We start from the raw sequence: 72,089 nt of genomic DNA on the forward strand, positions 1-72,089 counted from the left end.
ACGAAAGATACCGGGCTGCCGGTATCGACTAGCGCATCTAAGTCGCATTCTTGATTACAGATGCTCGTGATTTTAGTCGTCGGCTGGGACAGCTCTAATCTGTCGTCTGCTGGCTCTGCAACGATTGCCACGACGTCATCGCTCGATGCCGCAGACGAAACAGCTGCTGCTGTATAGCTCGTCGTGTGACGTGCTTGCAGCGTCGGCTTCCCGTCGCCCTTACTCTTAAGCACGGGGCAATCGAATTGACGGTGACCCTTCGTTTTGCAATAAAAGCAGGTAGGGTCACTTCGACATTCCTTATGAGAATGCCCTTTCTTCCCACAATTCCGGCACAGATTACTGATAGAGTTTCTCGACGCGTTTGTCGTTGAACCGGGTTTTCTTTCGATATCGAGTCCACCTTCCGCGATACGGCGCATTTTAACTAAAAAGTCTTCGATCGAGTCGCCGGCGATCGAGAGAGCTATGGCTCTCAGCGAACTCTGTGTAATTCCCCCGATAAGTAAGTGAATTACGTCCTTAGTCGGCAAATTTAAATTATTTAGTAACGCGAGTTTGGCTATCGCGTATTGGTCGAACGTTTCTCTATGCGCGCTCCACTTCCGCGCTTCGACCTTCTGCATAGCTTTGTAGTACGGCACTTTTTTATCGAACATCTTATTTAAATCATTTTTTAGGGCTAGCCACGACCCTATCACCTCTCCCGTTTGGATTTCATACCATTGCCGCGCGAACTTCGTCAATTTACTGGACGCGGCCAGCAATGTAATCCCGTCCGACGCGCCGTGAATGACGGCTACTTGGTCGACCCGTCTTGACCACACGGCAACGTTTTCGTCCTCACCGCCACTAAATTCAGGTATTTGAGAGGCCAACCAACTGACTGCGTTTCCCGCCGGTAACGTATGCGCACTAATATTCATTTGTCCGTTAATTGCTGAATTATGATTGTTCGACACATTACCTTCATTGCGGCTTAACGATTCAGGGCTACCTGGGTCTGCCTCTCCGACTGACTGGACCACCTGGACGTTTCCCGCCCTCGGCGCCAGCTGCTGCAGTATTTGCATCATAAACTGCTGGTTCTGTTGCTGAAGCTCCTGCTGTTGCTTCAGGATCGACGTGGAGATGTCCGACATCGCCTGACGGAACATCTCTGACGTCAGCGGCTCCGCCACGATCGTACGCCTTGCTGACGCTGCTGCTGGGACGTGGACTTCTCCAACCGCCTGTTGCTCGTCCAACGCCCTTTCCGACGGCCCAACCCTCTCAAGGTGTGTGAGAATATGCTCAATGAGGAGGTCTCGGTCTTGGATTACCGGTATTTGATACCGCCGAGCCTCCCTTTGAATTGCTTCTAAAGAAGCTTGCTCTAGATCTTCTCGATCGAGCATAGATCTTGTTTTCGGCATTACGATAGTTCGTTACGACTCGACAATGTCTTTAAAATCGTCTTTATTCTTTTTCAGACTCGTTGAGCCTTTCCGACTTCGACACGACACGGCAGTGATTTTTCGACTTCGACACTTCGCGGCTTGAAAAGCCCTTTTTATTCTCGGCACGACACGGCAATGTTCGACTCTAATTTATATATATTCGACGCGGGTTAAATGAGCCCGTAATCCCACTTCTGAGTTGTAAGATCTTTAATTTCTTAATAAAATGTTCAATAGTGATATTACAAAGTTCCTATGATTTTCAAACGGCCTCAAACGGTTACGTCCTATACGCGACCTCGGTTATTTATTTAAATTACCGACGACGATACTTCGATGGGAACTGGTAACTGATAGGATGACACTTTTAAGAAATGATTCGACACCGACTTGGATTCACTATTATAATGAAACTTTAATATTATAAGTACAACTTGAAATATTACTAAGTTCAATGCGCGAATATCGACACGACTGTCTCTCTATATGATTTCGATTCTCTCGACTGTTCTGGCTGGTTCGGCGATAGAGAGTGAGAATTGATCTCACGTTGCCTCGCAAGTCGACTTCGTAGAAATTACCCGAACAATTAGATCGGTTACAATTTGATATAATAAAAATATAAGGAGCGGGAATGCGTGCGCGCAGGATCTATTTTATCGAGGCGCTGCTCTCGATCAACCGGCTGCCGTCCGCTGGCGCCGTCTATCGGATGCTATTGCTTGCATCTTACAGAATATAATATAAGAGTAAGTCCCAAAGATGCGGAAAGAGTTCAAAATGGTAAGAATTTTTTTTCTTTAATTAAAATTAAATGTACAATAATAGTACAAAAAAATACATTACAATTACATTTATATTATACTACAATTACATTTTTTACATATAAATATTTTAAATTATATTTTATTATTTTATATTCCATAAATATTTTTAAAATTTAAGGTATTTTGGACCATTATTTATGTTTATGTTTCTGTTTCAGATTTACAATTTACAACAACCTTACTGGAAGAAGCAAAACTGTACTAACAACAATAACAAAAAAAGGAAAACTAACCCCACATAGCAAAGATCTCCCCAGGACATCCTAATTTGATCGAAATGGTCCCAGTTTGATCCAGAGTAAAACGTTATCCGTAGGATTACCTGAGGATATCCCGTGTAGCATGTCCTGTGGATATTTTATGTACGATCTCCGCAGAACATCCCATTTTGATCAAAATAATCCGAACGATACAGATCGATAATAAATAGTTATTCGTAGGATTTCCTGAAGATATTTCTAGCACAAAAAATATACGTACATTAAAATTGTTGTTTCTTCAAATTTAGCAAAAGATTTCTTACATAAATATTTTTTAATAAGACATTTTTTTTGCTTAATTTGAACAGAGAACAAATTTAATTTTGTGTGCATGCGTAGACACACATATAACATACAAATATAATTTTTATCCGTCCATTTGTTAAGATTAAAGTAAAAGTATATATAGAGAAAATATTTATTTCTATTATATGATGATACTAGAACTTGGTCATCGAGTTCCTGGTTCTAGAAGCCAGTATATACAGTGATGAGAGAAAGTTCCGTAACGGTCAAATATCTTGGAAAATAATGATTATGGAAGAAAATGTTCAATACAAAAGTTTTAGTATATCAAGTGGTCTATTATATGGTTATATTAAAATGACCTTCAGTGACCTTGAAGGACACCGCAAAGGTCAACTTTGAAATCTTAAATGGAAACTCCTATTTTTTATTACATATTCTTAAAGCTGGTGTCAAGACGTTTCCGAAACACTATAATAAAGTTATTTTTCATTAAGTACTTTTCAAGTTATGAGGCTTGAAAATTACAGCATTTTGACATAAAATACAAAATATCTTGTAATTCAATTTTCAGGAATCTTACCTTAATACTTTTATGCATAAAATAGTGACACAAATCAATTGATATAAAAAAAACACATAGTTGCTTTTAAAAAAAAATATGCAGCTGTTGCATATGTTACAAATTACATATTTTTTCTTGTTAGATACAAAGTTACGTAATGATAAAAACTAGAAGTTTGAAAAAATAATTTTTTATATTTTCCATGAAGAAAAATTGTCTCTAAATTTGTCAAAATAATCTGTCTTTCATCATTAGAGTGATTATTACCAGACACTGTGGTACAGGGTAATACATGTACAATTAGCAATATTATTCGTAATTTATATTAAATGTTATAAATTTCTTCACTATTTTTAGATACTTAAAATACAGGCAATAATCAAAATGAATAATTAGTATTACATTGTCAAATTTAAAGATGGTCTTCAAATTGTACCTAACAATTGGTTTACTTGTAAAAAACAATCCGCAGTATATTGGCCAAATTTAACAAATCAGAAAGAATATAAAGCAGTTGAAAAAATGAAAGATTTTAATAACAATAATTCAACAATAATATCTGTTAAAAGAATATTTACAAGTACAGGTAAGTTAAACTTTTGTTGTGGAAATCTTTATTTACAACTTTAAAAATAATATTTTTAATTGTTATCTTTTTCAGATACTTTTATTAAAGCAAAAGAGAAATTAAAATTAGCCGAAAAATTATCAGATTTAAATTCTTTTCATCATCAAGTAGCGAAGAAGAAATTCGAAATCCTATGAAAAAAAGAGATGCTTATCCACAAGTACCACAAATTTCAAAGAATTCTAAATTACGTCATGAAAATAAAGATAAAGAAAACTTTTCATCAGAACAGGAAAATGAAATGCAGCACATGAGTCCTCAATATTCTAATTTTTCTTCAGGTATTTATCACATAAATTAATAAAAATATGTACTATATTCTGACTTTAATATTCTGATTTAGATAAATAGTACAATACTTTTCATAATTATATATATTTTTATTATTACATTTTTTTTAATTTTAGATAATTATCCAAAAGCATCCCAAATGTCAAAAAATTCTAAAATACGTCATAAAGTACTAGAAAATAAAGAAAACTTTCCATCAGAACAGGAAAATAAAATACAGCACATGAGTTCTCAATATTCTAATTTTTCTTCAGGTATTTATCACATAAATTAATAAAGATATGTACTATATTCTGACTTTAATATTCTAATTTAGATAAATAGTACAATACTTTTTATAATTATATATATTTTTATTATTACATTTTTTGTTATTTTAGATAATTATCCAAAAGCATCCCAAATGTCAAAAAATTCTAAAATACGACATCAAGTACTAGAAAATAAAGAAAACTTTTTATCAGCAGAAGATCAAATGCTCATGAGTTCACAAAATTCTAATTTTTCTTCAGGTATTTATCACATAAATTAATAAAGATATTTATTATATTCTGACTTTAATATTTTGATTTAGATAAATAACACGATACTTTATATTCACGATTTTTCTTCAGATACTTATATAAAAAGTTAAAATGTATGTATGTGTGTATGTGTGTGTGTATAACATCTTAACATATTTTAAAAAAAATGTCTAATAAAGATTATTTTAAAATAAAACAAATTAAAACAAATTACTGTTTTAAAAGAAACGAGATGAAAGAATTAAAAAATAGTATTAAACAATTAAATTTTAAGCCACTACCAGGTGTAAATATCTTTATTTCTACAAATAAAATGTTATAGCATTACTTATTGAACTACAATCACAAACTTTTATATTATAGATTCACAAAATATTCTTCGGCAACTCTCCAATAAAAATATATCTATTATTTAATCTGGTACTTATTATATTTGAATGTTTTGTTTTTAGAGTTTAATGAATTCAAACGCAATGTATATAGAAACTTTTCTGTGCTTAAGCAGAAGTTAGATTTTATTATACAAAACCAATTAGATTTTTATGAACAATGGGAACGTAATGAAAATGACAGTACAACACACTTTTCTACAGAAAGCAATGAAATAAATGTGATGTCACAATTTCCAATAGAAAGTGAGGACGCTTTCAATCAATTAGAAGAAGCTCTTATCGATAATAAGAGGCGGAGTCAGGTATACGGATAGACGCAACAATAAAAGTATGAATTTGTGGTGTTTGCTCGTTGGTCGGTATGAGAGGAGGCGACTGCGCGAGCCGAACGATTTCCTTTGGCTGAAAACAGGTCATCGATCGTAAGGATTGATATTACGCTGTTAGAAGCCTCAACTAATCGTTTGTGGTTCCCTTTTCTGATCAAGAGAATTAACTCCTTTTACCAAGGGCGGAACCTCGTGCAAATTTTCAAAAGGAGAGGTCTTTGAAAGAGAGAGAGAGAGAAAGAGAGAGAGAGAGAGAGAGAGAGAGAGAGAGAGAGAGAGAGAGAGAGAGAGAGAGAGAGAGAGAGAGAGAGAGAGAGAGAGAGAGAGAGAGAGAGAGAGAGAGAGAGAGAGAGAGAGAGAGAGAGAGAGAGAGAGAGAGAGAGAGAGAGAGAGAGAGAGAGAGAGAGAGAGAGAGAGAGAGAGAGAGAGAGAGAGAGAGAGAGAGAGAGAGAGAGAGAGAGAGAGAGAGAGAGAGAGAGAGAGAGAGAGAGAGAGAGAGAGAGAGAGATGATTGTGAAAATTAGACTTACTACTTGGATGTCTTCGAAATGTATTTAGATCTCCAATCCTAAAGTCCAGGTGTAGTCGGCCTTGAGGTGTACTTGATCCTTCTGGGATCAGTTAGTGGTATCCGCACTGGGTCGATCGGAGACTGATTGCAGCTGAGGGGGATGAGAGTGAAGGGCCACGGCCGATGAGCGTTATATCCTTCGCGCCGGGAAAACTGATCGGAGGCGTTGCACAGATCCTCGTATTCGTAGTCAAAATAGTTTCTTTGAACACCGATGTATTCTGAATTGTCTTCCGTAACCGGTCTCGTGTACTGGAGAAGTAATTGGCGCGCACGGTATTTTACTCCCCCACGTCGCGTCTTAGATTTGGGCATGAAGGATAATGTCGTCAATCTGAAAATTCCAGGCTAAAAGCGTGCGGTGGTCCGCACCACGATTAGCGGGGATACAGAAACCAAGTACAACGTGCGGTGGTCCGCACCAAAGCAAATAGTTCTGAGTGCTGATTCAGAGAGATAACTGGGTGGTTGGGTGTTAGGTAGGGTGTAGGTTGTACACGAGAAAAGAGATCGAATAGTTTTAACAGACACTTTACTGAATCTATTTTGTTACAAACTCTTACAGTCACTTAAAAATGTTGCGAATTATTTCTAAGTCCCAATATTCAAACTGTTCGGGTAATACTAAAGGCCTCTCTTTACTAACTGGCTGACTCTCTAACTAAAAACTGCGCTGACTCTCGCTGGGTCCCTTCCTTTTATACTCAGATTTTTTGGTTTTGGAAGGGAGGTATTCCTTAAGATTTTGGATCCTTGAGAAAATCTTAGGGTGAAGGAAAGTAATAAAGATAGATTTCTAATAGGAAATCGAACTTAAGGATAGGCGGGAATAAGGCGAGATACCTGGTGGTGGTATTTAGTGTAGACGCTATAAAATTTTATTGGTGCGAACGTGATCATCGCCGGAAACTCAAAGAACAATTTATTTTATCGGAAATTTCGATATGTGTCTGAAATAATCTTAGTGAGTTTTATGGTTTTATTTTTATTTGTGAAAGCCAAATTTCCATTAGGGATCTCTTTGAGTTTTACCGACTGATCGTGAGAAAGTTGCGCAAAGAAGAACCGTGTAGGATGTAGGACGTAACAGTATACACTAGGAGAAATTATGTTAATTATTTTCGAACTACCCGTAAAATTTCACATAGTTTTAGATGAATTTTCAATATCACAATCCGGCATAATAGGAAATGATTTTTTCAAGCAGACTTCGTCAAAAATTGATTACGCGTACGGAGTAGTGCTGTTTTACCGACAAAAAATTAATTTCGTAGTTTAAGAAATTTTTTTTATTGCATGTATAGAATTACAAATCCTTTTAGGTGATTAAAGTATACATGCTAAAAAATCGGCTGGTATAACATTTAAAACAAAAAACAGAAAAAAATTTCAAAATTTTACCGACAAGCTGTCGGTGCATACAAATATTTGTTTAATATAAAAATTATACAGCTTGCAGGTGCAAAATTAACATTCCGGCTGAAAGAGAATATATCAAAGATTGATAGGGAACTGTTAGAATTGAGTTCAGAGATGTAGTCTAAAAATGTTTTCTGAATTAGAATTTATGCAAAGCATGCGTGCAATACCCTAACAGCACATGTAGATACTGAGAACAATCTGAGAATATCGCAAAAGTATAATTGTAATATTCTCAGAACATTCTTAAATGTACTGCGATGCACGTAGTACGTTCTAGGAATCATCGTATGTCCGCGGTACCATCTTCCATAGAATTTCGCAGGAAGGTCTATAGTTTAAAGACAGTATCAAGATAGGATAAAAATGGGAATGGTGCAGTAGATCACATATACATACACACATTTACACAGCCAAGCGCTGAAACGCGCGCGCGTTCATATATTGTATAGGATAATTTAGATTAGGTTAATTAATCAGTCAATTTCTTATTAATTCATATTTTTATTTCAAAATTACGATCGTAAGCGTAAAAATATTTCCATAAAACTTACAATATAAAATAAAGTTCTAGAAGCCTAAGCTAGAGAACTTCAAAGGAACGATACTGCAAACTGAAAACAGTTTTATGTTAAATCATCTTTCTAAGACATTGTTTAAAAAATAATTAAGAAAATGTATTGTATATTTAACCAAGAACCAAAGAGGTGAGAGGCAATTATAATGCAAGTTTACGAACATAACCTTAAAATATTTTAAGCAAAATAATTTAACAAATACATAAAAAATAATAAAAATATTACAAAAATTATATACAAACACTATCTAGCTCTTACACTTTATTCACTATTTTGTGAAATAAAACTTAAAGGAAAAAAAGGATTATCTTCGATATGTAAAACCTCGGATACGTGGTGTTGCGTGGTGTCACTTGATGCCGGGCAAGCGGGAAAAGGAATTACGTATGTAAATGGCGCAGGTTAGTGCTGGTTTCGTCAAACCTGAGATTATACGCGCGCGATAGAAGTGCGTACGTATCACTTCCGTACGTTTGAGTCAAACCTGAGATTATACGTGTGCGAAAGAAGTGCGTACGTATCACTTCCGTACGTTTGAGTCAAATCTGAGATTATACGTGTGCGAAAGAAAACCGAATAATACTGCAAAAGATATTATAGGATTGATCTCAGTATTTAACGGATAATTACAGTAGAATGAGTATGAAAATGGGATGATACGCAGGATATCGTGTGCTGTTAGGGTATAGACGATAATGGGGTAAAAAAGGGCAATAGATTAATTCCTGGATTTTGGGATAGAGGCGCTATACAGTTCTCAGTGCTATCTGCCATATAGTTGCTTTCAAGAAAAAATATGTAGTTTGCAACATGCAACTGCATACTTTTTTTTAAAACCAATGTGTTTTCTTTATACCAATTGATTCGTCTCATTATTTTATGCATAAAAGTATTAAGGTAAAATTCCCAAAAATTGAATGTTTTACAAGATATTTTGTATTTTATGTCAAAATACTGTAATTTACAAGCCTCATAACTCGAAAAGTACTTAATGAAAAATAACTTCATTATAGTGTTTTGAAAAGCTCTTGACACCAGCTATTAGATTTTGAAATCAAAAATAGGGGTTTCCATTTTAAAAAATTACTCTGACCTTCAAATGACCTTGAAAATCAACTGCGAGGTCAAAGTCAAGATCACCCTCAGATAGATCCCTCAAAATCATGCAAATTTTGTTTGAGCCATTTTTTTGTACAAGCACATCCCTACGTTTTAAAAGGGTGGGACGGGTGGTCTGAAACACCCGGTATATATATGGGGCATTCTTTCTCAACTTTACACCCATGCTGCCCATTTTCTATTTCATCTAAAAATTTTTGAAAAAATCTTAAAATTTACAAAAAAATGTAAGCTTTTCAATGGCGCGTGGCAAAATTATCAAATTCAATTGGATCATACTTAAAATTTCAGAAAACCGACAAAAAATAATAAAAACGGTAATTATTCAAGTGTAGCGATTATTCATTCGACGTTTTTCTCTTCCAATTAACACTTTCGAGTACTCTATTTATCTGTGCACTGTCACATCAGTCTAAACTAAAATGGCGGATCCAATATGGCCGCCAAAAATTTAAAAAATTTAAGAAATTAACGGATTTTCGTAAAATTTAATACCAAATAGTTTTTCTGTATGCTGAATACAAATCTCAAATCGGATTTTAAAAATTCAAAATAGCGGATCTAATACGACCACCAAAAATATTGAAAAATTTAAGAAGTTAACGGATTTTTCTAAAACTTGGTATCAGGAGTATATTTGGGACGCAGATTTTAAAATTTTATCATTAAATTCGTATTTATCGACCTATTTGGTCTAAAGAGTATCGAAAAACTATTAAAATTTATAACAAAATTCAAGTCCTTTATTGGCGTGTGGCAAAATTATCAAATTCAATTCGATCATTATTTTTTTTCTGAGCCTAGTCAAAAAAGTTTCATAAAATAAGATCGTGAAATCCATTTTGTACACATTCGAGAGAGTTTCTCTACCGCGATATTATCGCCATTCATTACAACATTTTAACGTTAAAAAACGTTCCATTGTGATTCCGTAAATTTCTAAACGCTTTAATATTTGGATTTGTATATCCGACTCCCATGGTTCTGGGCTTTATTGTGCTTTGGGCTTTTCTCTGAGGTTTTCTTTGAACAGTTCTTTTCAGAGCTACTTTTAACCGTTCTTTTAGGACTGCTCTCAGAACAATACTACAGAAAATTCTATTATCTGTACTATTTTTGATCGTAAATCTTAGAATTTGATTTTGAATATGTCCAGTATACACGGTGATAGATGTTGCAATCCCTACAATGTGAAAGGTCACAGAGGGAAAGATCTTCGACGCATTTCGAGTGTTATCAAACGATTATTCCCAAAATTTCCAGATAATGCTAAAATTTGTGCAGCATGTAGGAAAATGAAATATCCTCGCATGAATGAAGATACGCACGTCTCATCGAGTCTTGATAAAACGTTTGATAATTGTACTCATGATACTGAACAGAATATTTCTGTATCTTCCGGTGCATCTTCATTATCTTTCAGTGGAATTGAATGCAACATAAAATCACAAAGAGAGATTGAGTTGGAAGATATGTTGAGTGGATTGAAAGAAAAATTTTCCACTCTTGAAATTAATGATCCTTTGAGATTGACGATTTTAACTGTAGTACCAGATGCATGGAGTCTAAGTCAAATTTCTCGGGAATTCAACTGTTCTAGGTATTTTGCAAAAAAAGCTAGAGAATTGAAAGCATCTAAGGGCGTTTTAGCAGAAACAACTGCTAAGAATGGTAAATCATTGCCGGAAAGTACTGTTACACGAATTAAAGATTTTTACAATAGTGACGAAAATAGCAGAATCATGCCAGGTATGAAAGATATGGTTTCAGTAAAAAATGACGAGGGCAGAGATTTGATTCAGAAACGTCTTCTCCTTTCAGACTTAAGAGGTCTTTATGATATTTATAGTAAATGCCATCCTGACTGTTATGTTAATTTTAGTAAATTTGCCCAACTCCGATCAAAACATTGTATACTTGCTGGTGCAAATAGTACGCATTCGGTCTGTGTCTGTATGATACATCAAAATTGCAAATTGATGAATGACTCTGTCAATTTAAATAATCTTACTAAAGATTCCAATGTGATTTTACATGATTATAAAGATTGCTTACGCCAAATCGTGTGCAAAAATCCTGATGAAAATTGTTATATTGGTGAATGCAGTAAATGTCCTGGTATTATTGAACTAAAAAAAACATTTGAAAGAACTTTTAGATGAGAAAAGTATTCACCACATACAGTTCAGTGTCTGTACAACAACTGACAGATCAACTCTTCAGACGCAAATTCTTCCGTCGTCGGAATTTGTCGATGAATTTTGTGACAAATTTATCATTCTAAAACCTCATTCTTTCATTGCAAAAGAACAATCTCGATTCTATCAGGAAAGAAAAGAGAATTTAAAAAAGGTGAAGTTCTTGCAGTATTAGATTTTTCTGAGAATTACATGTTGTGCAAGATGCTTCGCAGGCGTTCCATTTTAATAGTTCACAATGTACTGTCTTTCCTGTCGTGTGTTACTATAAAAAAGAGTTAGAACTTGACCAGAAAAGTTTTATTTTTTTGTCGGATAGTACACTTCATGACACAGCTGCTGTATATACTGTACAAAAGATGCTGATTCCTGAATTAAAAATAATAATTCCTGAGCTAAGAAGAGTAATCTACTTTAGCGATGGGGCAAAACAGCATTTTAAAAATAAATATTAGATGATGAATCTAATGCATCACGAAGAGGATTTTGGTGTTGCAGCGGAATGGAAATATCATGCCACTGCACATGGTAAAGGTGCTTCAGACGGTGTAGGTGCTGTGTTCAAAAGGGAAGCTATGCAAGCTAGCCTCCTTAGTAAACCGAACGATGCCATTCTTTCATTCGAGAAACTTGTTGACTGGGCTCAAAAAAATTCTAAAAGTATTAGTATACTGTCATATAATGACAAAGAGCACCAAAAGACAAAAAGATTTTTGAAAAAACGATTTGATGTAGCTCCACCAGTTCCAGAGATTCTGAGAAATCACTGTTTTGTCCCAATCAACAAAGAAATGGTGATTAAGAGATATTCCAATGCTGGTAATAGTTCGACTTTTTCATATCAAGATTTCAAAAAGTAGGGGGTAAGAGCTCAGGCGACATCAGAATCAGAGGTATCTCTAGGGTGCGTTCCACATAACGCTCGCAACGCTCAGATTGCTTTTTGTGCCGTTCCACTTAACGCTCGCAACGTTCAACAGACGTTGTTGCGAGCAACTTCAGGTGATTGAAATAAACGCTCACAACGTCCGCGCTAAAGAGATGGGTCGACGTGAGCGTTAAACCCATAAGGCATTGTTTCGCGTATTGTAGGTTATGTGTCTTCAACCAATTTATATCACTATAGTGCAATTAAGATTAATGACAGAAGAATTCTTTCTTAATAAAATGGAAAAAGTTACATTGTACGACAAAGATAATGATAAGGTGTATGATATAATGTTATCTCCAGAAGATGCACGCCGTGTTGCTGTAGGTAAGATAAAAAAATATTAATTTTAATAATTGTTACGATTCAATAACCTTGCAAACTATATTACAAAGTCTTCTTTAAAGTAAATTGTGTTACTTTAAAAAAAGTTTATTTATAATTAATAATTATATAGTTTTGTTTTAATAATTATATAATTTATTAGTTCATCAATAGTTTCATTAATTTAATTTTTGATAAATCATATTCTTTCTAATATTATGTAGATATCACCTTTGCAACAAGTATTTTAAATGCATCAATTATGGGAAAAAATATAACTGAGAAAAATGAAATTACATCAGAAGACTTAAATGAAAATACGCAGTCTGACGCAATGTCAGAAGCCTCCGATGTACATATTCAATCAACAGACATCTCTGAAGAAAGTAAGTTAATATTGTCTTTAATATTCGTATTTTTTATTTTAATATTGTATGATTTCTACTTTTATCAATTGTTTTTGAGAATGTGTTTAGTTATATGTTATATTTTATAGGTTCTTTATATCGTTGGCCAGAAGCATCTGTTCTTCTTTTATTGCGAACATATGAGGAGATGGAAGAAAAATTGAATACTGAAAAATTATCGCATAAGAAATGTTGGGAACTAATTGCTCAAATATTGAAAAAAAATGGATGTAATGTAACAGGGCCACAATGTGCCTCAAAGTTTAGAAGTTTAAAGAAAATATATAAATCGATTAAAGACATAATTCCAAATCTGGGAATAATCGACGAACATGGCAGCATTTTGAAGTATAATTTTTTATTAACATCTAATTTTTTATTGACATTGCTCTTCTATATAACCTATTTTAAATAGAAAAATTTAAATTTTATCCAAGTATATGAAATTATAAATAGTGGATGAAGTAAGTTTTTTGACAAATATGCATAACTTGTATACTTATTGTTTTATAGGTCATGGATAATATGTTTTCAAAAAAAGCCTGGTGCAAACCTGTAGCACTTGCTTCGTCAACTGGTCAATCAATTAAAAATATAAACACAGAAGAATATTTTCCAACTTGCTCTAAGTTTTCCAATGATTCTTGTTCTGAGAAGGAAAATGATTTGTCTGAGAAGAGTATATTAAATTTTAATTATTGAAAACATTTTATATGAAAGCATAGGGCGCGTTTTTATTTGCTAGATTGGTTGTACGCTAGTAAAATAATAGAAATGCATACAACATTTTTAGTAATTTACTGGCTTATACAATCAATCTAGCAAGTAAAAATGCACCCTGTGCCGCTAATTTTATTTTATAATAATATTAATTTTATATATATATTATATATTTAATAAATTTTATATTATTATAATATATATATATATATATATAATTAATTTTATATATATAATAAAACTTCATTTATTTTTAGGTCTGAAAATCACGAAGACATCAACAGTAACAAAACTTCTTCAAGAAAGATTGGTACAAAAAGGAGAACATGAACGTAAAAAACAGAAACGTCACGACGAGAGAATGCTTATAGAAATGAAACTGGTTGACGCTCTTACACAATTTTTAAATAAGTAATTAATATTTACTTTTTTAATGTTTATTTATTTCAAAATATTTTCATTGCTATATTATTTTTATTTTATAAATTAAAAGTGATAAACATTAATATTATTTTTATATTTTAAAAGACTGAATATTTCTGGTCATTTGCGTAAAGGATTCTTTTAATACTGTTTAATTTTAGTGTACATCTTGGGGTCGATTCATGCAATGTAATAAAAATTACAGAAGTGAGCAAAAGTGAGTAAAGTAGTTACTAAAGTATTTATGATTTTATGGGTTAATAAGCAATAAATTTGCTCACTTTTGTAATTTTCATTGCATGACAGAAGCACTCCTAAACTTTGTAGCTCTGTTTATTTCTATTATAAAATTTTAAAAGTAAAAAAGGCACAGTGATATTTTTGTTAACTATGCTGTGAAAGATTTTCATCTCAGTTACTTACCATAAATTTCTTATGTTCATGTTAATTAGTAATAAGATACGAGTAAGCACAATGATATAGACAATATGTAGTTGTACTATATTCTTTATTACATTACATTCAAAAGATACAAGTTACAAATATATATATTGTTACATATAAATATATTATCATTTCATTTTGTATTTATTTTTAAAGTTTAATTACATTCTCTTTGTAACATATTCATAATCATGTTTCATTTATAAATTTCATTATTACCATTATTTGCTTGTCTTTGATTAATATGGTGATCTTGCATTGGATTATCTGTAGCTGATATTGGTATTATTATGAGTTCATCTCTATTTAGTATACAAACATTATGAATGACACAGCATGCTACTATATATTCAGCCATGAGATCAACTCTGGTCATAGGCAAGCAATGCATCAAACTTTTTAATCGTCCTTTTAATAAAGCAAAACACCTTTCAACTACTACTCGTGCAGAGGATTGACAAAAGTTATAATACTTTTGTGCAGTACTCAAATGTCCGTTATTTTTAAACAGTACTAGCAAATGCTCATGTAATACATAAGCAGAATCTCCTACTAAGTGACTATCAAATGGAAACTTTTGTCATCATTGAGATATGTTGCCACTTCTGATTGCTTAAATATTCTTTGGTCGTGAACAGAACCAGGGTGACCCACATAACAGTGAGTGATGAATGCTCTATGGTCGCATACAACCTACAATAAAAAAAGAAATTGAAAATGAATAGCTGCATTTAACAAACCGTTAATTTTAAACATGTTTACACATGTTTACAACAGAGTTTACACGAACGTTTTCCGTGCTGAGATTAGATTATTTTTCTAGATCTAAAAAAATAATCTATAATCTTAGTTCAGAAAACTTCCAACAACAATTACAAAATAAATATTCTGCTAATGCCCAGTTTCACCAACGTAGATTAACTTTAATCTTAGTTCAACTTACTCTTCATAAATGTTGTTAATAATAATATAACACAAAAATAACTAAAATTGCTATAAATAGTTTAATGATTTTAAATACCTGAAGCTGGATAGAGTGATATCTCTTTCGATTCACATAATCTGCTGCGTTTTCTTTCGGTGCATCTATTTTAATGTGCGTACCGTCTATAGCACCAATTGTATTTGGGAATCTACTGCTTTCTTTAAATTTATTTATAATTGTTTGCGCTTGTTCACCTGATGGCCAAGTTATAAATTGATGAGCTACTTTAAATAATGCTTGCGTTACTCTTCTAACGGCTCTCAAACCTGTAGCTCTTCCTACATCAAATCGATCACAGATAGATCTGCAAATACATATATAAATATTTATATATTGTAATAAAAATAATTATAAATAAATTTAAGTAATTACATACTAGACATTTAAAAACATAATAAAAAAACATAAGTAATAAAAGCAATAATTGTACCGATAAGAATCCATTGTAGCGATTTTCCATAAAGCAATCAAGAATTGTTTACGAGGTGGAATTGTTCCGTAGCCTTTTGTCTTCCGAATAAGATCATCAGAAATTATATCTAAGATGTATTCAAATGTTGCTCGTTTCAATCTAAAAATAAATTAAATATTATTTAATAGTATCATTAGATAAATAATAATATGAAATTAAATAATATAAAATCATCAAATATTCACAATTGAAATTATTTATTAATAAGAATATAACAGATAAACTCTGTCAAGATCAGCATATAATTACTAAGAAAATAAAAGATATCTAACCTGAAATGACTTTTAAAATCGTCATCCGTATAGAGTTCAATGACAAACTCTACATTTTTCATGCGAGCACGTAAAACTTGCGTTTCTATTTTTTTTTTTAACAATTCCCATTCTTCATCAAAACTTGAATCACTTTCTGTTTTAATTTCTTGTAACATTAATACCGCACTACTAATTGCTATATTTTCCGCCATGTTTTATCATTAACAACGCTTTTAAGATCCACAGGCCCGTTCCACTTGTCTGCTATGATCACGCTAGTGGAACGGGTGATTGCGGCGTTGAGAACGTGAGCGTTGCGAGCGTTATGTGGAACGCACCCCTAGTATCAAGTTTTATAAAAATCTGTCAATTTCCTAAATTTTCAATATTTTTGGTCTTCATATTAGATCCGACATTTTCAGTTTTCAAAATCCGACTTGAGATTTGTATTTAACTGGCCGTAAAACTCTCTGTTCAAATTTTATAAAGCTTCCTTACTTTTAAAAATTTTTCAAATTCTTAGTTGCCATATTAAATCCGCCATTTTGAATTTTCGAAATGCGACTTCAGATTCGTTATTAGCAACCCGAAAAAGTCCCTGATACCAAGTAATATAAAAATTCGTTAATTTCTAAAAATTTTCAAAATGTTTTGGTGGCCATATTGGATCCGCTATTTTGTATTTTCGAAAAATAACTTTAGACTCGTGTACAGTAACCCGAAAAACCCCTTGATACCAAGTTTTATAAAAATCAGTTAATTTCTTAAATTTTTTAAATTTTTGGCGGCCATATTGGATCCACCATTTTAGTTTAGACTCATGTGACAGTGCACAGATAAACAGAGTACTCGAAAGTGTTAATTGGAAGAGAAAAACGTCGAATGAATAATCGCTACACTTGAATAATTACCGTTTTTATTATTTTTTTTTGGTTTTCTGAAATTTTAAGTATGATCCAATTGAATTTGATAATTTTGCCACGCGCCATTGGAAAGCTTACATTTTTCTGTAAATTTTAAGATTTTTTCAAAAATTTTTAGATTAAATAGAAAATGGGCAGCATGGGTGTAAAGTTGAGAAAGAATGCCCCATATATATTTTGTATAATAATTCAAGTAGTGTTAATTGTTTATATAATAGTGTATTGGAGTAAAATTCGTTTAATAAAAATTTGTTGATCTTATAAGTTAAAAGCTTATGCGGAATTTTCCTCCCCCTTTTTTTTATTGTTTCTTTTGCAATTTCTAGATAAGTGTTAAATTTAATGAATAGTAATAATAAAGGTAAATGAGTCGTGAGATTGTCAGTTCCAGAGTTCCCGTAAAGATCTTGAAAACAATCCAGCTCTTTTGAGCTGCTTGGCTTTATGGCTCCCTTTCTTTTTATTTATGGGCTTCTACCAATACCGTTATGGTCAGCTTTTGATCAGGGAACCTTCCAACGTAATATCTGCATCTCATGCAAGTTTTTCTTTTAGAAGTTTCGTCGCTCGCACATCTGATATTTTTATAAAGGAAGGATGGTCTCTCAGACCAGATGGGCAAATGCTACAAGCGCGAATTGATTTCGCCAGTGCGTTGTGACACAACTGGTTGGATAATGACAATTAATCTTACTTGGTTTTCCTATCGTCGTCGGAGTTTCCTGTGCAATGGTAGGCCTCGTGACAATTTTATTGTATGGACCGCATACTCCTCCTTTTTCTTTGCTTTTTCGGAGCTTGCTGGACTATTATAATTTTCTTCTTTTGGAACTGACAACCATTGAACTATATACCATACTGGAACGAGCACGCCTTTGTTCTCGACCGGTCAGATGGAGATAGCTGTTTGGACCCGGATCTCTCTATCTAACCAACAGTCTCGGTCACGTGTTCACAGCTACTATTAGTTCTACAAACATTCGCCTTCATAAAAATAAAATTTTATGCTTTAAAATGAAATTGTTGGATAATTATAAAATTTATATGTTGAAATTTATTTTTATATTATAAAATTATTTAATAAAAACAATGTATATTGTTTAATAAAAATTGTTAATATATAACATGTATGTATACATATACAGGGTGTCCCGCGTAAGGTGTACCACCGGGAACTGGGAGGTAGATGGGATTGAAATAAATATAAAAGTCCTTTACCGTTTTACGATATTCGCAATAATAAACGAGATATTAATTTTTACAATTGGACTAATGAGAGCGCGTCGAGAGAAGCGCTCGAGCCGCTCGAGGTCTAGCCCGGCCTAGTCTATCATACATTGGCTGCGGGCGGCGCGTTGGAAAGGCAAGAGGGGAAACGCGCCGTGGCTCGGCGCTCAGCTCACGTCTCGCCGCACCGCGCCTAACGTCACGCGTCTATGCCGCTACGCACAATCGCGATTACAATATGTATGTTGTATAATAATGACAAATAACTTATTTAGGGAAGAAAATAATAAAAGATCGCGAATTTGCGATAAAGTACGATACGATAAAGAAAAAAATTACAATTGTGGATACTGTAATTAAGTTATTTTGTATTTATGCGTTAATTTTTTACATTAACACGATTCTGTTACTTTTACTTTATTATGATATTTATTTGTTGTGTACATTTGGTATGAATTTTTTCACAGTGCAAGGAAACGCTATCGTTTCCACACCACCTTGAGGTAGATAGCTTGGCGCGTTTTTTTTTTAAAGTGGTTTCCCCAGTAGGCCTAATCCACTCTTCTCACACTTCTAATTAAGTGTATGTTCAAAGTGCCTTCCTTGCATTTGCAAACATACTTCTACTCTCCGAGAAATTTGCCGTGTTGCACGGTGCGCCATATCTGGAGTGATGGTTTGAAAGGCCGCTATGATTTCATCACGTACCTCATTTTCAGTACCATCACGTTTATGCTCGACTAAAGCTTTGATATAGCCCCAAACGAAATAATCGAGCACGTTTAAATCTGGCGATCGTGCCGGCCAAACGATCGGACCACCCCGACCGATCCATCTATCCGAAAAACGATCATTTAAAATTTCTCGTACTCTACGAGAATAATGTGCGGGAGCTCCATCGTGCTGAAAAATCAGCGTTTCCCGCTCTCGAAGAGGAATGTCCTCCAAAAGAATGGGCAATTCATTTTCCAGAAATTCTGCATATCTTTGTCCATTGAGATGTGCCGGTAAAAAATACGGCCCGATCTGAAAATTTGCCACAGAAACGTTATGGAAACAATGCAATAGAAAAAAATGTCTTTATTTGCAAGAATATTTACCACTCTGTTTGCAAATATTCCTGCCCACACATTTATGGACCACCGATATTGGAAGGTGCACTGACGAACAGCTTGCGGATTCTCCTCTTCCCAAAACAAGAAATTGTGAGAATTGAATACACCATTCGGCGAAAAAGTTGCTTCGTCCGTCCATAAAATGTGATCGGGAAATGAAACATTTCGCCGACATTGTGCAAGGAATCCTGCGCAAGTTTTATTCATGATTATTATACAGTTAAAAGCGCTATAAATATCAAATAAAAATTAGAATAAAATCATAAAAATACCTTCACAGAAATAGATGCGCTGTATTTCATCTCGTGGAAAAAGTTGCTGCACACGTTGAAAATGGAAAGGATGCAATCCATTTTCTTGCAAAACACGATGCACTGTGGTTCGTGGTATACCAAGTGCGCGACTTACACGGCGTATAGTATTTTGGGGATTTTCCTCGAACGCACGCAGAATTTGTTCGTCGTTGTTGACGTGACGACGCAATACCCTGTCACGGTTTTCATGCATCATAACAACTCCTGTTTCTATTGCGCGTAGGAAACACCTCGTTATTGTGTGTCTGCTTGCATGCCGACGATTCGGAAATCGCTCCGCGTACAGACGCTCCGCGACACGAGCATTTCCTCTGGCCATACCGTAAAAATAAATCATGTAAGTATACTCTTCCGTTGTAAAATTCATTATAAGCGCACTCTAATAATACATTACTAAGAACAGATACGTGCAACAAATGTAAATACGAGAAAAAAACAATTGAAAATATATTTTCAATTATTTTTTTCTTGTGGTCATATATTGTTTTTTTCTCGTATTCACATTTGTTGCACGTATCTGTTCTTAGTAATGTATTATTAGAGTGCGCTTATAATGAATTTTACAACGGAAGAGTATACTTACATGATTTATTTTTACGGTATGGCCAGAGGAAATGCTCGTGTCGCGGAGCGTCTGTACGCGGAGCGATTTCCGAATCGTCGGCATGCAAGCAGACACACAATAACGAGGTGTTTCCTACGCGCAATAGAAACAGGAGTTGTTATGATGCATGAAAACCGTGACAGGGTATTGCGTCGTCACGTCAACAACGACGAACAAATTCTGCGTGCGTTCGAGGAAAATCCCCAAAATACTATACGCCGTGTAAGTCGCGCACTTGGTATACCACGAACCACAGTGCATCGTGTTTTGCAAGAAAATGGATTGCATCCTTTCCATTTTCAACGTGTGCAGCAACTTTTTCCACGAGATGAAATACAGCGCATCTATTTCTGTGAAGGTATTTTTATGATTTTATTCTAATTTTTATTTGATATTTATAGCGCTTTTAACTGTATAATAATCATGAATAAAACTTGCGCAGGATTCCTTGCACAATGTCGGCGAAATGTTTCATTTCCCGATCACATTTTATGGACGGACGAAGCAACTTTTTCGCCGAATGGTGTATTCAATTCTCACAATTTCTTGTTTTGGGAAGAGGAGAATCCGCAAGCTGTTCGTCAGTGCACCTTCCAATATCGGTGGTCCATAAATGTGTGGGCAGGAATATTTGCAAACAGAGTGGTAAATATTCTTGCAAATAAAGACATTTTTTTCTATTGCATTGTTTCCATAACGTTTCTGTGGCAAATTTTCAGATCGGGCCGTATTTTTTACCGGCACATCTCAATGGACAAAGATATGCAGAATTTCTGGAAAATGAATTGCCCATTCTTTTGGAGGACATTCCTCTTCGAGAGCGGGAAACGCTGATTTTTCAGCACGATGGAGCTCCCGCACATTATTCTCGTAGAGTACGAGAAATTTTAAATGATCGTTTTTCGGATAGATGGATCGGTCGGGGTGGTCCGATCGTTTGGCCGGCACGATCGCCAGATTTAAACGTGCTCGATTATTTCGTTTGGGACTATATCAAAGCTTTAGTCGAGCATAAACGTGATGGTACTGAAAATGAGGTACGTGATGAAATCATAGCGGCCTTTCAAACCATCACTCCAGATATGGCGCACCGTGCAACACGGCAAATTTCTCGGAGAGTAGAAGTATGTTTGCAAATGCAAGGAAGGCACTTTGAACATACACTTAATTAGAAGTGTGAGAAGAGTGGATTAGGCCTACTGGGGAAACCACTTTAAAAAAAAACGCGCCAAGCTATCTACCTCAAGGTGGTGTGGAAACGATAGCGTTTCCTTGCACTGTGAAAAAATTCATACCAAATGTACACAACAAATAAATATCATAATAAAGTAAAAGTAACAGAATCGTGTTAATGTAAAAAATTAACGCATAAATACAAAATAACTTAATTACAGTATCCACAATTGTAATTTTTTTCTTTATCGTATCGTACTTTATCGCAAATTCGCGATCTTTTATTATTTTCTTCCCTAAATAAGTTATTTGTCATTATTATACAACATACATATTGTAATCGCGATTGTGCGTAGCGGCATAGACGCGTGACGTTAGGCGCGGTGCGGCGAGACGTGAGCTGAGCGCCGAGCCACGGCGCGTTTCCCCTCTTGCCTTTCCAACGCGCCGCCCGCAGCCAATGTATGATAGACTAGGCCGGGCTAGACCTCGAGCGGCTCGAGCGCTTCTCTCGACGCGCTCTCATTAGTCCAATTGTAAAAATTAATATCTCGTTTATTATTGCGAATATCGTAAAACGGTAAAGGACTTTTATATTTATTTCAATCCCATCTACCTCCCAGTTCCCGGTGGTACATCTTACGCGGGACACCCTGTATATATACTCTTATTTTATACTAAATAGTAAGTGTGAAACCGTGTGAGCTTCGGCGGAATCGGAGTAGCTCGCCGGAATCCAGGATCGGTCGGTTGGGGGTATGTCAATGAAATAAAATGCTCGTTTATAACCAAAGTAAAGACACAGTGTTTATTGAGAAAGATGTTGATATGATTTGTTTCGAAGGATCTGCTTTAATGCTCGTGTGTACATGCAAAGCGTGTGCGGAATGAATTCGAAAGAGTATACAAGGTAGCAAAATATCGGTGCGATCGGTATATTAACAATGGTGAAAGAATTAATAAGTGACAGCGAAATAATTCTTTAAAGCGGCGTGAAATAAATACAAAGCAGCGTGAAAATAAAGGCAAAGTATCGGCAATAGCGAAATAATTATTTGAGCACGGTAAAATAATTATTTATGCGGAATTATAAAATATGACGTGAGGCGTCCTGGTGCGGTCGGCGAGAGCGCAAGCGCGGGCGATCGTGTCGCAACGGTTGGTACAAGACGGAGCGCTTGTCGGTGAGTGCGTTCGTAACGGTATCGCGAGTCTGTTCGATCGTAGATCAATGCGGACTATTCGGCGGCGCGGATTGGTCGACGCGGTTTTTGTCTGCCGGATGGATTACAATTTTGAAATCCCGGCGAATAAACGCGGTATAAGGACTTAGGCTGCCGATTACGCTCGGCGGGAGTACGAGGATGCTCGTACGAAGGCGGAATTTCAGAACGGCGACTTAGCTAGGTACGCGGAAATGTCCGCAATACGAAGTTCGGTGGCTTAGAGGAGCCAAGTACGCTCGGCGGGTATACGAATATGTTCGTATGCGGGAGTCAAGAATACCGAGGACGCTCGGCGGTACACGAGGATACTCGTGTGCTGGAACAGGTATAAAAACCGAGTATGCTCGGTTTGGGACTACGAGGACACTCGTAGAGGGATGTTCGCTGTCTATCAGCGAACGGAGTCTGGTGAGAAGACGTACAGCCGGGCCTCTTTTATACCCGGCTGGCAGCCGAATGGTTTCGAATCGGCAAGCATCGGCGGTTTCGGCGGCGAGTCCCCCACAAAACGGAATTTCGGAACGGTCGGGTGTGGGGGATTTTCAGCGGTTGACCGCCGTTGTTTCGATAAGAAATTTATCGGCGCTCGATGCGCCCTTGGTGGGCTACGGACGATGGACGGTCCGTAGCCGTAACAATGCAGCTTGCGGGCTGCACCGTTACAAGTGAGGTTGATTAATTTTGATTAATTTTGAATTGATTAATTTTGTAGCTTTTGTGGCTTCTTCTGAATACTAATAACTAAATTAATTATAACTTATAGTTAATGCTTATCCTAATTGCTTACAACTAACATTTATTTTACTAAGTGAATCTTAAATCACTTGTTTACATGTTTACTGTGAGATATACTACCACAGCGGGGGTCGAGGCCCTTTGTACGACCCCTAGGTGCATAAGGTCTTGTAACACATCTTGAGCAATGACGCCTCGCTGCTGCACTATAGTGAGACGGACCAGTGCACCTTCTTCTCTTATGGGTTTGAGTATTTGGAAGCTTCCTTCCCGGTTTTCGGTTAGGATCTTCAACAGCGTTCTGACTCTGTGGGGCCATAGTAATCCTTGGGTAGCGGGCTTGGTGTAAGCAAGGCCACACGGTATGGCGTGCCAGTTTTTGGTGAAGAAATGGTCCGGCAATCGATATAGGCCGTATTTTGGGTGGCGTATGAACGCTCCCCAGTCTTGCAGCATCAACTGCACGGTGTCGTCTTTGTTAAATTTTATGAGGACGGCTCTTTGCCATCCTTTGTTTGTGCGGGTCGCTACTACGTCACCTTCTTTTAGATAATACGGCATGATTAGGAATTTATCTTTTTTTCGGTCCATATATTCGTTCAGGTCTTCCATAAATTCATCAAACTGCTTATCGCAGTGAGTGAGGTGGACCCAGAATAATGTAGGTGATATTGCTTTCACTACCCTAACTCCCATGGTGGAGCGGGATAGGTTTTTGGTGTTGATGAATTGAATACTCATTTTTTAAAAAAAAAAAGGTTTTAAATTGAGGGCTTCTGGCGTGTGACTTTTATTGAAATTACCGAAGGCGGTCGTTTGGAGGACGAGAATGATGCAGAAAGAGAGGAAAATTGGTGTAGAACAAAGGCTTGTCTTCCTTTAATTTTATAAGAAGAGAGATGTAAAATAATCGATTATTCTTTTAAAGAAAATTTATATGCGGTCGTTTCCTTTAGTGGGAGCGAGGGGTAAGTCCCCTGAAGATCAGTGTTTTCTTTTATTTCTCCTTCTTCAGTTAATGGTGCGGTTGCGTTGTTATTTTTATCTTCTCGTTTTCTGAGCCCCACGTGTAGTAAAAGTTGAGTCATGGAGTCCCAGATTGCTCCGAGTAGGTATACGGACCATCCGTATACAGTGTGCAGCGCGTAGCCATGCACGATCGTATCCAATATTAATTTTATAGCTCTGGCCGCCAGATATATTCCTATGAAACCTGCGCTTATATTACCAAATATAAGAAATTTGTTCCAGAATTTTTTCCATGCTGAGATGGTTATTTTCTCAATAGATGCTTTGTCTAGGAAATTGGTGAAAGATCCTCCGCCGTGCATTGTAGTGGATTGCCCCATTATTCCTCTAGCTAGTGTGTTTAACACTGCCGGTCTCTCTGCGGGGAACATAATGTGGTCTCTGAGTTCTTTTAAATCGTTTTCGTTGTATATGCCACTTGTGGCAAGCGACCCAGGACTAATATAATTCCAGTTAGTTTTTGTCATTGGTTTTATGGTGATTGGAGGCACGGTATGCATTGGTTTTGGAATGAGTCTGTACTAGGGATGGTCGATTATTAATCGATTCAACAATGAATCGATTTATTTATTTCGATTAATCGAAAAAATTGTATCAATTCAAGTGTTCCGATGAATCGTATGAATCGATTCACGAGAAGTGACAATCCCGAATCCCAAATCCCGGCTGGCGTCCCATGTGTTCCATGGACTGATATTTTCCGCATAATGGCTTCTGCACACAGGACGTGGTCAACGCTGGCCGCGCGGTAAAAGACGATGCGGCAGCCAATCAATTTTTTGCTCTTATGGAAAAGTTGTAAGTTGATTGATTACCGCGTCGCGTCTTGCCGCACGGCAAAGGTTACCGTGTCCCAAGATCTATAGAGAGAAGGTTACCTCATGCACAAAGAGAGTCCATGGGACGCCAGCCTAAGGCCGGATACACATTATTACGCAAATGCGTAAGCCGCGCTCTGCGATTCTATCAGCTATTAGCTTTGACTCTATTAGTTCTTGTTGCTGTGTAATACAATACGTGTAGCCAATAGAATCACAGAGTGTAGCTATGCTTAATGCTTACGCATTAATGTGTATCTAATTTAATTGTTGCATCAATTGTTAAATGTGCAATAAAAAATTAAAAATAACAAAATTTTTTTGTATTATTATTTCTGCAATTATAATGCCTCCACCGAGAGTAAGTGTAGTATGGAAGTATTTTATTCAAGAATCTTCTACAACAGCACGTTGTAGGTTGTGCAATATTGTTATGAAAACCTGCGGCAATGCAACTAATTTAAATAATCATTTAAAACAAAAACACATTAATAAAATGAAAATTTGTGAATTTAAGCAAGAATCGCATTCATCAAGCCGTCTTTCAAATTCATCATGCGTGAGTGCAAGTTCTTTACAATCTGTGCAATCTGAGATAGTTTTGGATTTGGATTCACCAATTCCACCAGAACCAAGTTCAGAACCAGAAGCTATTTCATCTTGCGTGGCTCGAAGTTCTCAACGGATGAGGATGATATGTGATTACGGATACGAAAGATCACGGGTAAGTTTTCAGACAGCTATAGCATATCTATGTTTAAAGGATATCCCAAAGATGTCTTGAAGACAAGAGAAATTGGATCTTTTGAGTCTTTGAGTGTCCTTTGGATGTATTTTGAACATATGTGCTATCTGAGTTTGTAAGCTGATTGTAAAAACTATGATTTTAAAAATATTTATACTTAGTAATTTATGTAAATATTACAGCCTTCAACTTCAGCCGCTTTTTTTGATGAAGAATTTAGTTCTGAGAACAGTGAGAACAGAAAGCGATCTTCAGCTATTTCATCATCAACTACTTCATCAACATCAACTACCAAAAAGAAAAGACAAATTCCAATTGATTTTGCATTTGATAGCATAAATTCATATTCAAGTAAATGAAACTATATTAGATATTGATTAATAAGTAGGTATAAATATTTGTATAAACATTATATATTTTTTCCTAGGTGGGGGTGTTCAAAACGAGAAAATTACTAAAGCTTTACTTTATATAATAGCAAGGGATTGTTTACCAATATCTACTGTAGAAAATGAAGGGTTTCGAATATTTATGAAAACTGCTATTCCTTTATATAAAATACCTAGTCGGCAAACTATAACAAGAGGATTGGATAAGGAATATGACTACTTGAGTAAGAAAATAAAAAATCATTTTCTTTCTGTATCGCACTTTACATTGACTACAAATATTTGGACAGAAATGTAAACAACAACAAGTTATTTAGGAGTTACCGTTCACTATTTAAAAGAAAATCTATGCAACGTTACTATTGGCGTCATTAAATTAAAAGAGAGTCATACAGCTGCTTTAATAGGAGAACAATTGGAGGAACTTTGCAACGATTGAAATATTCAATTAGAAAAAGTTATTGCTGTAGTGACAGATAACGCGGCAAATATAGTAAAAGCTGTGAGCGATCTTTTTGGCAAAAACAAACACATTTCATGTTTTGCGCATTTATTGAATTTAGTTCCGACAAAAGCAATTGAATCTACGGAAGACATCAAAGATGTAATTAAAAAGGTTAAAGGCTATTGTGACCTTCTGTAAGCAGAGTGTCAGTGCTGCAGATGAAATACGGAGGATTCAGGAACAACATGGTAAAACAGATGGCACATTTTTAAAGCTCATTCAAGAATGTCCAACAAGATGGAATTCTCTTTTCTATATGTTAGAACGATTTATTCTGTTAGCGGATATAGTAAATCCTACTTTGTTAAAATTTCCTCGTGCATCGCCAATGCTAACTGGTAATGAGCTTAATATTTTAAAAGAAATTGTTCATCTGTTAAGACCTATTGAACTGGTTACAAAAGAACTCTCTGGACAAAATTATGTTACCTGTAGCACTGTAATTCCTTTAGTCAACTGCATGAGCAATGCAATCAAGAATTGTTTTCCTGATTCGGATATTGTGAAAAATTTTAAACAACATTTGCTTAATGAATTAAATAAACGCTTTAAAAACATCGAGGATAATAAAATTTTGGCGGTAGCAACATTATTAGATCCTAGATTTAAAAAGCTACATTTTCAAAATCCACTAGCTCTTGTAAACGCAATGAGAAAAATAACAACTAAACTTAGAGAACTACCAGATCATTCAAATTTTAGAGAAGTTAGAAAACAAACCCTTTCGATTACGGAGGAAATTGTAGCATCTTCAGAACATTCGTTGTGGTCTTTACATGATGAATTAGTTCTTTCTGCTAATAGTCGGTCAAACGATGATTCAGAAGACATTGAATTAAAGCAATATTTAAATCAACCCGTGATTGATCGCTTAGACGACCCATTAAAAAATTGGACAAATATGAAAATGATTTATAAAAGCTTATATAAAGTTATGAAGCAATTTCTACCAATTGTGGCAACATCAGTTCCTTCAGAACGTCTCTTTTCAAAAGCAGGGAACATAATAACACAACAAAGAAACAGATTATCTCCAAAGAAATTATCAAAATTATTATTTCTTGGATCTCTATCCAAAGAACAGTGGTTAGGTACTTTATAATTTTCTTTAATGTAAAATTATATCTTTTATTATTATTAATTATATCTAAATATATCTTAATAAATAAAAAAATTATCTAAATCTATCTATCTATCTGTCTATGACCTGTTTTATAAATAATAATTTATTAATAAAATACAAAAATATTAAATCATAAATTAAATTTTGATTCAAATTGAATCGATTCAAATTATTCGATTATTAAGATAGATCAAATCGGCCTTATTCGATTTGAATCGATTCACGGGAATCGATTCAATTCATTTTTTTGGCCATCTCTAGTCTGTACCAGGCATCTCCTAAGAGATACATGGGTGGAGCAAATACATGTAATTTGAGTTCCTTGTCTTAATAGTATGTGAGTTTGCGGAGTTAGAAATTGTGTTTCGTTATTTCGTACTACAGGCAATTGATCATAGTACTCTTCGGTTTGCGCTACTTTTACTTCAACAGGTACACATCTTATTATGTGAATCACTTCTCCGGATAGTAGAGCCGTGTACCCAGGTCCTTTCATAAAATGGTAAGCAAAAATATCTGGTGATTGGGTAGCTATGGCCAATGAATTATGTAGTATTTGTTGTTCTAGTCGGCATTGTTGGAGTAAGAGATTTCTATATAAACTGCTTATTTGAGTGCGAATATGCTTTTCTACATATACAAATTTCGAATTCATGTACGTAAAAATGTCTAAATTAGAAACACGGGATTCTTTTCAAAAGATTGCGATGCCTGGTTCGGTCTCAAAAATTATTAATTTTGGGTGTTCTGTGCGAGCAACGGTATACCCACAAACAGTATAAATTTCTCTTTTTGCTAGTGCAAATACTGTATCTTCAGTGGTAATAGAGTAAACGGTTTGGGCTTCTTTTCCGGTGATGTTGATTAATTTATCCGCGTATCCTTGGTATAATACTCCGTAAGTGCCAAATTGGCAAGTATCTGCGGGCACTGATTCCCAATAAGTATTTCCTCCTTCGATATCAGTGCAATGTGTTACGCTTAGTGCGCATGTTACTCCAGATCTTAATAGAACTTTATTCGTGTTTATTTTTACGTCAGCTATGTAGTCTTGTAATGTGATTCTTATAGTAGCCAGAACTACGGCCTCTTCTCACGTGCCATATGGATCGCTATACGTGGTTCCTGAACAGCTTCCATCAAGGTTTACTTGTCCAGCTAAGGTCACTGGGCGTGTTGCAGTTTGATTGGATTTTAATCCGACTATGTGAGTGTTGCCTATTTGGTAGGTTCCATAGTTATGCATTTTTGACACGCTTCGCGTGAGATTTCTTCTATATAGGCGTGTTTTCCGTTATGAACATCCATGGAGTGCGAGAACATTCCGCATCTTCTAATTAACCTGTCAATTTCCATCTTGCACTGGATAACCCTTGCGGATGAGAATTCGTTAATTTGGAGTAATTGTACCGGGTGTTTCAGACTACCCGTCCCACACTTTTAAAACGTAGGGATGTGCTTGTACAAAAAAATGGCTTAGATGAAATTTGCATGATTTCGAGGGATCTATCTGATGGTGACCTTGACTTTGACCTCGCAGTTGATTTTCAAGGTCATTTGAAGGTCAGAGTTATTTTTTTAAATGGAAACCCCTATTTTTGATACCAAAATCTAATAGCTGGTATCAAGAGCTTTTTAAAACACTATAATGAAGTTATTTTTTATTAAGTACTTTTTCAGTTATGAGGCTTGTAAATTACAGTATTTTGACATAAAATACAAAATATCTTGTAAAACATTCAATTTTTGGGAATCTTACCTTAATACTTTTATGCATAAAATAATGAGACGAATCAATTGGTATAAAGAAAACACATAGTTGCTTTCAAGAAAAAATATGTAGTTTGCAACATGCAACTGCATACTTTTTCTTGAAAGCAACTATGTGTTTTTTTTATACCAATTGATTCGTCTCATTATTTTATGCATAAAAGTATTAAGGTATGATTCCCAAAAATTGAATGTTTTACAAGATATTTTGTATTTTATGTCAAAATACTGTAATTTACAAGCCTCATAACTCGAAAAGTACTTAATGAAAAATAACTTCATTATAGTGTTTTGAAAAGCTCTTGATACCAGCTATTAGATTTTAAAATCAAAAATAGGGGTTTCCATTTAAAAAAATAACTTTGACCTTCAAATGACCTTGAAAATCAACTGTGAGGTCAAAGTCAAGGTCACCATCAGATAGATCCCTCAAAATCATGCAAATTTTGTCTGAGCCATTTTTTTGTACAAGCACATCCCTACGTTTTAAAAGGGTGGGACGGTTGGTCTGAAACACCCGTATATACGTTTTTTGAGTCTATTTTCGGCTCTGGTATGTCACATTCTTCTATGTCCAATAGTGATAAAGTAGTTATATTTGTTGAGGCCGATCCACAATTGTACCCTATTAGTCCATCTGCGTCATTTAGCCAGGAAATTAACAAGGCTATAATTATTATTCTTCTGGCATTGGCATCCATCTGGAAATTCATACTTAGGATTGATATTAGTATACAATATGTATAGAATTTTTCTACTGCTTATGTTGGCTCAATATATTTCATGTTCTTTATCAGCATGTATCTTTGTTTATTGCTTATTTGTTTGTAGTCGGTTGGATGTGTGAGATTCGTAATCTATTAGTATGCACTACCCGACTGTTTTTCTTTATTCTTATTCTTACATTGTTTTTATTCAATATCTCTAATATTTCATGAGGGCCTGTGTACTGATTTCCGAATTTGCCAGGCTTAGGGCCTTTTAATAAAAATACATGATCGCCAGGTTTGAATGTTTGCGGATTAATCTTTTTGTCGTAGTATTTTTTCGATTTGATTTTGGCGTCGACAACATTGTGGCGGGCATTTTTCTAAATTGCATGTAATTGGGTTACTAAATTTATAAGATATTCGTCATAACTTGCTAATTTATCGTCTAGTGCTAGAGGTTCGTTTGACGGGATTCGTGCTATTTTTCCGAAAACTAATTCATAAGGTGTGTGTTTAGTAGCTTCGTGTACATTCGTGTTATAATTAAACATCGTGAGACTTATCCATCTATCCCACTGTTTTTGTTCGTTTGCGTATTGTTTTAGATATTCACTTAGCGCGTGATGAGATCTTTCTAACGAACCATTAGATTGCGGATGAAACGCGGTTGTACGAAATTTACGAATCCTGAACAATTTGGCTATTTTCCTCATTAAATTGCTAATGAAATTTTTACCTTGATCTGTTAGTATCGCTTTCGGTGCTCCTAATACACAAATAAATCTATCTACGAAAGCTTCTGCTATGGTCTCAGCGGTTTGATTGTGTAGCGGTATTCCCATGCAAAATTTAGTTAGTTGATCCTGTAATGTCAAAATATATTCGTTTCCGCGCTCGGTTTTAGGTAAAGGACCTACAATGTCCATAGTTACTTTATCGAAGAAAGATCCGGGTGTATCGGTTATTAACATAGGTTGTTTAGTTTTAACACGAACTAATTTCTTTAATTGACATTGTAAACATTGTTGAATGTAACGTTGGACATCGACTTTTAAATTCTCCCAGTAATAATTATGTTTTATTCTGTTGTAAGTTTTTGTTACTCCGCGATGTCCTCCTGTAGGTGAACAATGCTTTTCTTCTATTATAATAGGTCGAAGATCTCTAGGTGGATATTTTATTGATCCATTACAAATAATTAATTTAGTTGGTGCATCGAACATTAGTCGCAACTGAGTTTTGATGTTGTGCCACGGTACATTATTATCAAAATCTGTTTTAGCGATACTGAGGGTCACAAGTTTTAAATCTTTAATAATTTCTTTTAGGTTATTTAATGCCGTTATAATTCGAGTTAATGTTAACGTCGGTCCTTCCTGTTGATCTTTGCTTATTGGTAGTGCTATATGATAATAATTTTTTACTTTAATGGTTTTAGGTTGGTTTAACGTAAGATTATTTAAATTCGGAAGTTTGTTTCGTTCAAATAACTTTTGCGAACCGGAATCTAAAGGTCTACCGTTTGTATCAACAAAATATGCTAATATATTGTCTTTACGTAAGAATAATAGATCGCGAGATTCGATTATATTATTTTTCATTATTTGCTGATTATTAATAGTGGGTTTATTATAGTTTTTGATATTGATCTCTTGGTTATTGTCTATACCTTCTTGTTCTTTGTCTTCATCACTGTTTTCTTTATCAGGCGGATCATTTCTATCGTCTAACGATATAATCTTATCGTCTATTTGCTCTTTTAATAAATCGTTTTGATCGGTAATTTGACGTCGTGCTGTCCGACTTCTTGTTAGTATTCTATCATGTGTAGGTGGATTGTGAATTAATGCTCTCTCTATTATTTGTTGGTTTGGCTCATCCAATTCTTCTTGGGTAAACGGTATCGAGTCTGTATTATTTGTAATTACATTTTTGTTTTCTTCGGTGTCAGAAAAATGTAATTCGTAATTTTCTTCCTCGCTATCAGGAAGGTGTGATTTGTAATTATCATTTTCTTCAATGTCAGAAAGGCGTAGTTCGTAATTATCATCTTCCTTTGAAGAATCGGAGAGATACAATTTATAATTATCTTCTTCTTCGTCAAATTCTCTTTGCATTGTTTTAGCATCTTTAGAAATTTTTCGTTTTTGTCTGCCTTTTCTAACTGGTTTACAATCGACTTCTTCAAGGTTTATAAGATTTCGTGATAATGCATCTGCGTTTACATTCATTTTACCTGCTTTATATTCCACTTCATAATCGTATTCCGCTAATTTTAGTCTCCATCGTAATATTCTCATATTCGCATCTTGAGCATTCTTAAACCACATTAAAGGCTTGTGATCGGTTACCAGCGTGAATTTTCGTCCGTATAAGTATGGTCGAAACTGTTTAACGCAGTAAACTATTGTTAATGCTTCCTTTTCGTATGTATCGTATTTCAATTCGTTATCTGTTAAAGTTCGAGATGCGTAAGCTGTTGGACGGTCCTTATTTATTTCTTCTTGTGATAATATTCCGCCTACTGCTATTCCAGAAGCGTCTGTTGTTAAAATAAATGATTTTGTAAAATCAGAATATTGTAACACAGGTTCTTTGCACAATAATTGTTTCAGCGTTTTGAACGATTCTTCTTGAGCGGATGTCCATTCAAATCGAGTATTGTTTTTCAATAGATTTGTTAATGGTTTTGCTAATTTCGAAAAGTTAGGTATAAATCTCCTATAATATCCTGCGAGTCCTAAAAATTGTTTAATGTTTTTTGGTGTTTTTGGTCTGGGAAACAATTTTACTGCTTCTAGCTTTTTAGGGTCAGGTTTAACTCCGTTTTTACTAATTACGTGTCCTAAATATGTAACTTTTGTTTTTAAAAATTCACATTTGTCTGGTTGCAGTTTTAAGTTAGCTTTTTGCAATCTGTCGATTAATAATTTATACTTTCTTTCATGTTCCTCCAGGGAGGTGGCGTAAATAACAATATCGTCCATATAAACAAATAATTCCTGTCCTTGTAGTCCAGATAATACTAAATCCATTAATCGTTGAAATGTAGCAGGTGCGTTTTTTAGTCCAAAAGGCATTCTGTCGAATTCATAATGTCCGAAGGGTGTAGTGAATGCTGTTTTATGACTGTCAGCTGGGTTCATTTTTATTTGATGGAATTTGGAGGCTAAGTCACATACAGAAAAGTACTGTGCTCCTCCTAATTGATCCAATATGTCGATGATATTAGGTAATGGATATGCGTCTCCCATCGTTTTTTCGTTTAAAGCACGAAAATCCAAAACCATTCTCCAACGTTTATTGCCCCTAGAATCTTCCTTCTTAGGCACGATCCATATGGGCGTATTATAAGATGATTGTGAAGGTTTGACTATGCCTCCTTCTAATAATTCTTCAACTTGTTTGTTTATTTCTTCTTTATGCAGTTGTGGAAATCTATATTGCCTCGTATTTATCGGACGATCATCTGTTGTTACAATCTGATGTTGCAATACATCGGTAACAGTTAATTGCTCTCCAGGTATATGAAACTGATCCTGGCTGTCAGTTATAAGTTTTATGACACTCTTCCTTTCCTTTTCGTTTAGATGCTCTAAGCGTAATAATTCTATAATCTCACTCAGTCGGTTTTCTTCGGGTTTTTCAGATATCACTAAGCATTCGTGTGACTTTGAGGATTCAAGTTGGTTGTTTCTTATTTTTTTTACCCTGTTTTTCTGATTCGGGCTTGTCGTTTTGGAAGTTTTCTATAATTTTATCTTTGTGTTTAGATTTTCGTTTACGTATAACTTTGTCAACGATTTCTTGTGCAATTTTTTTCGATAAAGCAACAATTTTTGAAGATGGTTTGTTTTTATTTTTTATATTTTTGTTAACCATTATATTAGGATTAAAATGTTGAATTTTATCTAGAAGTTCCTGGATTGTTATATATGAGTTTTCGTGTTTTTTATTAGTATTTTCTGTGAGCGTTCTGATCCTTGGAAATTTTAAATTTTCTAAGGAGGATTGAATGCTTCTCCTTTTTAAATTTTTTAAGAATTGTGTCGAATTGCTTGATGAGGTTTGGTAATTTTCCTCCTCGCAACCGACGGAATTAAAATTTTCTGGAGAGGTTTGATAACTTCCCCCTCCAGGAATTATTAGATTGGGCGAGGGAGTACGGAAACTTCCTCGGTCAAGGATTATGGAATCACTCGATTTTTGCGGAGAGGTTTGATAACTTCCTTCTCCGTTGTTAGGAATGTTTAATAATTTTGGAGAGGCTTGGTAAATTCCCTCTCCATTTTTAAGAATGTCAAAATTTTCCGGAGAGGTTTGGTAACTTCCCTCTCCATTTTTAGAAATGCTCTTATTTTTATTTTTACTGGCTAAGATTTTAGTTTCGAGGTTTTTTAATTTATTTAGTGCATTGGATTTAGGATCCGTAGATTCCTGTATTATATCGATTGATTCGATTCTTTTATCATTAAACATTTTGTCTAACGGTCGGAGGCGTAGAGTCAGTACTCGTACTTCTACTTCCTCGTCTAGATTACTTGTTACTTTTAAGAACGCTTTTCCCGACAAGTTTTCTACGATCGCGTCTTCCGAATAAACTCCCTGCATCAATTTAATTCTTGGTACATATCCTATATCTATTTCCGGATTTTTCACTCTTATGTAAAACAATGATGATGATCTGGATGGTATTATAATAATTTCCGGCGAAGCAAACGGTATATTCATTCCCGCGATATTTAGGTGACCATGCGCGTAATCTATCCTTGAAGAAGTCTGTTTGAAAAAATCATTTCCTAATATGCCGGATTGGGATATCGGAAAATCATCGGAAACTATATGAAATTTTACGGGTATCTCGAAAATAGACAACATAATTTCTCCGAGAGTGTACACGGGGTAGTCATTTATTCCGTTAAGTTTTAAGATATTTGAATGATTAATATTTGTATTTTCGGGAACATATTTTTCTTTAACTACATTCGGTCCAGATCTAGTATCTAACATAAAAGTTATTAACGCGGCGATGTTATTAATATTTGTTTGAATAGTAGGCACGCGACTATTCTTGTCTAAATTCACGGTCACAGGTTGAATTTCTGACGAGGATGTTTTTGCTTGAGTTTTTATGATGTTTGCGGGCGTGAAGTTTGGCCGGACCCCTGTGATTTGCCCGACTTCGAGGGGTCGTTCCCGTTTCCCGAGTTATTATTATCTCGCCTGCGATTATTACTGGCAATCCGTAATTGACAATTTTCGAGTAAGTGCCCTTTTTCTTTACAGTAACAGCAGTAAAGCACGTTCTGTTGCTGGTTGGAATTTATTTGTGGGTTGGAATTTACACGACAGTTTTTGGCAATATGACCGAAATTATTGCAAATCTGGCACGTTACTCTAAGTTGATTATTTGAATTTGATTGTTCGTTTTGTTTCTTCCACAATTATTAACGGAATGACCCGGTTTATCACACCACTGGCAAATTACGGAGATCTTATTATTGTAATTATTAGTTTCATTGTGAGAGTTATTAAAGCGACAATTTTTTGCGTTATGACCCGACCTTAGACATAATTGGCATTTTAATACGATGGTTTCTTGTACCACATTTATCGGTCGCTGAGTTCGAGGATCGCGTAATCGACATTTATCCGCACTATGTCCGCGTTTTTTACAAATTTGACAGATCAAAATTTCAGTGTCAAAATTATTTTGTTTGGAAGTGTCTGCTAGCTGTGTGAGCTTTCGGCAACTAGCGGCCGCATGCCCTATCTTAAAACAAATTTGGCAGGTTTCTGTTGAGCGACTATGATTTGAGTTAATAGCACCACGTCGTAAATCTGTCATGGTGCGAAATTCCTTCTCTACACGTAATGCGTCGGCAATTGTCCTTTTCCAATCTAAATTTCGAGCGACTCTCTGCTTGATTTAAGCCTCTGATGAAACATTTACACATATCTTTCTCTAATGGCGTTCGAACATCTTGGTTCGGTGCTACGCAGTGTTGGGAGATTTGTACACTTTGGCTTCCACGGTTCCCACCAACACAACCAAGAACTGCTTACGTCACGTGTCCGTGTGCGCTCGGCTTGTAGAGCGAGTGGACATAAGTCTTGCGTTTTCTTTCAAGTCTAGCAAACTGGTTTTGAGATAACGTCGCGACTTTTTTCTCCTGCTAAGATTTGGCAGCGTTGGCAGCATACAGTGATGCGATATCTACTACCGGGCTCGCGGCTCTCGTGCCCCAACACAAGTAAGAAGCGCTTACGTCACGCGTCTGTGTGCGCTCGGCCGTTCGGCTATAGAGAGAGAGCGGACGTCTCTGTCTTGCTACCATCGAGCCGACGTAACCACATTGCGGACGGCTAATGCTCAGAAACAAGCGCTTTTAATCGAGTAAGGCGAGTGCCTAGCGGATTCGAAGTCCCGTATTCGAGACTTGATTTTCGCAACTTTTTTTTTTCTTTTTTCCAAATTTGTTTCTAACAGTGTAAGTTAGTTAATAATGTTTTTTTGGCTAAAAAATATTATTTCGTATATTAATAATATATTTGCATATGTTAAACTAATAACTAATTATTTTAAAAAGAATACTAATTTGCTATTATAAATAGAAAAATGAAGTCATTTTACAACATACATATTGCAACAAAGTGCAATTTAACATGTGCAATTATTGTTAATAAATATAAAATAATATTTTTTAGCCAAAAGCATTATCTAATGATTCACTTGATGGTACAGTGCTAGAAACAAATATCGAAAAAGAAAAAAAATGTTACAAAAGCAGTTTTCAAATACAAGATTTTCAATATTCCTGCCACTCGCCTTAATCGATTAGCCACGCTTGCTTCTTAACATTTATCTCTATCGAAAGATTACACACCTGGAAAATTTTTAACTATTTATTTTAAATTACTGCATATTAGCAAAAGTTACTGTACTGTGGAGATTAGTGGAGAAACGGTAACATACAATGCAGTCAAATACATCTTACAAATGCAGTCAAATAGATCGAAGATTTATTGCACTCTTGTTAGCATGTTAAAGTATGTGTAGCGTATTATTAGTTCATTAGTAATTTTAAGTGTTATTAATAGTGGTCTTCCACACCACCTTTGAGGTTCCACTAACTAGGCGCGTTCGATTTTTTTTAAGTGGACCGTCGCCTGGAGCCCTATCGTACCACTTTTTAAAATTGAAATTCAAGATAAAAGTAATTATTATTGTTTTGATGTTGATGGACCATCATCTGCAATATGTAACGTTATATTTTTTTTTATTTTCCCAGGACTACTGGCGTACAGTGTCTTTGCCGACATCAAAGACAAATGCCTCTCATTAATGTCCATATTTAGCACTGTTTCCTTACGCGATTTTAATGCTGATTTTTAAACACAAAGAGCGTTAACATTGGTGACCGAAAGTTTGTTGCGTTTTTTGGTTTTTAAATCAGATAAAACTGAAAACATCCTTTCAGGATCTGCATTAGAATTAGGCAGTGTTTGAATAGCATTCACCAAAGATTTCATATTAGGATATTTTATAGTGTTGTTACTTCGTAAAATTTTTTTCCACATATCATCAAAATTTAAATTAGAAAAATTTATTTTGTCTGTCTCAGTAAAATCTTCATGTAATTTCAACCATTCTTCCCGCAAACCGTTTTCGTCAAATCCGCCTATAGTTTTGGCAATAAAAGAAACATCGTTAAATGATATTTCTCTATCATTATCTGATAAAGCTACATTTGCTTCTAAAACTGTCAATGTGGACAAAAATTTGTCATTAATTGGTAATCTTTTACTAATTTCTTCAGCAGCGGTGACGTAAAATTGTAAACAATTTTCTCGTACATTTGTAATTATGTTACATTTGTAATTGTACATCGTGTCTGTAGATCCTTCTTTTATTAATTCATCGAGATATTCCTCGCATTCAGATCCCAAATTTATTTCTTGTAAAGATTTTTGATTCTCTTTTTCAGAAAATTTAATATTAGTACATACGGTTTTCAATAATTCTGGCTTCAAAAAGTATTTGCATATTGTTATTAAAAATTTTACTGACTTTGGTTGCAATAAATGAATTCTTGTTTCTGTTGCTTGGAAAAATGCATTAAATGAATTAAAATAATCTAAAATATGCTCTAAAAATAAAAAATATGCTTTTACATCGTAACTTCCCATGACAGACATTAAATCTTTTGCAGACTTTGATTTGTCTGCCAACGCCATATCAGTGAGAAAAAGCTTAATAGCATCCCAAGATTCAAGAATTCTTTCAATACATGAATGGCGAGAAAGCCATCGCGTATGAGACAATTTTAAAATGTTGTGACTTGTTTCCAAAAAGCAATCACTAAAGTCTCTATAAATAGCTGAACGCTTAGGACTACTATTAATATAATTTGAAATTTTTTTCAAAAATTCTTCGCAATACTCTGGTATTTTTGCACATGCAGAATGTGCAATCAATGCAGCAGAATGGCATGGACACGCAAATGTTAGTAAATGTTTACAAGTTTCTTCTAATTTTATTTTAAATGACGTATATTTTCCTACCATAACAGGCGCATTGTCACATGATAAAGCAATAATATTTGTAAATGGAATCTGTAATCTCCACATCTCATTTTGAAATGCATGAAATATTTTGTCCACACTGCTACTTTTCGCGTCAATATTAATTAATTTTACTAATTGCGTGCGAATATCTAATGTTTCAGAATCAACAAATCGAACAAGAAACGTCATCCACTTTTCATTAGAAATATCAGACGTTTCGTCTATAAAAATAGAAAATTTGGTATTTCGAATGCTTTCAACCACACGATCTGTTTCTATTGGGCATAGTACATTTGAAATAATGTTTGTACATTTCTTTCGGCTCATACTCATTTTTTGTAATACGTCCGAATCCTTTCCTATCTCTTGGAAAAAATTGAGAATATCTTTCGCAGTTTGGAAAGGAATATTTCTATCTGCGATCAACGCTGCATATCGAATTTCTGCCAATTTTCTTCGCTCTTTAAGTGAAATCGATTCCTCTATCATATCGACATCTTCGTCTGTTTCTTGTTGTTTGTTTTGTTCCACGTGTTTTTTAGAAAATGCGTGACGATATACGTTAGATAAATCTCCAATAAATGATTTGTTGCAAAATGTGCAAAAAAATGCACGGTTGTCATTTGACACTTCGCGTAACCATGGCTTAAATAATGCTATATCCAACCATTCTTTTTGAAATTTAATGTTATATTTTGAAATTTTGGTTCTTGGACTTATATCGTCATCTGATATATTTTGTTTCATCTTGTCCTTATGACTCGCAGAATTTGCATGTCTTGCAACATACGATGAATAGCAAGACATTTCTTTATTGCATATAATACAATAAAAAAGACTTTCGTCCGATGATACTTTACGAATCCAAGGTTTGAAACGATCATCTTGAAGCCAAGATTCCGAAAAACTTCGTTTACGTGTATTTTTTGCCTTGTCACTCATTTTTATAGTAAAAAATAGAAGTTAGCGAATAATATAGAATAATTTGAAATGCACGATCGCAGTCGGAATCCCTGCAATACGAATTAACTGTCTGAACACGAAAATATTACAAATGCATATAAAATATAAAATATAAATAAAATATTTACTTGCAAGTATAAAGTAACAGGACTTTAAGACTCCAGTTTTGTTTGCCAATGCGCCAATAATTAAAAAACTATATAATAATAAAACAATTAAAAAAATATAATAAAAGAAAAAAGAAATATAATTTATATCTCACTAGTTACGGCTATAGTATCTCCTTCAAACAGCAACACGCAGCGAAACAATGTCTCGTAAAATATTAAATTATAATTATTATAATAATTATAGCACTGGGAAAATAAATATACGTATTCAACAAAGATTTTCAAAGATTTTTACTGGACTGTAACCGACGGTAACAACCAAGAAAGTGAGCATTGTGTTTTGATATTAGGAATTATATTTTATAGATGTATACAGAATTGACCGTGAGACGTGCGAGTGAATAAACGCAAAATCTTGAAACAGACGAAGACGGAAGAAGTGTGTTAAGATTGCTGTTTTCGTATTCAGCTGTTGTTGTATTCAGCTGTTTTAATAGAAAAATAAAATATGTATATACAGAAATTGTTGAAAATTAAATTACATATAACACTAAACTTTCATACATTTATTTTCAATAATTTCTTTATACATTTTATTTCTCTATATGTACTTTATACTACTTTATAACAATCTTCAAACCATAAAAGAATTTTTTAATAGACGGTCAAGAATTTAGAGAAATTTACTTTTATTTTAACTTTAATTATTTATTTTATTTTTATATTTATTTCTTTTATTTTTGCACAAGATATGGTCCATCAACATCAAGACAATAAAAATTACTTTTACCTTAAATTATAATTTTAAAAAAGTGGTACAATAGGGCTCCAGGCGACGATTCACTTAAAAAAAATCGAACGCGCCTAGTTAGTGGAACCTCAAAGGTGGTATGGAAGACCACTATTAATAACACTTAAAATTACTAATAAACTAATAATACGCTACACATACTTTAACATGCTAACAAGAGTGCAATAAATCTTCGATCTATTTGACTGCATTTGTAAGATGTATTTGACTGCATTGTATGTTACCGTTTCTCCACTAATCTCCACAGTACAGTAACTTTTGCTAATATGCAGTAATTTAAAATAAATAGTTAAAAATTTTCCAGGTGTGTAATCTTTCGATAGAGATAAATGTTAAGAAGCAAGCGTGGCTAATCGATTAAGGCGAGTGGCAGGAATATTGAAAATCTTGTATTTGAAAACTGCTTTTGTAACATTTTTTTTCTTTTTCGATATTTGTTTCTAGCACTGTACCATCAAGTGAATCATTAGATAATGCTTTTGGCTAAAAAATATTATTTTATATTTATTAACAATAATTGCACATGTTAAATTGTACTTTGTTGCAATATGTATGTTGTAAAATGACTTCATTTTTCTATTTATAATAGCAAATTAGTATTCTTTTTAAAATAATTAGTTATTAGTTTAACATATGCAAATATATTATTAATATACAAAATAATATTTTTTAGCCAAAAAAACATTATTAACTAACTTACACTGTTAGAAACAAATTTGGAAAAAAGAAAAAAAAAAGTTGCGAAAATCAAGTCTCGAATACGGGACTTCGAATCCGCTAGGCACTCGCCTTACTCGATTAAAAGCGCTTGTTTCTGAGCATTAGCCGTCCGCAATGTGTTTACGTCGGCTCGATGGTAGCAAGACAGAGACGTCCGCTCTCTCTCTATAGCCGAACGGCCGAGCGCACACAGACGCGTGACGTAAGCGCTTCTTACTTGTGTTGGGGCACGAGAGCCGCGAGCCCGGTAGTAGATATCGCATCACTGGCAGCATACGAATATGATTTTCATATTAATGTATAAAATAAAAATAAACTAATAAAAATTATATATTGTTAATAAATTTTATTATTATAATAAAAAATTATATGTATCACAATATATTAACAAAATAAGTAACATTATTACAATTTTAGTAAAAAAACATTTTTCCTGTTAAAACATTAACATGAGTTAATTGCGACAAAAATAAGCTTAGGAATATTTAATATTTTATATATGTTATTAATTTATTTATATATTCTAATTTTAAGTATGAGTATGAGGTTTACAACTACAATTACATATAATTAATATAAATACAATTAATATAAATGTTTGCTTGAGCATTTGTTAACATTAATAAAATGAAGAAATAAATCAAGTAATAAATTAATTAATCAATTAATAGAATATAGAAACGGATTATAATTACAATTAAATATACAAATTTATTAATAGTTAAAGTTAAAATAATAATAGTTTAAAGTTAAAATAATAAAATAAGATCGCCGTATCAATTTCAGTTGTGTTTCGTTCGTGATCGCCGCAAAATTTAACATTTATTATTCATGTCTATTGTTTGTCAAATTTTTTTAATTCTTGGCCGTCTGCCGAAAAACTTTGTTAACACATTTCTTCCTTCTTCGTCTATCTCACGGGTAACGTTTACTTACTCGCACTCTCTCGCACTCTGCGGTCAACATATCAATAATAATCCATATATTATCACAGCACAATGCTCTGAGTTCTTATTGACAATTCAGTCACTGTTACTGTCATTATCTCTAGTCGCTGTATTGAAAATATCCAAGTAAGTGTTTCGATTTCTATAAATTTTCTATTTGCATCTCTTTTATTCTTCATCTTCTTTCTCTTTTTTAATTCTTTGTTTTTGTCTATTTTTTATTGCGCAGGAAATGTGTGAACCATTAAGAAAGAAACCAAAACAAAGTTTCTCAGAAGCTTGGCTTAACGATGAGCGATTTAAATATTGGATAAGCAAAGTAGATAATGACGAAAGTCTTTTTCATTGTCGTGTGTGCAATAAAAATTTTACATGTTATTTGTCGCATGTTATAAGACATGCACAATCTAAATATCATAAAGAGAAAGAAGATCCATTGTTGTTGAAACCAAATAAATCGGAAAAAAGAAAATTTCGACAACAATGGTTAGACATCGATTTTTGTAAGCCATGGCTACGCGAAGTGCCACACGATGTATATTCATTTTCATGTTTCTTTTGTAAAAAAACTATTGTTGGTGGTTTATCGCAAATTTATCGTCACGCAATATGCGATTCGCACAAAAAATTAGCTAAAAATAACAATTCAGAAAGAAACGAATCGAATATCACAGAAGATGAAGTTTTGTCGTTTGATAAACGAAAGAAAGCAGCAGAAATACGATATGCTGCGTTTATCGCCAAAAGAAACATTTCGCATGAAACGGCAAAAGAACTTCTCACATTTTTTTAACAAGTAGGAAAAGATGCTAACGTATTACAAAACATGAGTATGAGTCGGAAGAAATGTACAAATATTATTACGAATGTATTATGTCCTATCGAAACACAGCGTGTGGTCAACAGCATACAAAATACGAAATTTTCAATTTTTATTGACGAAACATCTGATATTTCCAACAAGAAGTGGATGACATTTTTTGTTAGATTTGTTGATCCTGACTCTTTAGAAATTCGGTCGCAATTGGTAAAATTGATAAATATTTATGCACAAAGCAGCAATGCAGAGGAATTATTTCAAGCATTTCAAAGAGAAATGTATAGGTTTCAAATTCCATTTTTAAATATTGTAGCTTTGTCATGTGACAATGCGTCCGTCATGACAGGCAAGCATGAATCTTTTAAAACAAAATTAGAAAAAAAATACAAGAATTTATTAACATTTGTATGCCCATGCCATGCTGCAGCACTAATTTTGCATGTTGCGTGCGCCAAAATTCCGAGTTATTGCGAAGAATTTTTAAAGAAAACCACTAATTACATCAATAATAGTCCAAAACGGATTGCTATATATGATGATTTTAGTGAAAGTATGAAGGAAACAAATCGCAAAATTTTAAAGTTGTGTAATACACGATGGCTTTCTTATCACATTTGTGTTGAAAGAGTTGTTGAGTCTTGGGATACCATCAAGCTTTTTTTTACAGAAATGGCTTTAAACGAGAAGTCGAAATCTGGAAAAGATTTATTATATATGATGCAAAATCATGATCTTAAAGCATATTTTTTTATTTTTAAATCATATTTTATATTTTTTTAATTCTTTTAATGCATATTCCAAGGAATGGAAACGAGGATACATTTATTGCAACCAAAATCAGTAGAGTTTTTAACTACAGTCTGTAAACATTTTTTAAAACCGGAATTATTAAAAAAAGTATGTGACAACATACAATTTTCTCAAAAAGAAAACAAAAATCTCTAGCTGAAATTAATTTGGGATATGAATGCAAAGAATATCTCAACAAATTGGTAAAGGAAGGACATACAGATGTAGTTAAAAATATTCGCGAAAATTGTTTGCAATTTTATGTAATTACTGCTGAAGAGATTTGTAAAAGATTACCAATCAATGACAAATTTTTATTAAAATTGAAAGTTTTCGAAGCAAACACAGCTTTATTTGACTCGGACAGAGAAACATCATTCAACGATGTTTCTTTTATTGCTCAAACTCTCGGCGGTTTTGACACAAATGCATTAAGAAAAGAATGGTTCATATTACATTTAGATTTCACAATACAAGAAAAGAACAATCTTTCATATTTAAGTTTTGATGATATGTGGAAACAAATTTTACAACGTCAGTATCCTATTAATATTAATAAATATAGAAATCTTAAATCTCTTTTGAATGCTGTTAGATCACTTCCCAATTCTAATGCGGATTCAGAAAGAACTTTTTCTCTCCTATCGGACATAAAAACAAAAAAACGAAATAAACTGTCTTTGGAAAGCGTAAATGCCCTTTGCATATTGAAAACCGCATTAAAAGCAAGAAAAGAAAAAATTTTTAACATAAAGATAAATGCTCAGCATTTATCTTTGATGAAATCCGACATTTTATACAGAAATAGTATTAAAAAGGTGACAAGTACTTTTACAGTACACGAAAACGAAAATGTTGACATTGTTGAGCCATCAACATTAATATAATATATTATGTTTTTTTTTTTAATTATTAATATTTAATTTATTGTTTTTAATCTTTTATTTTTTGATAATTTACATATACTTTTTTATTTCTTTTTTTTTAATTTTTATTTAATTAATTTATTTTTTTATTTTTTTATAATTTACATTTATTTACTTATTTCTTTTTTTTTTTAATTTTTAATTAATTTATTTTTTTAAATTTTTTATTTCTTGATTACATTTACTTATTTCTTTTTTTTTAATTTTTAATTTATTTTTTTATTTTTTTATAATAATTTGCATTTATTTATTTCTTCATTTTATTAATGTTGACAAATGCTCAAGCAAACATTTATATTAATTGTATTTATAATAATTATATGTAATTGTAGTTGTAAACCTCATACTCATACTTAAAATTAGAATATATAAATAAATTAATAACATATATAAAATATTAAATATTCCTAAGCTTATTTTTGTCGCAATTAACTCATGTTAATGTTTTAACAGAAAAAATGTTTTTTTACTAAAATTGTAATAATGTTACTTATTTTGTTAATATATTGTGATACATATAATTTTTTATTATAATAATAAAATTTATTAACAATATATAATTTTTATTAGTTTATTTTTATTTTATACATTAATATGAAAATCATATTCGTATGCTGCCAACGCTGCCAAATCTTAGCAGGAGAAAAAAGTCGCGACGTTATCTCAAAACCAGTTTGCTAGACTTGAAAGAAAACGCAAGACTTATGTCCACTCGCTCTACAAGCCGAGCGCACACGGACACGTGACGTAAGCAGTTCTTGGTTGTGTTGGTGGGAACCGTGGAAGCCAAAGTGTACAAATCTCCCAACACTGGTGCTACGTGGTCAGATCTATGATAGGCTTCTAATATTTGTTTTCCTAACATTTTTATGCGATTTGAGTAAGTGATTATATCTTCTTCATTCTTTTGGTACACACTCCCTAATTCCCCTTGTAATTGATAAATCATTTTTGTTCCTCCGAAGATTCGTTTTAAATGTTTAGTTAAATCGGCAACGTTATCAAAATCTTTGTCGAGTATAGTTCGACGGGCTTCGCCTACTATGCGAGTTCGTAAAATTTTAGTGAATTGAGGCTCGACTTCTTCGGGAAGCATGGTTTTGGCTTCCTCGCATCCCTCAATAAAATAGCTCAACGGTATATTTTTACCGTCGAAAAATGGGACGGCTTCTACCGCGTATTTTAAGGTAGCGAACGGATTACCTTGCGACATGGTTTTCTTTATTTTAAGTTTTGTTTCTGAAGTTAAAGGTCCGCCGTTATCAATCCTTTTGATAGTCTTGTCACCGAAATCGCCGGAATTATTCCCGATCACAGAACTTTCTGGGAGGGTTTTATCTAATATTGACCCGTCTGCCGAAAAGTTCAATTCTTTAGATTTACGTTTAGATGGGGGAATAGACGTCGATGTAAAGTGTGAAGTGTGCGGTGTACTTATGGAATTAGAATCTTTATCTCCTCTTAAGGCTGCTTGATACTGTGCTTCTATTTCGTTTTTATTAGAAGTAGACCTTGTTGTCATCCCTATTTTTGAAAAATCGCACTTTTCATCCCGGACGAGCGCCCAATTTTTTCTCTACTAGTGCTGTTACGTCCTAACCTGGAAGGAAAGGGGAGGAGTCAGGTATACGGACGGACGCAACAATAAAAGTATGAATTTGTGGTGTTTGCTCGCTGGTCGGTAAGAGAGGAGGCGACCGCGCGAGCCGAACGATTTCCCTTGGCTGAGAACAGGTCAACGATCGTAATGAGCGATATTACGCTGTTAGAGGTCTCAACCAATCGTTTGTGGTTCCCTTTTCTGGTCAAGAGAATTAACTTTTTTTACCAAGGGCGGAACCTCGTGCAAATTTTCAAAAGGAGAAGTCTTTGAAAGAGAGAGAGAGAGAGAGAGAGAGAGAGAGAGAGAGAGAGAGAGAGAGAGAGAGAGAGAGAGAGATGATTGTGAAAATTAGACTTACTACTTGGATGTCTTCGAAATGTATTTAGATCTCCAATCCTAAAGTCCAGGTGTAGTCGGCCTTGAGGTGTACTTGATTCTTCTGGGATCAGTTAGTGGTATCCGCACTGGGTCGATCGAAGACTGATTGCAGCTGAGAGAAATGAGAGTGAAAGGCCACGGCCGATGAGCGTTATATCCTTCGCGCCGGGAAAACTGATCGGAGGCGTTGCACAGATCCTCGTATTCGTAGTCAAAATAGTTTCTTTGAACACCGATGTATTCTGAATTGTCTTCCGTAACCGGTCTCGTGTACTGGAGAAGTAATTGGCGCGCACGGTATTTTACTCCCCCACGTCGCGTCTTAGATTTGGGCATGAAGGATAATGTCGTCAATCTAAAAATTCCAGGCTAAAAGCGTGCGGTGGTCCGCACCACGATTAGCGGGGATACAGAAACCAAGTACAACGTGCGGTGGTCCGCACCGAAGCAAATAGTTCTGAGTGCTGATTCAGAGAGATAACTGAGTGGTTGGGTGTTAGGTAGGGTGTAGGTTGTACACGAGAAAAGAGATCGAATAGTTTTAACAGACACTTTACTGAATCTATTTTGTTACAAACTCTTACAGTCACTTAAAAATGTTGCAAATTATTTCTAAGTCCCAATATTCAAACTGTTCGGGTAATACTAAAGGTCTCTCTACTAACTGGCTGACTCTCTAACTAAAAACTGCGCTGACTCTCGCTGGGTCCCTTCCTTTTATACTCAGATTTTTTGGTTTTGGAAGGGAGGTATTCCTTAAGATTTTGGATCCTTGAGAAAATCTTAGGGTGGAGGAAAGTAATAAAGATAGATTTTCAATAGGAAATCGAACTTAAGGATAGGCGGGAATAAGGCGAGATACCTGGTGGTGGTATTTAGTGTAGACGCTATAAAATTTTATCGGTGCGGACGTGATCATCGTCGGAAACTCAAAGGACAATTTATCTTATCGGAAATTTCGATATGTGTCTGAAATAATCTTAGTGAGTTTTATGGTTTTATTTTTATTTGTAAAGGCCAAATTTCCATTAAGATATATATATATATATATTTTTTTTTTCTTGATAAGATATGTAACGGACAAATTTCCATTGGGGATCTCTTTGAGTTTTACCGACTGATCGTGAGAAAGTTGCGCAAAGAAGAACCGTGTAGGATGTAGGACGTAACAATTGCTTGATACACTTTTCTTTAAAATGACGTCGGTTAATGCTGCAAACGTAATAAACATGACTATATTTTAATAATTAAAACTAAAACAGGCTTTAAATTCGATAATAGAGATTTAAAAAATTTTTTTTTTATTTATTTAAAAAATAGAACATATATTGATTATCAGAGATCGGTGTACAAATTTAACAGTCTCACGTAGACTAACAAATTAATTTCTTTAAGAAAAATTATAATTTCGCACTAACATCCCGCGACGGCTCTCTATGCCTTTCTATTATATTAATTGATTGTTATATTGATTATGATGTATGAAAAGAGATTATCGAGAAGTATTTTTGCATAAAATTACAAAGTACAAAAATTCAATTTTAAGGGTAGTGGTGGGGTAACTCGAAAAACTTGGATTTTTCGATAATTATCTGTACGCAGTTTTGTAGACATAAAAAAAGGTGCAACTTTTGTTTAAACTTTTTTTCGATGTCTCTCATTGTTCCGAAGTTATTCCGAAAAAAAGAAAAATCTGAATTTTTTTCAAGGGGTGATTCACCCCCTCAAAGTGTAATACGGCACGAATAAAAAATAGTTTTGTGTTACGGATGAACTACTCTACTTGCACGCTAAATTGCAGAATTTTCTGAATTTCCGGGTTGCCTAACGTTCCTTGTAAGCTAAGATAAAGATTCCTGAAACGGGACTTATAAGTGGAGGGCGTGGACTTCGGGTCACCGATTTTGAAAAGGCTTATGTTATAAATTGCGGCAAAATTAAGTCCCCTATCGAAAGTCGTCACTATTTTGTTATTTATTGACATTTGTTAGTTTCGTTGCGTGCGTTGTAAAATTGAGACGTGTACGATTCATTATAAAACGATATACACTACAAAAACGTGCAGAAATTGTTAAAATGTTTTTCGAAAACAAATCTTCGGTTATTTTAGCTCAACGTGCTTTTCGTGCAAAATATCGAGGTCGAAAGGCTCCAGATGGAAAGACATTTCGGCGTTTATCAAATGTATCTTGCAAAGCGGTGTTGTGACCGATGTCAAGCGTGGTGGCAGACATCGTACGGGCCGCTCAGGAGAAAACATTGAACGTGTTCGTGAGGATGTAAGGCGCCGACAAAGAACGTCAACAAAAAAGCGTGCAACACAGTTGGAATTGTCTGACAGGACTTTGAGACGAATTCTGCACACGGATTTGCAAATGTATCCATACAAAATTCAAATTGCAAATAAACTTTTGCCACTGGACCAATCAAAGCGTTTGGAATACGCACAAACCGTTGTAAACTTGGTGCAAACTGAGCCAAATTTTTGGAAAAATCTCATAATGAACGACGAAGCTCACTTCTGTCTTACTGGCGCTGTAAACAAACAAAAGTCGATATTGGGGGACGGAAAATCCTCGTGTCATTCACGAACATGTGCAGTTTGATAAAAAAGTCGCTGTTTGGTGTGGAATTTGCTCTGAAAAGATCATCTGGAGCCATTTTTCTTTGAAGATGATTGTCCACGCACTCTTGAAAACCAGCATTTGTGCAGAAATTGCACAAATTATCATCGAGACGCTGCACAAAGTCATGGAAAATGCCCAGAAAAGAGCCGAACAATGCATCAATGCTCGCGGTGATTATTTGCCCGATATCATCTTTCGAACTTAGATACCAATACAATTGTAACAGACTCAGTAAATAATTTTTACAAAATTTTAAAAATATTTTTTATTTAAAAACTTTTAATTAAAAAACGACATCGGGGATGGATATGAAAAACGGATACGTCAAACTGTGTACTGTCAATTACATTTTCCCGCTCTGAGACGGCGTTGCTGTTTTTCGAATCTCTACAGTTATAATTGCACGAATATTGAGAGGTGAAGCACGCATGTCCGGTATGCCTGACATGTTCGACGAGACGCGTGTAACTTCATGTGAGAAGGCATTCCTGTCCCCGTGTGTACATAGTATATGTATACAGTACGTTTTTTTCACATTTTGGATATTCCATGTATATACATAGAATAACGAATGTTTACTGGGTAATAAACAATTTTTATTCATTCGGATATTTATCTACCCAATTTTTGAACAATCAGTTTATCTAAATTCCCTGTGTTGGGATTTAGATATTAAACTGATAGAAAAAGTTATTACATCTTCAATGTTATTACCCGCCTTTTGCAAGTTTTATATAATTTTCATGATTAAAACTTAAATACGAGATAGATAGCGCATAATGCGTCACATAGCGGCAAGCGAACGAACTAATGACTGATTCGGTGTTATGTATATCCATACCATGGTATAAAGACAAGGGTATGCTCATGCGCATGACCAATCAGCGGTTTTGTTCTTGATTACGTCATAACAAGCGCCAAATTTAAAGCATATAAATTTGACATTAGTAATTTTAAAAGAATTTTTGGTTAAATAATATATTAATTTGATTAGTGTGAATAATGGATTATATATATATATATATATATAGAAATAATCTAATTTTAAATGCAGGTATAGGATTAATCAACACACACACACACACATTAATACTAGAATTTTATTTTTTTATTAATAAATTTAATTAATTTTTTTTTTGTTTTCTTAGTTTTGAAGCAACAAGTTCTTTATTTATTTTGTTAATTCTAATATAAGTTCTAGTCCTAATTAGGCATAATATCACCTCTTTCGGAATATCGGCGTGTAATTTAGGTGATATTAAGTTGTACAAAGTTTTAAAAATATATTTTTCCTTACGTAGAATTGTACCGTGGAATTTTTCAAATTCTGTATTTACTATCCTAGCAGTCTGCAACCACTGTTCCGAGGGATACATACATTTTCCGCGTGAAATAAATTGAAGCCAACTTATATCGCTGGGAACATCCATGTGTCTCGTTTCTAAACCTAGTGTGCTATATTTGTTTTTAAACCGAAATGCAACGTATCCTGCTACATATTTTAATGCCTCTTCTTCTATGATGTCACTTATATCTAATTTATCTAACGATAACAATAGCTGTTCTTCTTCATAAGTTGGAGTGAAAGAACATAGTTCAAATGAAATACAATTATTATTTTCGCATACGCACGATTTATTGCAGCAATGCATAGATTCTTCTTCATTGATTTGTTCCCTACTATCTAACGATGCTTGCATATTTATTAACAAAGATTCGTCAAGATCGGGAGAAGAATGGTCAATTTCTTCGCTTTCTTGAATATTTGATTTTGATGATAACAAATCACTTGAATGTTTACCTAAAATATAGCGCTTTAAACGAAATTTGAAGTCTAGAGCATTCGGGTGATCGTAAGTGGCTCCCAATGATCGGATAAAAGAAAAGAAGTGTTCCAGTAAGTCCTGGTTTAAGCGGTACGTCGTTATGTAAGAAATATCGTAGATGTCATATTTCTCCTGTAAGTACGGCAGTAACTGTTGCAAGGAAGTGTTGCTTACGCAAATTCCTTTTTGAAAGCTCAATATATTCTTATGCTTTCCGATTCGGCATTCGCTTATAAATGCAGTCATTTGATCTAATATTTCATTTTGTTTCTGGATATGCACACCATAAGCACATTTTCCTTCTACTTTATAAAACTTGGATTTAGCATTGAATACGTCGAACCAGTCATTGCAGAGCTGAATAAACATAACGGTATCTTGAACCTCAATGTTTTGCAAAAAGCCTTTTTCAGAACACCATCTTATTGCATGTGCTGTTGTATTAGACAGTAGCTGCGCAGCAGGCAAAACCTTTTGCCTATCTGAACCTTGTACGGTTAAATGATCATCTGTAATTTTGTGTGCTATTTTCAAATCTTTAGAATTTAAAGATATCAATTTCTGAATAACTGAGCTTTCTATTTTTTTTTCCTTTCCAATAGAAACCATCATCAAGAAAATAAATTTCTTAGCAACTTCAATAGATGCGGCATATCTGCAAACACAAATATTTGCAAGTCATTGCAAACTGGATTCTGAAAATAACATTTTTTAGGATGCATGCCAATCTCTAATTCCAACCACAATTTCATATTTCCTGGTCCCATATCACTCGTTACAGCTACCACTGTATATTCAGAATCATGCAATTTTGAAATGATCTCAAAAAGAGTGCTTACATCCATCGATTTATCATACTGATAATAAATAGGCTGTTTCCAGCTCGAGAAAAGGCTACGTACCATTACGCATTGACAGGTCCTATGAGGACCAATAACTTGTTCTGTTTCCCGATCTATACTTATTTTATTACTTAAATACATTTCGTCAAATGTAAGCACAACTAGTTTTTCGACATCAGACATGCATTTTTTCTTAACTTTCATCACATCAAACACAACAAAAAGAACACCTGTCTCAATACGAACTCGGTTTGCCCACCTTCGAAGTGTTGACAAGCCAGGAAGCGGTATTTTCATGACATTTTTCATGTATCGGTATCCCTTTGGGCTTGCACACCGCAACGATACAGCATTCGCGATGTCTACGGAAGACCACTTGACTTTACTCAATGATGGATTTAACAGAAGTCGGATCTGTCCTGGAGTAAAAAATTTTCCCAGCAGCTCATACATTCTGTTTTCGAAGCGTTCATTTTCTGTTTTTATCCGTTGTTCAAGTTCGTAAACCTTTGCTTTCATCGCAGCGTTCTCGAGTAAAATGTCTTCTCTGAAAATATAAAATAAAATTAATAAAGTAAGTATATATAATTGTAATTAGTAAGTATATAATTGTAAATTTCTTCAAAGATTTACTATGATTTAATGCTTTTTTTATTACATTGTGTCTTATAAAACTTACATTTTAGAAAATGGCAACACTTTATTATCTGTGGATACTGTGGATGATGAAGCATCACCAGATACTGGCGAAGACACTGGAAATGCTTCAATAGTTATTGGAACGTCACTGGTTCCTGACAAAGGCACTACTTCAGTCAACGAAGCATCACTCGACATTTGCTGAGACATTTCTTCGTGGAATGTATTTGCAACTGATACTGGTAGAGGCACTGCTGTATAAGAGGCTCTTGCAGTTGACAAAGCTGCCTGATCAAACTCATCCTTGGTTAAAACACTAGATGTTGGAGGAAGATGCAATGTAGGAATAGCATCCAAATGTAACTTTCTCCCTTTACAAGGACTATAATGAAGCATTTGTTGCTGCAAAGACTTCACGAAGCACGTTTCATCAAAATGCTTAGAACATATCCTAGCTAGACAAACAAAAAAATAAACTTATATTATTAATAATGTTGGTGTACAATTTGCATAGTGTCGGTATATAATTTGCTTACAACAATTCCTTATAAAGAGAACAAGTCAGTTGCAAATACATTCCACGAAGAAATGTCTCAGGAAAACGTTTTTTAGAAGTTGCAAAAATACTTTAAATTCAAAGTTTTGCTGTAAATTTTTACAATTTTACTGCAAACTTTTAGTTCTATTACTAAATTTTTTAGGTTAACTACGAAGTAAAGCTACTAATAAAAAATATTTTCGCGAAGTTAAAAGGCGTTTACCGTTAGGGATTAAGAACAAAAAGTTGTAATAGTTGTTGTAAAAAGAGTGTTTGCTCTTAATAAATAAATAAATAACAAAACTTACCAGTTTAAACGTTCACATCTTTTCCGCATTCTTTGCGCCACTGTTCAGCAATTTCGAGGTCTTTTGGAAAAGTAAAATATTTAATATTACTTTTCTCAATTTTCCTCGTTTTTGCCAAATAATTACCGCATCCTTTCACTGTACAAGTCATCGTAAAAACTTTAGCTCTTCGATTTGTGCTATGCATGGACGCTATATGAATTACGGCCGAGAACAACCAATCGCGTTCTCGCATCAAAACCAACCAATCCGCGTATACCAAAATGTGACGTAGTCAAAAACATGCGCGGCACAAGACCAGTTTTAAATAAATAATGAGCATACCCTTGTTTTTATACCATGATCCATACGATATTCTATGTATATTCATAAATGTACCTACATCAGCGTATATCGTATGTATGTACGTTACATGTATATACATGGAATGTACACGAGTATATTCTATGTATATACAGGCAGCGATCTCGTTCGAATATACATTTTATGTATATCCATAAATGTACCTACATCAGCGTATATCGTATGTATGTACTGTGACGTGATGCTTTTCGTCGCGCCCGTCACAAGGGCAGTAGCCCGGCCGAAGGGGGCGGAATTTGGAGTTGCGTCCCCCCGGTCGAAGAGGGAGCGATTTCTCCCGCTTCAACAGGTCTCGCGCTCTTATTTAAATTGTAATAATTACCGACAAGCTTAGAATTCTAACGTTAGGGTGTATGGCCAAAATTTATCGTCTTGTGTAACTAACGTCAAGAAGAAGCAAACGCCGTAGGATTTTGGAAGATGACCTCGACAGTGGAGAGAAAGCCCGAAAAACATACGAAACCAAGGTCATGCATCGAGTCTCGCGTTGAACATTGTCGTGATAGCAGTTACCGATCCTCCAACTTTACAGGACCGAGGTTACGGGGAAGCCCCGACAAGGTCCAGATAGAGGGAGCACTGCAGTGCGACCGGATGCCGGATGACGTTGCCGCCATCACCGAGAGTCCAAACAGACGGTCGGTGTAGCCTCGGCCTGGCCAGCCGGGCAGATCGAACCGAAAGACATCTAACTAAGAGAGATTCATTTCAAATTATCGGTTGTTGGCGAGCACGAGAAAGAATAAACAATTGACGAGGTCGAAACTGTTTACGATCGACAGGCAACTCGAGAAAAAATTATAAACAGAGTGCGCTGACCGATGCGTAAAGACTCGACATGAGCTAGGGAGACCTCAGAGAAATCACTGTTCGACGAGCCAGCAACCGGGAAGGAGCAGCTCCAGAAAGAAGGTCCTGACAAGCGTAGCCGTACCGTCTTTGTAAAACCATCACCCAAGGTAGCTATAATCTGGTAATACCGGCCAAAGCGGACGCCTCCGACGAATTTAGTTACCTCAAGAACGTTGCAATTATTCTTAATTATCGAAATAAGAAGTGCCGATACCGCTTCCCGTGAATTTCAGAGTCGGAGGTTAGCTGGTTACCGGTTACCGTAGCCCTCTTCAAAACGCTGAGCCGTCGACAGTCCGAACGCTCGTAATCCGAGAAAGACATATCGTTACCGTCTCCGTCTTACCGGAGTTATCAGTTACCGTTGCCGGATTATATTGTTACCGTCTCCGTCTTGCCGGTGTTACGTGTTACCGTTGACGTTGTTTTGGGGGAATACCGTTTGATAGAGAATTCGAGTCGCGGAATTTGCGTGGAGTGCAGTACCGTTTCGCAGCGAGAGTTAAAATTTCGGCCTTGTGGCGTAACGATCAACTCGTCGCGGAAACTTGAGTGCCTCTATCGAAATTACCATTGAGATTACCTTTTTGTCGGCTACTGAAATTCATGTATTACCGTTAGTACGGATTTGGCCTTGGAACGTCGTCTCTGGGCGAGATTCCGGATTCACGCCTTTAACGAAATTGGACGTCTCTGGCAGGACGCCCTCTGTCTCCGAGTCTTTCGGTGTTATTGTTTTGGAGCCTGTTCTGGAGCGTTGTTTCGTAGCGGAATCTTGGAGGTCGCAGTTTTGGAGGAGACTGGAGCGTATCTGGCAAATCTATTACCGTATCGTTTATCGTACCGTTTTGCTGAGTATTGTTTTGCGTATCGTTTCAATTGCCGTTTCTAAGTGTCGTTTTGCGTTCCGATTATCGTGTTTGAATATCGTCGTGCGTAACGTTTTCGGCTACTGTTTTGCGTATCGTTCTCTCAGTATCCTTTGAGTCCTGTTTTGATTGCCGCTTCTAAATATCGTTTAGCGTGCCGTTGTCGATTGCCGTTTTTGCGTATCGTTTCCAAATATCGTTTTGAGTACCGTTTCGACTGTTGTTTTCGAGTACCGTTTCTTGAATGTCGTTCTTGGATACCGTCTAGAGTATCGTTTTTGGAAGTATCGTTCTTGGTTATCGTTTTCCGAATAATATCAATTTGAGTATTGTTTTCTGTGGCGCATTGTTTGGCGAATATTGTATTTTGATTTGCGTGCGATACCGTCTCTCTTAAAAAAATTCTGTAGCTTGTTCTGCCATGTTAATTTTCAATGATTCTTTAATAATGTGTTATTAACTTTTATTGTTAAACGTGGTGTTTTTCTGACGACATCTCTTCAGAATCTCCAATAGAAATCAAAGAACTACGCCCCTCTGCCATATACTGAGCGGGGAGCGGCCGGACATATCGAGTCATTTATTGAAGTTACCATTACCACGGTGCAATTATACGCACCTGGCGCCCATTTTCAGATACCGACTTTTTGTGTTACCGCTGTTACCGAATCGAGCATTTATTGCCGATACCGCGAGTTACCGAATCGTGCATTTACTACCGATACCGCGTAAGTTACCTAACTCCCGAAGAACGTGGAGAACCGCAGATTACCGATTTCCATTGGGCGTGCTCCCTCGGATCTGGCGTGATTCCGAGGCTAGTTCACGTCGCAGTACGTTACATGTACTGGGTGATTCGAAAGGTCAGGTCAACCAACTAGGAGATGAAAGAGGAGTTTGAGTAGAATAAATAATGTAAATAAACTTTTTTGATATTTGCTATAGTTTAGTAAATATTGCACTTTATGCGTACAGAAAGCGTAAAACTCCTTCAATAATATTTTTCCTCTGTGTGACGTATTACATAGTAGAATTTGTATGACCTTCAATAGCGTTTTCACTGATAACGACACAGCAAGTATGAACAGAGTACGAATGCGGCAAACAATTAGATCACAACATTACGCACTCAACGCAAACAATCTAAAAAACGTACTCTGAGCAAAAACTTCATAAAAGAATGTTTTTTTTTATACTCATTATGATTTAGTAAATCCATGCCTCGCTTAAAAGACGACAGTATTCAACTAGCAATAAAGAAGACAAGTTATAACAAGCAAATAAAGAAGAGAATTGGATAATTTAAATCACGAAATTCAAGTGCGCGCTGAATTATGCTTGCGTAATAGAGGGCAGCATTTTGAACATCTGCTTTAATGATCGCAAAAAAACATTATGTGTCATTCAATGTATTGTTTATTTTGTAGTTAAAATATAACACACATTTTCTATACACTCATATAAAGTGCAATTATTTACTAAACTATAGCGAATATCAAAAAAGTTTATTTACATTATTTATTCCACTCAAATTCCTCTTTCATCTTCTAGTTAGTTGACTTGACTTTTCGAATCACGCGGTATATACATGGAATGTACACGAGATATATTCTATGTATATACAGGCAGCGATCTCGTTCGAATATACATTGTATGTATATCCATACAATATTCTATGTATATCCATAAATGTATCTACCTCAGCGTATATCGTATGTATGTACGTTACATGTATATACATGAAATGTACACGAGGTGTATTCTATGTATATACAAGCAGCGATCTCGTTCGAATATACATTATATGTATATCTATAAGATATCTTATGTATATCCACAAATGTATCTACATCAGCATATATCATATGTATGTACATAGTATATACAATACATTTTTTTCACATTATAGATATTTCATGTATATACAGGGTATTCCCAATGGGAATGTGTTGAAAGTAAACGGTTATATATCCCCTCCTCGATTTCGGTAACTGTTTTACCGACTAGGGTCCGCTACCTAAGACCCGTCAATTTCATTTGAACCGTCGTATAAACCGATTTGTGAGTTATAGGATGGACGCGCTAAGCATCGAAGAAAAAGTGTTTCTCATCGAGTGCTTCTATAGTAGAGGCAAAAACTATAGTCAAGCGTATCGTGGATTCCGTAGTAAATATGGATCTAAAAAAGTTTCAAGCGAAACAATACTCAGAAGGTATGTTTTTGATACTTTTTACCCACGCTCCCTCTCCCTGGAATCGCGTCATCATTCCAATGTTGGTTAGGTGAAATTTTATTTTTATTTGTCGATATTTTTTGGCAGGATTATTGATAATTTTGGTATGTATGGCACTTTGAACGATCGTAGACATGATTTACCTGGTCCATCTCGTACCGTTACAATGGACGAAACAATTGATGACGTTAGAAATTATTTTGACAAAAATCCAAACACCTCGATTAGGAAAGCTGCTCAGGTTTTGGATTTAAAGCGAGAAACTCTCCGAAAAATAATGAGAGACGTCATTAAACTGCATCCCTACAAAATCACTACACATCAATTGCTGACGGAGAAAGCGATGGAAAAACGAGTTGAGTTTTGTAAGGTGATAACCAATATGTTTGAAAGTGAGGAACTCGATGAAAAACAAATAATATTTACGGATGAAGTTCACTTTTGGTTAAACGGATATGTCAACAAACAAAATTATCGGTTTTGGGGACAGGAAAATCCAAACGTGTCTATTGCCGTTTCTCTTCATCCTCAAAAGGTTTCCGCGTGGGCTGCAATTTCTGTAAAAGGGGTCTACCTGCAATTTTTTGAAGGAACTGTAACTAGTCAAAGTTATAAAGAATTATTGGAGACTAAATTCTTTCCCCATGCAAAGAAACGCGGATTAGTAAAGAACTTCTATTTTATGCAGGATGGCGCGACCCCACATCGTACACGCGAAGTCTTTGAATCGATACATGAAGTGTATGGCAACAGAGTAATTGGATTAGGATACCCGAAATTTGCTCATGGAGGTCTGGAATGGCCTCCTTATTCACCTGATTTGAACCCGTGTGATTTTTTTCTTTGGGGTCACCTCAAAGACAAATGTTACGCCATACAACCTCAAAACACCGCAGAGCTTATAAATAATATTAAAAAATGCACTCGCAGCATTCCTACATCTATGTTAGATAATGTATTTCAAAGTTTTTGCAAACGATTGCAGTTCTGTGCTAATTCTAATGGACAACACTTTGAAAACATATACCATTAATTCATATGCGCAAGCAAAATTTTTCTTTTTTTTAATATTGTGTATTTCAATTGTTAAATTATTATATTTCTTTTTCATATATATGGTAATAAAATTGACAAGTTTTCTCTACAAAATGGCGTTTAATTCATTTTATTCGGCCTATTTGTTACGAAGTAATAACTATTTACTTTCAACACATTCTCATTGGTCACCCTGTACATAGGACATCAAATGTTTACTGGGTTCTCGCTGATTTTTAAGTAAAGTAGGAGCATTTTGTAATTTTCTAATTAAAATTTTTACCTAGCGATAAAAGTAAACGTCGCAAGGTTGACAAAGCGGCGTACACTTCGGAGGAATAAATTTCAAGGTACAAGTTATTTCCCCAAAATCAGTTTCAAATATTTCGTCATACAGATTGCAATCTGTTTGTCCCTCCCACGAATTATTAATTACCATAAAATTATTTTTTTTTACATATGGTACAAGGACATTTTCCAAAAATTGTTTATACAATTCTTTCGTTAATTTTTATTATTATTTTTTTTTTTTATTTGATTTAGAGGCCAGAAGGGACCACCAGGGGCGAGAAAATCTTCAAAAGACACCTTCCGTCGTACAAAGACTGTGGATTGCAAGCCCACAGCCTGACAGGAAGTAGTGTTGGATTCACCGCCTGTCCTAATCTCGGTCAGGATCAGACGGTGCCTACCAACTAAAACCTCGCCTCGGACAAAACCCTCGTACGTCGGCCGTAGTAGGGAAAGGGCCAGGTCTTACGAGCTAGCGCATTTCTCCTGATCTTTTTCTAGGCTGTCCTTACCAGGATCCAGAACCCAGACAGTCAGGTGTTCGTCCTGTCTTCCCTGTCCCCGCTATCTCCTTCACGGACCTGTTGAGGGTCCTGGTTTTGGTGATCCTGACCGGTTAGGGTCAGGACCGCGCGCCTTTTATAAGTTCGCCTGAGGGGAACTTATGGAGTCCTGCCTCGGCCTCTTCCCCTCCCCGAAGCTAAGTCCCGCCGTCTCCATCTCCATTTCTGGAGACGAGAGAAACAATTTGGTTCGCGCACCCCCCACTGTCATTTGCCGCGACACTTCCGCGCACAACATTCCTCGAAGGAAAGATGGGAGGACACTCTGCACTACCAGTTCTATGTCCTGACGGTCGTTTGTTCAGGGCGCAGACGGGACAGTGCGGTCTCTTCCTGCACGTCCCCGCTGTGTGGCCCTTTACACCACACCTATAGCAACAGCGGGCCCGATCCACGTTGGATGGACACCGCTGCTGCACATGTTCTCGGCCCAGGCATCTATAGCACTGGGCCGGACTGCTCTGAAGGAGCTCGACGCGTACAAGGGCCCATCCGATATCCAAGGACCTCGCCTCAACAAGTTTGAGAGCTGCGGGGCATTAGGCCCAGGCCAGGTTAAGGCCCCTGCGACCCGTGACCTGGATCCTTCCCAGTCTTATCTCCTCCTTCTCGCATCCTCCCTCTTGGGAGATTGCGGCGACGATCTCCTCCCGGGTGATGGACTCCTCCAGCCCTGTGAGTCTGATATCTATCCTTCTCGAGGATTTGGAGATCCTAATCTCACCCGGTTGGTCCGCCGTTGCCTCCTTCATCCGGATTGCCAGGGCGTCGGCCTTCATCCTGGATTTTTCGCCAGGAATCTCCAGGAGAATTCCGCCGTTCCTGGCTTTCCTCATCTTCAAGGACTTGATGTCCAGGTCCTTGAGGTTAATCCTCTCCCTTGCCGTCTTCAGGACATCTGCATAACTACCCGTGGCAGTAGTAACTGCCACTGCGGCAGTACGGGGGAGTCTCCTCCTCATTCTGGCGTGGGAAGGTTTGGCCCTCGAGGGTTGAGCCGCCCGCGCCTTGTCCTCCTTTGTGGTAGGGGGAGGAAGGGATAAAGGAAGCCCCCGTGGCCCCTCCCCCTTCTTTCCTTTGCTTCCTTTCCCCACCATGGTCTACTCTGTGGGTGGTTCCGCTTCCAAAGAAGGGAGGTCGGGCCCTCCGCCCAGTGGGTCCGTGCCCGGTATGTCCTCCACCCCTGAGGGTAGGGCGGGCACCCAGGAGACGGTTTTCCCTTTTTTCTTTTTTTTTTTCTTCCTTCCCTCGTCACACATTGAGGCAGGAGCGGTTTGTCCGCCCACCTCAAACACGCGCAATCCTATCATCCAACCTATTGATGGATTCTTTCATAGAGGCCAATGATCTGTTGACTTCCATGAGGATCCTCATCCCCACCCCACCATCGCCCGGAGAATGGCGAAGGGTATCCTCCTCCATATCCACTGTGGGGTCAGTCAGAGGGACGGATGCGGTGCCGCACCCCTCCGAACGCCCACGGTTCCCTTCCCAGGGTTGGGGACCTAGTGTCCCTAATGAAAGGCCCCTCCCCGCTCTGAGGATTAGCCTTGAGAAAGCAGATTGCGCTCTCCGTTTTCAATAGCTTCCTCAAGAATGACTCATTTTGGGCCCTGTATGCTGTGTTATCCCCTTCTAGGGCATTTACACGGGAACGCTAGAAACCCAGGTCACCCACCTTATTTGCCCTGTTCGTAAGGGTCTTTAACATTTTCCTCAGCAGGTAAACATTTACCTTAATTGATCCGCTGAGAGATCCCTTCATGTTCGAGGATTTTGCGCGTGCATCTTCAATTTCATCTAGACATTTGTCCGCGTAAACCACTATTTCTCTGGATGTTCCCCTTTCCATTTGTTTGAGTCTATGCTCAACCGCATCACGCTGTCCTCCAGTAAGAGGTGGGGAACGAACCATTAACATGGAGGTCCCCGCTGTCTCCTTGTCCTCCTCTACAGAAAGGGTGGCCTTACCCTTTTTTCGGGCTCGCTCTTCCCCCCCCCCCCCACTTCGGATTTGCCCGAAGTAGAGAGGGCCTTGAATGGGCCCGATCCATCCTTTCTCGGGCGGCCCTCAATGGAGTAGGGGGAGGCGGAACGATCTCCCTCCACTAGTCCGAGAGACAGGTCTGGAAGGACTTGCCTCCTCTCCCGAGTCCTCTCTTTTCTCGTCCAGTCCCCAATCCGGGTTCCCTGCCCTACTTGAAAGTTGGGGAGTGGCATCTTCCTTCTCGGAGTAATTGACCAACTCCACCATCTCCATGGCGAGTTCCTTGTCCCTCACTTCTTTCTTCCCCCTTGTGGAAGCTAGCTCCTTCTTCACTCGACCGTTGCCGGGGGCCAACTTCTCATGGGACACTACTCTGGACCTAAAGCCCGACTCCGAAGAGTCTAAATCCCCACTTCTGTCCTTTCCCTTTTCCTTAATTGGGGAGTCTTTACCCCCCCCCCCTCTAAGATGGATGGAGGTATGGTCCGCTTTACGCGGGGACTCACGCACAAGGCATCCGTATTCGTACGGTATGCCCGCTTTCCTTAGGGACATCACCGCCTTCTAAACGCTCACATGTTTTCTCAGTTCACTACCCAGTAGGTCACCGCTCGCCGCAAGCACAACACACGCATTCAGGTAAGTATCCCTATGTATAGGATCCCTCTCTCGACACCCACCTTTATAGCTGATCCAGACCTGGATAAAAGTCTCAACCAATTCCCTTCTCGTTGTGTGGACAGTCCTCTCACCAACCCGTAGCTTCTCCGTCACAAGAAGATCCCAGGACTTGTCGGAGCTGCACCGACAATCTGCTTTCCCACACCCAAGTCTGTCTGTAATAAAGAACAACCAACACAAATTGCGTATATGGGTCCGGTGTTTTCCCGGAAGTTGACGCGTCAAACGCACAGCTTGCTTAAACAGCCTATAGGCTGAACCGATCACCATGTTGACTGCCAGGCTCGGTGAACACCCGACAGTTAGCCCGCAGGATGACGACGCAGCAGCAGCCGGGACAAGACCGCCACTACGCCGACCATTGGAGGTCCGAATCCCCTGTGATGGTAAACTTTGTCCTTTATTCATGTCCATTTCAGCATACATAAATTGGTTTTTTGACAGTGTGTCCTTCACCAAATTTATTTTCAGAGTTTTTCCTCTCTTAGGCCGACTGCCCACACAGGGCTGACGAGCTCGGCCTGCCCGTGGTGCTCTTGAACCCTGATACCTCGCCCCGGGCTTTCCCAAAGATAAGACCTAAGGTACTGCCCCAGGGGTCATTGGATCAGGGAGCTTTGGCACCACGACAAGGTGGCACACCGTCGTCAAAGTTTCGTTAATTTTCCTGATTTGGAGCAAGTAACCACAACATTTTTAAATTCTGTTGTTAGTTTTTGGATTTTTTTGGAAACTATTGGACCAAATTTATTCGTAAGCTTTTGTAGGCACAGATAGACTAGTGGAAGCAACTTGCCTGACGCAGTTACACATTATTGTGCGGTATAGGAATAAGTTAATTTGTTTAAACTTTGTTTCTTCACAAGTACAGTTTTCACTCCTTGAAAATCCAATGATCTATTATAAGTCATCTCGTATTGACAACCAGTTTGGTCCGTATTAATCACAAAGTCCAAATCAAATTTAGGAATCAGATACTTCGTTTGCCTCCGAAATTTTTCTACAGCCTCCACTGTTTCTTCGAGAGTAGCGATGTCTCTTTTGTTCACGAATTTTGTGATTTTTCGCTGTTTTATTTTATATTTCCGCTCAAAGACTTTGATCCATGTAGAACTGGCTTCAAACCGAAAGTCTTCCGAAAGAAAAGGGAAAGCTGCTGCCATCGCCCACTGCTACAATGTTCTTGTTGTAACCTGTAAATACTTTATTCACGTAAAATATATATTACGTGGAAAATATTTACATTATATCATATAAATAATATAAATACAATAAATTTGTTGTTTTTTAAAATTATTTTTCACATCTTTATCTGCTCCAAATAGCGTCTTGCTTCAATAAAACGATCAAAAGTTTCAGAATCGATTATTCTTAAATTATCGATCCGTGTTCTACCTTTTTGAACATCTTCCTTCCATCGCTGAAGATAATCTTTTCGTTTTAAGCGACGGGCACCGTGTTTCTGCAGAGTGGTCAAATTCTATTTCGGATGTGCCTGGGCCAAAGCAACAACGTTTTCTTTATATTCCAACGAAATATATTCGACAGAAGGTTGTTCATAATCTTCTGGAATATAATCTGCATCGAGCGTTGGATCATCAGTACACTGGAAAAAATATTTTTTACAACTTCTTACAATTATTAAAAAATTGAATAAAAATTATTGCAATAATAAAAAAAAAACAATTATACATATTATGGGCGTAATGCCTTTAGGATGTGTTTGAACTGGTGAGAAACTTGTGAGAATCAATTTATTAGAAAATATATATTTTATTTTCTTCGTCAGAGAAGTATGTACATACAGTTGTAAAGCTATATTGTGTTTGAGCGTTTATTGCACCAAAGGCACTTTCTCGGCAAATGTGTAAGGCCGAGAAGTTAAAATAAAAATTGACGGGCTCGATAAGATATTACCAGCCGCGTCTTGGTATATTGAACGGGTTTTAAGGACGGTTCGATAGATGAAGCTCGTTGTAACCTTTTCTCTGGTGTTGGAGAAACTCCGTTCGGAAAGTGGTCTTCCGTATTGCAGCTGCTCTCCGAGCACGCCCTAGGCGGCGAGGTTTGGATTACGATGGATCGAGTCTCCGGTGTGTTTGATGATGCGACCGTCTCGGCTCTCGATGCAACAGAGTGTTCTGTGTACCGAGGAGAGAGAGGTCTCTGAATGCGAATATCCCCAGCGACAAGAGTATCCCTTGGTGGCCGAGTCAGCCGGACACAGAACTCTAGAGGAATTAATTTCCAAGCGAGAGTCTGTGAGAGCGATGGCGGTGCTGGTGAATCAACGGGCCGCTTAGATGAAGTGTGCGGCTGAAGCTGGGACTCTGTTTTTCTTTTGCGTGCCTTTCGAGGCACTGTGAGAAAAACGGCGAGGTAATTAGCCTTTGGTTACTCTCTGCTACTGCAGAGTTATTACTCAGCTCAAGGGCCCTAGTAGAGAGCTCACCTTGAAGCGAGTGAGTGAGGAAAAGCTTGTGTCGAAGCTCTTTTATATTACGTTGATCGATTCTCGATCGCGAGAGAGTCTTACACCGCCTGCACAACCCTGTGGTGTATCTGCAGGCTCAGAACTCGGCAGAGGCCCTGCAGCGCGTAGCGGCGCCACGGCGTACTAGGCCGCTTCAGTGCAGCGGTGTGGCGGTATGCCGCCACACATATCTCTTCAAAATTTCCGTCATCGCTTTCATCGAACAAAATCAATTGTTCGTCCGCAATAACAACGCACTTATTTAATACATTTATTGTTGCTTTACTTATTTCTTCTGCCATGGCCAAAGAAACAAAACTGATTTTTTGAGGAGGATTATTTGTTAACAGGTTTTGTTCTTTGTAAATAGATATAACAGCAAGAAAATCGTTCGTAAATTCTCCTTTGAAATTTTCGTCCAAAAAAGATCTTACTTCGATATCCGAAAGTTCTTTACTAGTCGAAGGTCCTGCGTCTTCTTCCATCTTTTCTATTCTTTTCACAACAAATTTCGCAAAACACTTTAAAAAATCACGCTCAAGTCAAGTTTCAACTGACGCCGTCACTAGCTCATGTTGAAGTGATCGTTCACTGCTTTTGTTAAAGAACAGGATCGGACGGGATTTCGAATTTCTTTGTGTGTGCAGGGATATACAATACGTTACAGTAGGGAAGTAGTCTGGAAGGGAGGCCAAAAACTATTACCTGAGGATATTAGATATACAAATATTATGGTCAGAGCAGTGAGCACTAAACTTAACAAAGTTGAGTAAAAGATTACGCTGAATAAAATGTTTCTTGTATTAAATAATAACTGTGTTATTTAATAATAACTATATTAAAAGTAATATTTTATTAGTTTTATATCGGAACATGTAAAATAATAAGATTGTTAATTAAATAAAAATTATATTTAGTAAATTATAAAAAAAATTAAAAGTACAAATTTTTAATAAGACACAATTGTAAATTAAATTAATTTAATTTTACATAATATTATAATACATATTTAACATAATAATATAATGAATAAATATTTGCTAGATTGAATAAAAAAAAGTGTAATAGGCAGAAATTGAACCTCGGTCAACAGCGTGATAGTTTGGGGCTTAGTGCCCGAGCTACGCGCTTTTCTCAACAATCGGTCTAACGCGATTGGTATATAAGAAACTCTATAAACTTTAAACCGGTTTTTCTCAAAAACGGCTGAGCGTTGCACCCTATCCCTTTGCTCAAGTACTCTTCTAGTAGAATACTGTAACATATATAAGCCTTTTCAAAATTGGTGACCCAAAGTCCGCGCTCTCCCCTTGTTAGTTTAATTGTTATAAAGAGAAACTTTGAAAAATTAAGCAACCAAAAAATAAGGAAACTACGTTTTATTTGAAGAACGACATAAAGTAATTATTCTCCGGATTTTTGGCCTAACCCAACTCCTTGGCAGATCCTGAACCCGTGCCCTCACCAAGGGGCACAACAAAACTGGCAGCGGTGGGATCTGCCACTCCTTTGGGACCAAAAACACCGGAACGTCCAGAGCCTGAAACAAAAAACAAGAAAATTAAGTGAGTGAAAAATAGTCGGATGACAAGTTTCAATACGAAGATTATTGAAACAAGAAGAGCTAGACCAACGCAACGGTAAGCAGCCAAAGCCAAGCAGAGTAGCAGCGCAGCAGTGGACTACCCAGAGCCAAGCAATGCCAAGCGGAGTCAGCGAAATAGGAGCCAGCCGCAGGAAGCAGCCGAGCGACCTACCTCAACAGCCCACGATCTACAGCCGGATATCGAGCAGCAGCTAAGGACGAGGCAATATGCGAGCGATTATACTACTACACTACTATACTATAATACTTTATACTATTATACTACTACTATTATACTACTACTATACTACTACTGTAAGTCCGAACCATTATATATTGTGAACACGCGTGAATGTTCAAAAGCAAAAGCAACCCCGGTCTCATACAAAATAAGTCGTGGCTATTAAGTGACCAAGCGCGACACGCGAACTGCACAGCGTTAAATTCGATACGCGTTATCGAAGAAACGACTCGCGATATAAGCGATAACGTACGCCATACTCTATGATATACAAACTCGGATAGTGATACTGACGACGAAATACATTCAAACGTAGAGAATAAACGTGATTACACTTTCGGAGAAATCGATTCAAGTTAAATTCCGCTCTTAACGATATCGTAATAGAGGAAAAAACTAAAAAGGTTAAACCGTACTTCAGTAAAACACCCAGCTGTTTGTCAGATTACAGCGAGTTGAAACTAACATTGTACGATAGTAGTATATTTTATCCGGACGAAATCCATGAAAGACATACCGAAAAAATACCTCAAAGAAGAAAGAGCGAGGCAGACGTCGCAATAGAAAATGAGATATCCGCTTTAATACAGCAAAGCACAAGAGAAAACGAAGCCAGCGGACTTCGAACGAGAACAAACCCAAAAAATAAACCCACTCAAACTTCAGCAACAGAAGGGGCAATACAATAAATGCGCGAACAGACCGCAACGTTATTTGAGTATCTTCATGTCGCACCATTACGAACAGAATCCGCGACAAGAACACGAAGCCGAAATTTCATACGGTCACTACTGAAGACATACAAAACAAACAGTCCTCTGACGCACAACGCTACATGACATCAAAAAATGCGATAAATTTAATACCTATTTTTGACGGTACGTCACGGACGAATCTGAAATCATTTATAAGCGCTTGTACGTGTGCTATAAAATATATAAAACTCGAGTTCGAAAACAAACTACTCAACGTCATAATGTCGACTATCTGCAAGGCAAAGCAGTAAATTTCATAGTAAATTTTGAAATTAAAGATATCAGAAAGTTCGAACAACTAAAAAACGAATTGGAAAACTTTTACTACCCTAAGAGAAATCCTACATCGATTCAAATTGAGTTTAATCATTTGAAACAACGACCAGGAGAAAGTGCGGTAAAATATGGAGCACGTGCAGACCACCTAGCCATGCAACCATACGAATCTGTAACAGACAGTCCAGGAAAGACACCGCAAGATAAACGCACTATACTAGATACAGTTAAACAGTTGACGCTACAAAATTTTGTGTACAGATTACGCGATGACATACGAATAGTAATACACCCACAACGATTTGCAACTTTGCAGGAAGCCATCGAAGGGGCTAAAGCGGAAGAAAAATTAAAAAGACCACGTGATTCCGCTTACAACGCAAATAAAAATTTTAACAATTCCAAAGCGATTCAATGCCATAAATGCGACAAGCAAGGACATTACGGTCGCGATTGCCGAACAAACCGTTACAGTAATCAATTCACTTTGCCTAAACCGAGTGGATCAAGATTTAATGCATTAGATAAATATTGTAATTATTGCAAAAAATCTGGGCATAACCGTGCCAAATGTTGGATATTAAAAGGAAAACCGGAACATACTAAAAGTAAGAAAATTAACGAAAAGTTAAACACGCGCAATACCATAAACAAAGCAAAGAATAAACATCGCGGAACTGAAAACAAAGACGACGACGAAGAAAAGAAAGCAATTAATGCAACAGCTAAGACAGTACGAGAGCATAAGGTACTAACAGCTGATAAGATAAACCATGCAAACACTGAACTTGACTTGATTTCACTATCTATAAACGAAATAATCAACAATAAAATAAACCCACAAAAATTCATAAATGAAAAGGTCTGACCAAGTACAAAGAAAGACACTCCAATATGTTTATATTTAAATAATTATCTAAGTTTTTAATATATTACCAACATGAAAAGTAACTGATATATTATTTAAAATGCAAATTTATTCAAAATAAACGTACATGAAATGTATAAAGCATATATAAAATTTTTAATATATCATCGCGAAAAGTAACTGATATATTATTCAAGGTGCAAATTCAAAATAAACATACATAAAATATATAATTAATTTTTTTTTATTTTTTTTATTTTTTTTTAAATTTTATTTTAATAATTTTTTATAAAAAAAATTTAAAAAATAAAAATTAAAAAATAAAAAAAAATAAAAAAAATGTGTAAAATCTGACCCGTAACCTCCTCGTGGTGCACATTGGGTAACGCTAATAGGGCGGTGGTGTTTGAATTCATTTCTAGTACACAGATAAGATTTTCGTTTAAATCATAAGAGACTGGCAATATTTAGGGTGAGTAAAGGGGTAGAGAGTGGGGGGGGGGGCTGGTGATATTTTGTTACAACACTACATATGGTAAGATGTATACATACTCCAGAATCTGCCAGTACAATTTTAAAATATTTTTCGATAAAACTACTAGTATTTAAAGTACTGAGTTTCGAAGTAAATACGGTAAGCTTACGACCTACCATAAATGTCCCCGTTAAAGCTGAAATGATTAAAATTTAATTAAATGGATCCAAACGTATAAATTAGGACGATTTTGGACAAATTTTAAGGGGGCCGAAATTGGCCGATCTAGACCCTATTCCTTTACGAGAAGAAGACTATCCTCGGAGAAAGACGTTTTGTGAAAATTTCTTGAAGAGAGTAGACGAAGATCCAGAACTTCCTTCTCGTGTAATATTTAGCGATGAATCGCTATTGACACGAGAAGGAATTTTTATGTCTCACAACATACATGTGTGGAGCGATGAAAAGTCACTCGACTCAGAAATTTTCAAGTTTGATGGAAAATCAATGTCTGGGCAGGGATAATGGGTACGAACATACTTGGTCCAATTATTCTGCCAAATATCTTAAATGGCGCATTGTATCAAGAATTTTTGGCAGAAAATATACCAGATCTTTGGAAGAGGTTCCATTAACAGAAAGGAATAAAATCATATTCCAACAAACAAGATGGTACTAGACCACACAATGCCAGAGTCGTTACGAGTTACTTGAACGAGCAATTTCCTGGACATTGGATGGGCCGGTATGACCCAATATCTTGGCCCGCAAGATCCTCGGACCTTAATCCATTGGATATTCCTATGGGGACATTGTAAAGAAATAATTTACAAAAAGCTTCCCGAGAATGTCAAAGAATCAAATAACAAACTCCGTTATTCATTATGCCATTTGGTCCATCGATAGTGATATTCTGGGGAAGACTGAAATAAATTTATTGAGATGCATGAGAGCTTGTGTCACAATGGATGGTGATCACTTCGAACACCTTTTATAAGCTCTTCCGAGAGAAAAAAATAATCTGCCCTTTTCAGGGCAACCAAATATTTTATTTCGAGGAACATTCTCTCGAAATTCGCAAATTATTAAAAACCAAAATTAAATAAAATACTTAAGAAAATTGATTTGTTTTGATTTTTAATAAGTAATAAATAACTTGCATTTTTGCAATATTTTTTAATCAATTTATTAATATAAATCACATTAATTGATATTTTTGTTTTTTAATTGCGCGCGTTCTGAGGCTTCAAGCCATCGTACGTTCACATTCCACACAACATGTTATGTTACAACAACATAACCAATAAAATCAGTCGACTGCTTGCTATTGTCGAGTAAACACGTATTGTGTGTTCGCCGAAAACACGTGTTTCTTTTTTCGAGCAATTTTCACGCGCTGAGTGATAAGTAGTAATCATTAAATAAATTCTTCGTTTTATCGATGAAGTGAGTGAACAGAGTATGTGAATGTGTTGTGTTTTAAAACGTGAAACGTAAACAATAAAAAAGTGGAAAAACTTTTACACTATATAGATCTGTTTGATCGCGGGGGAGAAAGGGTGTGGGGGGTGGGAGAGGGTGAGGAAAAGGGGGGGGGAGAGAGGGAGAGAGAGAGAAGTGGCTAAAGTGATACAAGGAAAAACTTTTCTATTGACATTATATACAAGTTATCAGAAATTGAATTTAATATATGAAATCTTCTATTCCAAATTTTCTATTGCTGAGAATTATATAGGTATAATTGTAAGGATCAAGAGTAATTATTTACAAAAAATTATAAAAATTTGCTTTTTTTTTCTTTTTTTTACACATTTTTATATTTACATTTTTATATATTTTTATATTATAGTATAACTTTTCTTCCTTCTTGCGAAATACATTTCTTACATTAATATATATATTTTTTATGTATTAATTTTTTTATACAACCAAATCAAATACATTTTTCTCATAAAATTTTTAACACATCAGAATATAAAAAAATAATTATTATTTCTTATTTATTATACTTTTTTTTTTTTAATGATGGGGAAATCCTTTATAGATAGCCGCAGCCTTCGGGGGAAGAGCTACAGGTTATGTGGGAGTCTCCCGGGACATTTATTTCCCGGGCATACCCACTAAAACCCCACTGGTGACCCACTCTGGCCGTGATGGGAGGGTCCGGGAAACCGCCGGAGACATAACTTCCCGAACCCGCCCGGCCCGCCGCTGCGGCCCGTCCCGCCCGGGCGGATGGACTGCCCCGGCTGCCCTGTTGGGCACTAATTCTGTTTGTGGGGGAGCAGGGTCACCTCTACTCCCCCACGCCCTCCTGGTGTTGTTGGGGGGGGGGAGGCGGGATTGGTGTCTGGACCCCCGTCTATGCACCAACTTT

At 36.0% G+C, this 72,089-nt stretch overlaps 2 protein-coding genes, 1 long non-coding RNA gene and 1 pseudogene across 3 annotated transcripts; 2 read left to right on the top strand and 2 right to left on the bottom strand.

Annotated features, from left to right (window-relative positions):
* Nucleotides 1–12,369: 12,369 nt before the first annotated feature.
* Nucleotides 12,370–13,000, top strand: LOC137001382 (uncharacterized). The gene is made up of 3 exons (XR_010891412.1): nucleotides 12,370–12,388; nucleotides 12,479–12,641; nucleotides 12,863–13,000. It is a non-coding gene; the product is annotated as an uncharacterized lncRNA (long non-coding RNA).
* Nucleotides 13,001–14,679: 1,679 nt separating this feature from the next.
* Nucleotides 14,680–16,631, bottom strand: LOC137001381 (putative nuclease HARBI1). The gene is made up of 5 exons (XM_067360127.1): nucleotides 16,362–16,631; nucleotides 16,048–16,188; nucleotides 15,884–15,921; nucleotides 15,654–15,811; nucleotides 14,680–15,325 (listed from the first exon to the last, which is right to left on the bottom strand). Exons 1-5 carry the CDS (start codon nucleotides 16,553–16,555, stop codon nucleotides 15,185–15,187), a joined length of 672 nt encoding a protein of 223 aa, XP_067216228.1. The 5' UTR covers nucleotides 16,556–16,631; the 3' UTR covers nucleotides 14,680–15,184.
* Nucleotides 16,632–24,746: 8,115 nt separating this feature from the next.
* On the top strand, nucleotides 24,747–28,263 carry LOC137001708 (zinc finger BED domain-containing protein 4-like). The gene is given in 3 exon segments (XM_067360816.1): nucleotides 24,747–24,768; nucleotides 27,094–27,287; nucleotides 27,289–28,263. Coding segments are annotated over 3 exon segments (1,176 nt in total). The 3' UTR covers nucleotides 28,249–28,263.
* A 31,574-nt stretch (nucleotides 28,264–59,837) lies between these two features.
* Nucleotides 59,838–65,997, bottom strand: LOC137001709 (uncharacterized; annotated as a pseudogene).
* Between the last annotated feature and the right edge of the window lie 6,092 nt (nucleotides 65,998–72,089).

Source organism: Linepithema humile, chromosome 8 (assembly GCF_040581485.1).
Source record: "Linepithema humile isolate Giens D197 chromosome 8, Lhum_UNIL_v1.0, whole genome shotgun sequence".
NCBI lineage: Eukaryota > Metazoa > Arthropoda > Insecta > Hymenoptera > Formicidae > Linepithema > Linepithema humile.

What these genes read in the sequence shown, in the direction of transcription:
- LOC137001381 (XM_067360127.1), bottom strand. Translation starts at nt 16,555, where the DNA reads ATGGCGGAAAATATAGCAATTAGTAGTGCGGTATTAATGTTACAAGAA. An exon ending in TGATGTAGGAAGAGCTACAG is followed by an intron (nt 15,812 to 15,883) that starts GTTTGAGAGCCG and finishes CTTGGCCATCAG; the next exon opens with GTGAACAAGCGCAAACAATT. An exon ending in ATCACTCTATCCAGCTTCAG is followed by an intron (nt 15,326 to 15,653) that starts GTATTTAAAATC and finishes TTTTTATTGTAG; the next exon opens with GTTGTATGCGACCATAGAGC.